The sequence below is a fragment of the Pinus tabuliformis genome, chromosome X (genome assembly GCF_031772625.1).
Source record: "Pinus tabuliformis cultivar Carrire ecotype Pingquan chromosome X, CPIR1, whole genome shotgun sequence".
In the NCBI taxonomy this organism is placed as follows: Eukaryota; Viridiplantae; Streptophyta; class Pinopsida; order Pinales; family Pinaceae; genus Pinus; species Pinus tabuliformis.
This window is the reverse complement of record NC_142308.1, coordinates 230,715,794-230,787,882: the sequence shown is the minus strand read 5'-3', so window position 1 is coordinate 230,787,882 and position 72,089 is coordinate 230,715,794.

The window sequence follows — 72,089 nt, the reverse complement described above, 5'->3', positions numbered from 1 at the left end:
AAACAAGATATAGCACTAATCTCAAACAACTTACAAAAAAATCCTTGGTGGCACAAACCCTCCCTATATTTATATCAAAGCTTAGAATAATTTTGTATACTTCTTTTAGGACTATCTGCAATATGCCACTTGTCTTTAGTAAAGTTGAACAACATATTACACTCTTTAAATGGAAAATCAGATACAGTTTCAATAAACAGAGTGAGAAATTAAGAGTGAAATGCATATGGACACTAATACCATTGAACATACAATATGTTACCAATAAGAAGATTGTTTTTAACAACTTAAAGGAGGAAAAAATACCAACCCAAGCATGATTTAAGAGCCTTTTAAAGATTGCCATACTTCTTTCTTGCGGACCCTTTCAACATGCATTCGAAAGATCGGGTAACAAAGTAACCTGTATTTCTAGCCATTGAATTCAAATAAGAAAATGTTATTTTCAACCTCTTGCTCTTGGGAGTGTTGCTTTTACATTGCCTCTATTTCTGAGTGTGTCTTCCCATCATCCAACTTACATAGGGAAAAAAATATATATTCTGTTGTTGAATATAATGGAAATCAAGTATAAAATTAACTCAACCTGATCTTTACATGGCATAGGCATAATGAAATTGTACAATAGAAGCATGCTAACTAAAAAATAGGAGATGATAAAAAAAAATAATGGAGCATTTTTTCCTGCCATAGAATTTTCTCAGGGCACAATAGTCGAAAGGATGTCATGTATCAACATATGCTCCTCATTGGTACATGCATTTCCTTATTCCATGAAATCCTACACATCTGCTACCCTCTTACTAGACATGACCCTTGATCCCAGAGCTTAAGCACAATGAGAATAGAGCTTCTGTAAGCATGCATGCAACTTGATATTCATGGTCAAACCAATGAATGTGGCAATGACATTGAGATTTCACATTCTTGGCTAACATTGTTTGCCTAGAACAATGTTCTTGGTAACTAGAATTTCTCATTCTCATTCTTGGTACATGTTTCGTGCATTGATCATCATAGACAACTTGATGTCATAAAGTCAAATAGAGATCAAAATTTAGCCATAATTCCTATAGTCAAATATTAAGGTCCATCTTGCATAATGAATTTTAAGGAATTGCTCATCATATCTCGTAAATTTCTAATTTAAGATCCTAATATCATGGACTATAATCAATATGATTAGCCTCACATATTTCATCACAAAAATAATTATCCTTATATAATGACCCAATTTTAAATTACAATCATAACCTTCAAAGTTGTCAATACAATCATCCATCATTAGCTTCAAATGAGGGCATGTATATTATGGATTTAAATGACAACTATAATCTAATTGAAAGATACAATGTATGAAGCATGCTTAAATATTTGAAGATGTAATCAATGTGAAGTATGTAATTTATACAACATATTTTAAAATTTTAAAACAAAAAATAAATAAATATGTAATTTATACCACATGTTCTAAAATTTAAAGATAGAAAATAAGTAAAAATAAATAGTAATAAGTAAGCCACATGAGGGACCAAATAATTTTTCACTCTATATGCTTAGTAGATCCAGATTAAAGATGGATCTATGCTAGTTTAATTCCCCCTTTAAATAGACTACATTCCACGGGAATACCATGGGTCAATACGATGTGCCATCTTTATTTTTATTTTTATTATTATTAGGGTTAATAATGTTTTTTTGGATGGTATTAATAATAGTTTGTCCCATGGTATTTGGCTCATAGGCTTCACCTAAATAAAACCTCTTTTTTGAGTGTTCGTAAATATAAAGTGAATTATGGAGTAAATATAAAAAAAATGTTTTATTTATTTACCATACCTCTCGTTTATTTATATTTTTATTAATTTACCATACCTCTTTTATAAATATGGTATTTGGCCCATGGTATTAAAATAGTATTTGGCCCATAGGCTTCACCTAAATAAAACCTTTTTTTTGAGTCTTCTTAATATAAAGAGGTTTATGGACTAAATATAAAAAGAGGTTTTATTTATTTACCATACCTCTAATTTATTTATATTTTTATTTATTTACCATACCTTTGGAGTAAGTATAAAAAGAGGTTTTATTTATTTACCATACCTCCACTTTATTTATATTTTTATTTATTTACCATACCTATTTTTTGAGTGTTCATAAACCTCTTTATATTTTAAATTTATATTGTGTTTATATATAATAATAATTAGATTGATTTCTAAATAAGACCATTAGATTAAAAATGTTAAATATTTACGTTTACATTTACATTTTTATGTGAGATCTACCCCATACTGGGTTGTAGAGCGCCTCTTGGCACAATAAATAATAATAATAAGTAATAAACAGTAACTAAATAATAATAGTAATAAGTGGATAAATAGTAACAAGTATAAATAATACAAATTCAAATTTAAAAGGTTTACATAAATACATTATTTTTTTACCCAAAAATTTATACATTACCTATAAATGTTCTTAATCATTATTGAAATCGAGGTGTTATAGGTGTTTGGGAGTAAGTGGAATTTTAGTAAAATATATAATTAAAAAAAAACAAAAAAAACTATTAAAATGCATAATCTACATAAGTCCAAATGTCTAGGATTTCAGGATAAAAATAAAATGATCACTCAAAGAATACCCAGATTCTCAATAAGAACTCATAATGCTGAAGGCTTTTAAAAATAATAAAAACTAGTTTCTTTGAAAATCACAGTCTGGGGAGATTGAGAAGTTTGAGAGATTTTGAATAAGAATTGATAATGGGGAAGGTGGTTAAAAATAATAAAAACTATTTTTTTTGAGAAGCACGATCTGGGAAGATTCAAATGTTCCATAGGCTAGGGCGTGCAAGCTATGGAACATGATTAATCCTATGGATATTTGGATATCTGGTTCTAGATGGCTAATTTTTATTTATTTATTTATTTTATTTTTTTGTTGGACATTTTATTTGCAAAAGCACTATATAAAAGATTTATCAAATGAGAAATAATATTCATAAATAAATTATACTGAAGAAATGCTTAGATCCATATATATCCGAGATCTAAGTTGTAAACAAGCTCGTAATTTGTAAATATTCCCGAACTTCAGTAGAAAAAATCAAATTTATTAAAGAAATGCATATAAAGTGGATTGAAACCATGTAAGGAGAAAAAGCAGAATTTATTAAAGAAATACATATAAAGTGGATTGAAACCATGTAAGGAGAAAAAATAGAATTTATGAAAGAAATTCATATAAAGTGGATTGAAACAGAATGGTGTTTTATAAAAATGCGTGGAATCTAGACTTACTCACAAAAGATTAAACCCTGACTTATGCTTTGCAGGTCCAAGCTAGAATTGAAATTTCTCCACCTTTCTCATTCTCCACATTAATGTTCCACATACTCCTTATTGCCTAGTGATTGGATGTATACACATAGAGAGAGGAACAAACGCCATCCTCGTTGAAACATCCTGCCTGGAAGATGAGCTCAAATAGCTCCCCACTTTTTGCATATTCCATGAGTATAGCTAGATGGGTTGGAGTCAGCAATACCTCCTTGAAGCGAACTATGTTGGGACGTCTTAAAGATTTGTGATTAATAATCTCTCGTCTCACATTTTCATCAATTTTCCTTCGTTACTACGCATCGTCTTTCCCCCACCCGGCATCAACCCCCTCCCAATAGGATCGGGCAATAACTGCACCCAACTAGTAGAAAAGAGGTCGCTTCCCTACGCTCTGTTGGGAGGAGTGGGCGCCATTATGGTGACACAACTTAATGAAAATAGCACAGGACAATGCAGAGCAGATCCACCGAAAATCTAGCCTCACCAAGGAGATCTGGATCAATGCTACCATCCCAGAAACAGTGCCAAGTTGTAAAACAATGCCAATTATCATGGAAGGATCTACGATCTATAACCCCTAGGGTTTACCACCAAAGCACCCCAAACCCCAAATTTACCGCCTCTACATTTTAGTCATTTTTTTCCTTCGCCTCACCAAGGAGATCTAGATCAATGCTACCATCCCATAAACAGTGCCAAGTTGTAAAACAATGGCAATTATCACGGAAGGATCTACGATCTATAATCCCTAGGGTTTACCACCAAAGCACCCCAAACCCCAAATTTACCGCCTGTACATTTTAATCATTTTTTTCCTTTGTGGTCGATTAAATTCCAGTCCACACAGTTATACCATGGCGGCAAAACCTTCTCAATAAGAACAAAAAATTCGATGAGAAAATAAAAGTAGAGGAAGAACTCAAAAATAAAGCAAGAAAATTGAATTGCTAAAAAGAAAAAACAAAGAGTGAAAAATACCTTGGAATCTCAACAATTTAGATCCGGGCAAGCATGAGAAGATGGCTTGAAAAATTATGTAAATTAGAGACGCTTATTGATCTAACATGCATGTGTTGCAATAAAGCCAATTTGAAGCCTTTGTTTGTTTCATATGAGCCCCTGTTCATTGCTTTCCATAATCTAAATGCCAATTTTTACACGTAGCATCCGACTTGTTATAACAATTTAGTGAAATATTTATTTATACTCCTCTCACTTGCAAAAGAATTTTATTTGAGCTGATTTGGGCACACGAGCCTAAATAGTTTATAATAGGCTAGTGGATTATAATAAATTATTTTCATAGCATTTCACGCACTAAAATTTATTTTCTTACACTTTTGACATAAAATTTTATTTTACCGAGTTTCCTAAAATCAGATATTAAAATTGATTTTCAAATAAAATAAAATGGCTATATTTTTTAATATTAAAAGTTATTTTTAATTTGCTTCGTGGTGTGGATTAGTTTATCATGGAATGGATTGTTAATGCATTTTTTATAATGTTATTGGTTTAAATTTAGATTATCTAAGTGTACCAAGTGTGAGGTAATGTGGGTATCCTTGGAGGTGATTGTGTTAAAACTAATCTTCAAATAAAATGGCTATATTTTTTAATATTAAAAATTAATTTTAATTTGCTCCATTGAGTGGATTAGTTGATGATGGAATGGGTTGTTAAGACACTTTTTATAATGTTATTGGTTTAAACTTATATTAGCTTAGTGTACCATGTGTGAGGTAATGTGGGCATACTTGGAGGTGATTCTGTTAAAATTGATCTTCAAATAAAATAAAATGGCTATATTTTTTAATATTGAAAATTAGTTTTAATTTGCTCCATGGTGTGGATTAGTTGATGATGAAATGGGTTCTTAAAGTATTTTTTATAATATTATTGGTTTAAACTTAGATTAGCTTAGTGTACCACGTGTGAGGTAACGTGGGTATACTTGGAGGTGATTGTGTTAAAATTGATTTTCAAATAAAATAAAATGGCTATAATTTTTAATATTGAAAATTAGTTTTAATTTGCTCCATGGTGTGGATTAGTTGATGATGGAATGGGTTGTTAAGGCGTTTTTTATAATGTTATTGGTTTAAACTTAGATTAGCTTAGTGTACCACGTGTGAGGTAATGTGGGTATACTTGGAGGTGATTGTGGTAGTGGATAGGATCGATCACTGTTACGTAAGTAAAAGCTCGCCATAGTTGTCTATTTTCCCATATTAAAAAAATAACAACAATAATAATAATCTTATTTTTTAATTTTATTGAATTAATTATTTATCAAAATTAGATGTTATTAAAATTTCATGATTTTAGTGGAGGTAGTTTAGGTGATGGCAATAAGGTTAACTAATTTTCTTGTAAGCATTTCTAAATTGTGTCACCATTTAAACACTCTCATAGAAAACAAGGTCTTAACCCCACCTAGAATGCCTAAAAGACAACTCTCAAGCAGGCCACCTAATGTCACATTGGTGGCTTTCTCTCACTCTTTAGACTACACTGAAGGATATCCTTGTCTAAGGGGGAAATCCATAAAGATCGAGCTAAGCTAGGTCATTGAGTAATGAAGGAAAGTTCCTTAACAAATACTAGTGATTTGACACTACTCACTCTCAAAGTAAAAGATTAGGGATAAGTGTGCAAATATTCAAAGAAGCCATGAATTATGAACAAAGTTTGAATGATTTTAATTAGAAAACTATGCTTATTCATGCAACGAAATTGTCCTTGAAAAATGTAAAATAAAACTTGCTCAATTAACCATATAACATGAGATGATTGTGAAGCATATATACACTGGCACAATAAAAATATAAAGCTAATCATAAATTGTGTCTATACAAGTAAGGCATTAGGTTGTTCATTCATCACATTCATTAGCATTGGAGATTGAGAGTTTGTTATCATCATCAAGAGACCATTCCATAATTAAGAGATCATACACCAATAGTATTAACTATGTTTTAGACGTCAAAGAGTTATGTATCTGTGATAATAAATAAAGGAAATATTCAAACTTTTCGTTGTTACTAAGAACAATGAAGATAAAATAGTTGAATGTGGACCACTTACACTTTTGTAAAATTCAAATGTCATCCATTTATCATCAATTTATCACCATTTGTAGTTGGGTAGTTTGTAAATGTAGAATTGTGGCCTAAATGATGTATTTGTAACATTCCAAAGTGTGTAATTACAACTAATGAACCATGAGCAATACCATTAGCGTGTGAACACATTAACCACTATGTATTTAGAACAAATTTCCATTAAGACTAGAGATCAATGTAACTTTTAAAGCACCCTTGAACAATAAGAAATTCCATATCATGTCAACATCAAATATTTAAGAATTGCGTGCATTGTCTAAATTGTGTGTAGAGTGCACCAATAATGGAACTATTGGGCTTCGATCACTATCTTGTTAATGTGTGTTAAGATGTGACATTTCAAATTAGAAACTGATCATACATATATAAAAAGGTAAGCAAGTAAATCATCAAGATAATCTTAAAATAGTGAATTTTTATCCTTATGAACCAAGTCATTCGATGTTCCCATGCATTGATTTGTGTAAGGGTGTGGTTAAAATGTCAAATGTGTTAAAAAAATGTAAGAAGTAAATGTATCAAGAACAAAATTTGATTATGATGCAGATTTGTAAACCCTTTTCACAATTATTAAAGAGCTTAAATATCAAGGTGCTTCATGCATTCATGTACTCATGTGAAGCTTAAGAGTGTTTACTATGGCATAGATATGTTACCTAGATATGTCAAATCCAACATGAACAAGTATAAATATGATAATGTGTCCTTATGAGTAAAACGTTAATCATTTTTAATTTTGTCACTTATTCTCTAGTCATATATTTTAGTCCTCGACTAAATTAATCATTTAAGTTAGTCGTTTTTAGTTGATTCACTTAATTCTAGTCATATATTTGATCCCTGGACTAAATTAGTCATTTAAGTTAGTCACTTTTAGTTCGGTCACTCAAAATTGCTCAAATCTAGTAGTAATTCACTTGAAATAATTATGGTGACTAACTTTTTTAGTCACGTAGTCACTAATCTCTCATTTTGTACTAATGACCGAAATTCTACAGTTAAACAACTTAAACTCAAGTTTTTAAAAATCTCTGTCGGAATTTGGTGAAACCAGAAAAAAATGTCGTGAAAAAGGTCATTTCATCTATAAGTTAGACTATGACTTAGTAGTAAAATGTGTAAAATTTCTGATTTAACTTGACTAGACAATAAATTTTGCACATTTAAATTAATTTAATTTTTTTAAACAGATTTAACTAAATACCCATTTCTCCTCATTTCATTTCCTTTTTTTGGTTTTCTTTATATATTTATTTTACTGTGATTTATCTTTATCTTAATAATTACTACCAAGTTGATAATAGACGTGAACTTTATTAATTGGTTATAATCTTTATTGAATTCATTTATTTTCCACTATATATTATTGGTGGAGTAAATGTATTGGTTATTTATTTTATTTATTGTTTTTAAAGTAATTTATTACATGATATTAATTACTTTATTTTTGGATTTAAATAAATAACATTATATCCAAGATATAGAGATATTTTAGTTTTTTTTTTCATATGTTTAATTTTTTTTTCTTTCTTTAATGTAGTTTTGAATTACTTATTTTAATTATGTACATTATTATTTATTATAACTATTGATCCTTTATTTTCACATATGTTCCTTTCACCAAAGTTAAACCCTTAAACTTTTAATAACTTTTCACTCTTTCATATCGTTAACCTGACCTTATTTATTTGCTTAAACATAATAATTTTTAATTAACAATACTACTAGGGAATACCCCCTTAGGTGGAGGGAGGCCAACCCTTGTCACTTGCCTAAAACCATGAACAAAAATCATGGGCAGGTCTATTCACCATCCTTACGTTCGCCCAACTACTATTGGGTCTGCATAATTTTTGCTTTCCCAAGGCACTGCCTCAGACTCTGTGCAGGGTAGCTATGCCTGATACAACATAACAATGCCCAATTCTAGTTGTGGAAATAATATAACATATGCCCAACAATGAGGACGATGAATAGAAAATATCTAAATTCAGTGTGTGAGATGCGAAATATATTTCTGTCAGCTACGTGAGTGCAGTAAAATAGGCTTGTGTGGGAGAAGAACTTAGTGAGTGGTAGTGAAAGGATGAGAAAAAGAATTACAGATAAGAGAGCATATTTGAATTGTTGGTATGAGTATGTCTATATTGGTGTAGAATATCTAGCTGATTGTGAGTTGAAGTAGTGAAAGTATGAAGTTTAAATTGACAAGAATGTGCCTGAGGGTGTGAGTTTGAAAATGAATGAAAGAGGGATCTACTAGGCAAAGCAAGTTGGTTCCTGCATATTAGAGAGTGGGTTCTTCCTTCAAGTTGGTGTCTTTAAATATGAAGGGGTTGGTGCTTGCAAATTATGGAAGTAGGTGCTTCCAGCAAGTGGGTTCTCTCAAGTTAGGGGATGGTTGTCTCCTTTTGGTTGGTGCCAGTAAATTTGATATAAAAACAAGTTAGATATTACATTTGTATAAAGAACAAATATAATATTTATGGTTTTTTGCATAAATATCTATGTTTCATATGTGTGTGTTGTTTGATTTATGGTGCAGTAGTGTAATTTATTAGATATATTGTAAATAATCTTAAATATTGTTAAAATTTATATAATACTGATTCACTCATTCTCTTAGTATTATCCTAGTTTCTAACAATTGATATAAGAGAAGGTTTCTTTAGTAGTCGTATAACAACTAGAAGGTACATCTAAGACGATGGATAACCAGGATCAAAATTCAACCAACAAATCCCTCATGTTAATTGGAAAAGCTATGCATTTTGGAAGGTGTGAATGAGAACATACATAATGTTTCTTGGTGTAGATTGGTGGGAAACAATATAGAATGGCTATGAAACTCTAGGTGCATTGGTTAGTAAAGATGATAAGATAGAGTTAACTAACAATGCTAAAGTAATGAGGAAATGTTAAGTGGTTTTCCTGGATTTGAGTTGGTTAAAGTTGTGCATTATAGAATAGCCAAAGATATATGGGCTACAATAATGAGTTGTTATGAAAGTGATAGTAAAGTAAATAAAGGAAAACTCCAAGGCTAAAAAAATAAATTTGAATCATTAAAGATGTAAGAGGACGAGGGCATAGGAAAATTATTTTTTCAAGTGGATGTAATAGTCAACACCATAAGAGAACTTAGTGAATCCATGGATGACTTATTTATAGCTCAAAGGGTGATGAGGTATCTTCTAGGTATATTTGATTCCAATGTATCAACCATTAAGGAGATACAAGACCTCAACATATTGACATTGGATTGATTGCATGGAACACTAACAACCTATGAAATGTTAACTTAAAAAGGTAAATTGATGTCAAGGGAGACTATCTTCAAAGTGGATAGGAAGAGAAAAGAAGATGTAGAAGACTAGAGTTGTGGATTTGATGAAGAAGAGGTAAAGTTAGTAAGAAGATTGAAGAGAGGATCTAGAAAGAACAAAGGTAAGTTAGCCTTAAAATGATTGAATTGTGAAAAAGTAGGCTATTATGCATCTAAATGTATGTATAAGGAAGAAAATAATGAATATGATCATAAAGATAGGAATAATTATAAGAAAGTAAAAAAGGAAAAGAAATTAAAAAAAAAATACTTTCTATACTCAAGAAGGCAAGAGTTCCTCAAAATATGAAGATGAGCAATCCTATGATGAAGAAAGAATGAAAGAAACAACTAAGGTTTTATGCTCAGGGCTTTAAAAACTCTACATGAAGGACAAAATGAGTTTTATGAAGAAGAGGCTAAAGTAGACTCTGAGGGTGAACTAATTAGTGCCTTAGTAGAAATTCAAAATTCTTAGGAAGAAAAGTTTGAATAACAGAAGGATAAATTTGAAGATTAATCACTTATTCTTCTGAAAGTTAAGTTGGAAGAAGCAAATAAAATTGAAGACACCTTATTACAATAACTTAAATGTAAGGGCAAGTAGTGTGAAAAATGAGAAGAAGAAATAGTCTCTATTAGAAACAAATTAGAGAAAACCAAGACTCAGCTGAACCAAAACTTAAAATTTATTAAAGGATCTAACAAGTTAGATGAGATTCTTAGTCAAAGATCCCCTCTCATAAACATTGGTCTAGGATACGAAGGAAAATAAAGCCTTAAGAAAACTAAAGATATAGGACCAATCAACTACGTTGAAGTAATCAAAGGTCCAACCAATAATGCAGTCAAATTAAATGAAAGGAACTAGAAACAACAAAAGGAAAGTTAGAAAATAAATCCAAATTTCCATAGAGATCAAGTGAATAATAAACAAAGACCTTGTTTATCTCCAAGAGAAGTTGTCAAAGAATAAGTAGATCATACCTTGTTGATGATTGTAAATTACCAAGCCAATGTTAGGGAAATCACCCAGTCATGGTCCCAATTAGACCCTTATACATTTAGGATGGTGATTCCAACTAGTATGTGGGCTTGGTTATCATTGAAAGGGTTGCTTCTCATAAGGAGACTTTCTAATATGTTCCCCTAAATCTAGATGCAACTTAAGATAATATGCATGCAACATAAAGAATTATCCTATCACTAATCTAAAACAAACTCTTCTAGATTATCTCAATCAAAAGAGGAAACAATCCCATTATTAATCAAGAGCAAGGTAAGTGGATTGTAACTGAATATAAGCTTAAAATGAACAATTAAATCACATAAATATTTCATATGACTCACAAAAATTAGGACACATGTGCATATATGTTTAACTGAATAAATAGTTACCAAAATTATCTACACACATGTATACTTTAATTCAAATAATAGCAATTGAATTCAAGATTAGATTCATTGGTGTATCATAGAATTAGTTCATATGATACAAAAATGGTTAGGGAAACCATGAGAAGGTAACTTTTCATTATTTTTAAATAAGAATAAAATTATATAATATTACCAGTGGTGCCAAAATCAAACAATATATACCAATATAGAAACAAAAAAATCAAAATTGAATAAGTTTAAAAATCCATCAACTGAAGCTACATTTAGGTGACTTGGGGAGCTAGGGTTTGGAACCAATGGATCTTGATTGTAGGCAGGCGGCTTGCAGGGTTGAGACAATGACAGGGAGGAGGTATGGGTGAAAAACGACTAGCATAGGAAGGCTCGAGGCTGTCAGGGATGGGAGGATAGATGGAAGAAAACATGCAGGAACATTAACGCCTTGGGAATAATGCCATCAAGCGTTTGGTTTAAGCAGAGAATGGAAAATGGAAAAACATTTTTAATTTTTAATCTAAGTTGTGTTGTTTCTTCCTCTGCTTAGCACGCGCCTACAGTCATGGAAAAGAGTGTTGTTTCTATCGCTAAGCTATTAATAGAAAAGGGAAGGCAGAAGATGGTCAAATAGAGCAAAGTTATTGATCTAGACCCTGAGCCTAGGGACATTTTGTCAGTATGGGATCTGGAGGTAATAGACCAAAATATAGAGAGGTATATTCGTCCAGCTAGACAACTAGGGAGGAAGAAAGCTGACTCAAGAGCAGGTTGGAATCAAAGCAAATCCCTATGACTCTTGGAGGAAAGCTTAGTGTTGTCATATTTGGAGAACTGGGAGGGGCAGCAGCTGTAAGGGAGGCAGTCTTTTTCTAAGCACAGAGTGGTAGAAATCGAGGGTTTAAAAATAAGTAATGGTCGTCCTCTCTCGCTAATTTTTTTTTACTCAGGGGGTTTAGAGGACATAGTTATAAGCTACTAATTTAAGGGTTAGGAAGGTCTACACTCCTATTTGGCAGAAGGTTTAGGGTCGGAAAAAGATGGGAGAGGGTCGTTCCTAAAAAGCACCATCACATGCAGAAGCCCGCAAAATAGGGGAAGCAGGGATGTCACCCGACATAACCCACATGTAGGGGTGGGCATTTCTGGCCTGCTAGAGTAAGTAGAGGATCCTTCAGGAGGCCAGAGGATGATCAAAGGTATGAAGGAGGAGGTTGGGAAGAGAGGAGGAGCCAAGCAGACTAAGGTTGGAAAGAAAGCATTACTTGAAGGGGAAGGGCATTTAGGCAGCAAGGAAATCTTCCTAGGGGTTGAGGAGATGAACCAAGCGGGTGAAAAGTCCTTTGAAGGGCTCAGAATATACAGGAAGGAGGGGAATTCTGGAACGATCCCGATAGTAGTAGTCAATGCGGAAGAAAACACATAATAGGGAGGGAGGTGTTCGACAACGACAGGTGGGGGAAAAAGGAAAAAACACAAGATAATTAAGAAAATATATAAAATAACAAACTTAGTCCTGGGAATGGATGTCTAGATTAAAGAGGCCTTGGAAGTCTCGAAATTAACCTTGGTAGGGCAGGCAAGAAGGAAGAAATATTTAGCTTGTTACATTCAATAATGGACTGCAAAAAACTAGTAGGAAGCACTGGACTTAGCTTTTGTGGTCACAACACTGGCAAAAGGATGGTTCATGATCAAATTCGAGAAAAGAGAATCGGTGGAATCGGTCATGGAGAGAAATTGGAGCTTTGGGAGATATTTGATATACTTCAAAAAGTGGAACCTAATGTTTGATGCACAACAAGAAAAAGTGGATGAATCACCAATTTGGGTTTGTATGCCACGACTACCACCATTCCTCTAGGTAGACCTGGTATTTAGGGCTATTTGGAAACACTTGGGAAAATTTATGGAAGCTGATATGTCGTTTTTGCAAAAAAGAGAACAATGGATGGCCCATACACTGGTAAGATTAAATCACCGAGATGGTTTGGCAGAAGAAATAAATCTACAATACAAGTATTTCATTTATACACAAATGCTATATTATGAACATTTTCCTTTTAGATGTCACAGGTGTCATAAATATGGACACCTGGCAAAAGAATGTTCGTTGGGTTTTAGGAGAAGGAGGTAGAGGAAGGAAGGGGGAGGGAAAGCAGTAGAGGAGGAGAGCAAGGGTGAAAAGATGAATCCAGTAATGGGGGATGACCAGATGGAAGTTGACAAGACTCGGGAGGATAATGTGGAGAATATGGAAGTGCAGGAAGAAGACCATCCTATAGTTTCGTAATATGAGCAGGAGAAGGAGATCAAACCAAAACCAGTAGCACTGGATGACAAGAGTCTTACTCATCCAATAGAGGGTACATTTCTAGATCCCATCCTTCCTCAAATTTATCCTATTCATTCTTTGATTATTTCTGCATTAGAGCCTGATCCCTCCAGGCCAAAGAACTATGTAATTCCCCTCTCAAATTTTGCTAATGAACAATTAGATAGTATTATTACTTCAATCCTTGAGTTAAACATGAATCAAAGGCTTGGGAAGGGTGAGGAATCCAAGAACAAAGATGAAACCTAAGAAGTTAATCCCTACTACAATCTCTAGCCCCGCGAGAAAAAAACCCCTCCTTGGGCGGTCGTTGGAGGTCTTAGAATGCAGACTATCCAAGAAGGAGACTGGAAGGTTAGAGGGAGGAAATCAAATCCATCAAAGGCTCAATTGAAAGCTGAATTAGACATTGTGTATGGGAAGAAACATTCCATCTCTGGGGTGCTTAGAGAAGTGCAAAACCCCCCCATGGTTTTCCAATGATTATGATGTCCTTGAAATGTAGGGGTTAAAAGTTGGTTCTGAAGGAGGTGATCCACAACTACAATATGGAAATTCTACTTTTGTAAGAAACATTGGGAGCTGGAACATAGGTAATAAAATCTCTATCAAAATTTATGCCTAGATTGCACATTCAGGCTCTAGATGCCAAGGGCCAATCAGGGGGGCTGGCTTTGGGTGTTAAGGAAAGGAGATTAAAAGTTATAAACGCTTGGGCGCTGGAAAAGGTTATCGGAATAGAAGTATGTTCCTTAGAGATTTGCACAAACCTATTAATTTTCAATATTTATGTATCATGCCAAGATAGAATCCATTTTTGGAATAACCTTTGTTCCAAGTCCCTTCTGGATAACTTGAATCTAGTGATCAGGGGAGACCTGAACTTTTCTCTGGACATTTCTGAAACCTGGGGTCCTTCTACCCATGCGGACCCACTCTCTGATTTCTTCTCTAATATCATTAGAGAGAAAAAACTTTTAGATACTAATTTGTTGAAACCTAGACCAACCTAGAGGAATAGGAGAACAGGGGAAGACCAGGTGGCCAAGAGACTGGATAGGTTTCTGCTGAGAGAGGAGGTAGTGGCAAAGATTCCAGTGTTTCAATAGTGGGTAGGTGAGGGAGGTGATTAAGATCACTTACCTATTTTTCTTGAATTAAAAGGGCCTCACAGGAAGGTGACAACACCTTTCAAATTCAACCTCTCTTAGCTATTGGAGGATTCTTATCACACCCTCTTTAAAAAAACCTGGAGATCTGTGGATCCAAGTGAGAGTGGAGGAAAAGCATTCCTTTTCATGGAAAACTTAAAATTTCTTAAGAAGGCTACGGTTGAATGGTCCAGAGACAAGAAATTAAAAGAAGAAGAAAACCTAAAGCAGATTGGGATGGAACTTGATGAGCTCAAATTCCCAGAAGTTGATGGATATGAGACAGTAGAAAAAAGATATAGGATCAAGTCGTTGGAAACCCAAAGGAGGAAAATCCTAATAGTAAGGGAAGAAAAATGATGAATGAAAAGTAGGGCTATCTGGCTAAGGGATGGGGATGGAAACAAAAAATTATTCCAAAATTATGCTAAAGGAAGAAAAAACTAAAATACCATTTTGTCCCTTAAAACATAAGATGGAAGATAGGCGAACTCCTTTGAGGAACTATCTTCAATGGGAAGAAGCCACTTGATTTTTTTTTTTAAAGAAGCTTCAGAAGTGTTGTTAGCTGAGGTGATTCAGACATCTCATATTTTCCCTTGATATATAGATGAGGAGGAATCTAAAGAGCTCATGGGGGAAGTCTCAAGAGGGGAGGTCGAAGGAATCATAAAATCAATGCTAAAGGACAAGAGCCCAGGTCCAGATGGTTGGACAATGGAGCTATTCCAACACTTCTTTTAGTCAATAGGCATTGAATTAACTGAAGTGGTTGAAGAATCAAGGAGGAAAGGAGCAATTTATGAACCCTTCAATGCCACCTTTATAGCCCTCATCCCCAAGAAGGAGGACCCCTCCTCTTTTGAGGATTTTAGACCGATATATCTGTGCAATTGAATCTACAAAATAATAGCAAAAGTGATAGCTCTTAGACTGAAGTTGATTCTCTCAAGGCATATTTAAAAAGAACAATTTCAATTCCTAGATGGAAAGGAGATCCATGAACAGATTGGAGTGGCTCTGGAAACCATCCATAGCATAAAAAAAACCAAAAGCAAAGGTGCAGTAGTAAAAATTGATCTCTCTAAATCCTATGATAGAATCAGTTGGATGTACCTCCAAATGCTCCTAACTCACCTAGGGTTTCATGTGGGCTTCATAAACTAGGTTATGGGGTGCTTAAACAATGTTAGTTTTGTAGTTTTAATCGACAAAGCGACATCCTCGTTTTTCCAAAGTCAAAGAGAGCCGAGACAAGGGTGCCCTTTATTCCCCCTCATCTTTCTCCTAGCAGCAGAAGGCCTAAGTCAGTTGCTACTGGAAGAAAGAAGAAAAGGAGATATTGAGGTAGTAGAAGTGGTAGTCAATCTCAATATAACTCACTTATTGTTTGTTGATGACATTCTTATTTTCAACAATGGGAGAAGGAGTGAAACAAAAAAAATAAAAAAAATATATTGGAACTCTTCCTCAAGGTGACGAGCATGGTTATCAATAAGGAAAAATCCTCATGAATCCTGGAAGGCTTTAGTAGAATTGAATCTAGGAATATAGTTGAAGATCTTCCCTTCGAAGATCGAAAGATGGAGGATAGTTTAAAATACCTGGGATTCTTCTTAAATCCACACTCATACATGAAACAAGACTGCTTCTGGCTAGTGGAAAAAATAGAATCCATGATGAATAATTGGAGTTTCAAATGGTTTTCCAAGACATGAAGACTAATACTCACAAAATTAGTTCTAATGTCCATCCTAGTGTACTGGGTGGCACTTACATGGGTTCTGAAGAGAATTATGGAAAGGATTAGGCAATTATGCAGTCGTTTCCTCTGGTCTGGCTTGAAGGAGGATTTGCTTCTGCCCTGGGTGGCCTGGGATAACATGGCAAGACCTAAGGAATGGGGAGGATGGGGAATAAAAGATTTGTTAGCCTTTAGACCATCTCTAGCTACAAAACTGGGATGGAGAATAATAAATATGGAAAACTTATTGACCATAGTGGCCAAACGAAAGTAAATCGATCCCATTCCTTTGGATGAATGGATCAAGAGGCCAAATAAGAATAATGGGAATGCATCGGTGGTGTTGAAAGCTACTATAGATGCCTTTAATATCATAGAACAATTCCTCTCCTGGCATATTGGAAATCGAGAACAAGTCAAGATAGGGAAGGATCCCTGAGTGGGATGCAACGAAGGATACTCACTATCCTCGGGCCTTATAAATCAGCTAGACTCAAGAGTCATTCATCATATAAGCCATATCAAAAAAATGGACATTCCACGATATGGGGCCAAGCATGGTGATCTAGGATAGACCTAAACCTCGACCATCAATGGAGGGAGGAGTGGCAAAACTTCACCATGGAACTAACTAGGTCAAATGTTAGCTTAGAGATAGGCCAGATTAGCTAGTCTGGGCACATGTTCCCTTGGGCACCTATTCTCCTAAATATGGATACAATTTTCTTATGTCAAGAAATGGATGGGGGAACCCAGAATGGTGGGTGAATCATAGTTGGAAGCTGAAATGTCCAGCAAAAGCAAGAATGTTCTTCTGGTGTATACTAAGAAATAAAGTGCCAACTTGGGACATTTTGAATAATGGATACAAGTCGTGCCCTGGCAGGCGTGATTTATGTAAAAATTATATAGAATCGATCCACCGTCTCTTCCTAAAATGCCCATTCACAAAGGAGGCATGGATGGAAGCAGGGATGTTGCTACTGAATAGGATGGCCTGGGAAGGGGAAACTCTATCAAAAGTATGGAATCAATGGTGGAAGGACTCTCCAGAAGGAAATTTGTGAAATCTCCCTCTAATCATAGCCTGGGGCATCTGGATGGCCCATAAAAACAATATTTTCAAAGACAAGACTCCTTGAGTAGGCCATGTTACTGTAGAATGCGCTGCTATTTATGCAAGTATTCTTGAGCCAATCCAGGATATAAACCCAAGGATAGTAAGAGAGGAATAGATTAGAGAAGGAACTTCTTTGGCTTATTTTGATGGGGCCTCAGACCAAAACAATAAATGTGGGGCAAGTTTGTTAATACACCTAAACAATCACAAAAGCCTTAAAGCCTCTGTAGGGTTGGGGAATAGATCCAACAACTACGCAAAACTTAATGGATTGCAGATTTCTGTGGTTTGGTTTTTTAGAATCTAAACTCGGATAATCCACAGTATTCATTTTTCTTTATCGATGTTTCAAGTCTAGACCAAGACTCATCATCAGGACTTGATTTACAAAGGAGAGAGAGAAAACAGTGTTGATAAATAGGGTTGAGGTTGAACTATCAAGAATGTGAGCCGACCAGTTTCATGATTTGAATAAACTAGATTATTTTTAATATTTATAATATATATTATATTAAGGTTCTTTTTAATTTTATTTATTATTTATGGGTCATTGTTACTACTTAAAATTACTACTCTGTTGGCTCGCCCACCTGGGCATTCATTCAGTTTAGATCTTTGGGGATTCAATGAATATTATCAAATGGTTCAATGGCAAAAGAAGATGTTGGATTATATTCTATCTCCATTGTTAGAAGAAGAAAAAATTTTAAAACAATTTTTTAATGATATTACAATATTTCATCTTTACAGGGAACACAATAGTGTAGTAGATTAGCTTTCTAGAGTAGGTCTATAATAGGATCTGGACTGTTGGAGGATAGAGGAAACCATGCTCGATGAGATTCCTGTGTTGAATCATCAACCATTTTGAGAATTCTGGCAGCAATTTCACGACTTCGACCTTTTATGTTTCTCTTTACTGTTATTATGTTTTTTATTTTATTTACAACAACTCAAACTTAACTTGATGCTAAAAATGGATTTTGCAACAGTAAATTCTTTGGGCGAATATACACTTGTTTAACTGAAAGCTGACCATATTCCTGTTTGGGATGTTTTCCTCTACGAGGAGGCCAGGGAATTGGTTCAGATTTTCTTTATTGTTAAACACACATGGGCAGTAAGAGAAATATGAATGATAAAACATGATAATGCAATTTTTTATTAACAATTGATATACATTTATAGTACATTGTTTGACCGTTGGGTTCCACATCCCAAGGTCTCTTGGACTCCTTTTGTCCATTCGGCTTCCACACTAACCCATTGAGGATTAGGTGTCCAACATTCCCCCCCAATCCAAAGGGTTATGTATGAGTCCAAGAAGAGAGCTGTAATACAAAATGTGCAAAAATGCATGGCAACACTAGGCTGAGTGTGCTCTCTGAAATGTTGGTATAAAGGGCGGTGGCTTAAGGATGACCACCAACACTGGAACGCTTAGTGCAGTTCCCGGAACTCTTCCAAAACTGGCAAGAAACTGAAGTTTTCTGCTAGAGGAAGTGCTCCTATTGTTTTGAAGAGGGAAACCTTCAACCATGAAAGGGAGGTCTCACCCTGCATAAAAGGGAGAATTTCAACCTGAAAAGGGAAGTCTCAACCTGTGATGGTTTAAGGATGACCAACAACTCTGGAATGCTTAATGCAATTCATGGAACTCTTCCAAATCTGGCAAGAAGCTGGTGTCTTCTGCTAGAGGAAGTGTTCACAATTGTGTTCCTGGAATTCTTCCAAAACTGGAAAGAAGCTGAAGTCTTCTGCTAGAGGAAGTGTCCCAGATTTCCAACTGAAGGCATGTTCATGGACATCTTTGTTTCTGGCTACAACTTTGAAACTGGTGTGGCAGGTTGTGGCTCAGGCTCGCTTGATGTGGCTTTGAAGCTTGTAGATGACCATCATTTCCCCCCCTGTCAGTTACAAGGTGAGATGATGGAGAAAACTCAACTGCAAGACTGTTCAATACTCTGGAGCAAGTTCTGACATGTGTTTGGAATATCTTCTTGGCTGTTGATGCCCATTGCCAAGAATCGATCCATCCAAGATGAATCTTTGTTATTGCAGGACGTTTGTTTCTAAAGCATTTGTGTGAAGAATGGGTGGTTTTATGACAGTGCTTACATGGATTAAGATCAAAACAGTGATCTTTCAGATGGCCAACTCGGTCACAATGTTGGCATTTCACAATCTATTTTGATGTTGTTGTTTTTGATATGGAAGAGGGGCAGAATCTGGAACAGCTAGATGTGAACTGTCATGAGGAGCAGGTGAACTATCATGAATGAATCCAACACTCTGAAATTGAATGGTCTTTGAGTAGTCTGGAATATGAAAGGACAATTCCTTGTCATATCCAAGACCAGTTCTATGCTTGTTGTGGACAAGCTGTTCCCAAGGTCAGATGATGGGCTTGGGAAGTGCAGACTGAGTTTCTACATCTGCATGTACAACTGCTGCTTTATTTGGCACTAGATCTAAATGAACTTCAACAATATTTTCTTGCTGTTTATGGGAGTCTGTTTCATTGTTCTGAATAGAAACAGGTTCAGAATGATGACTCCTCTATTTTAATTCTTCTCGCTGTAGCTTTGTCTCAAGCTGCAAAAACTCAATATTCTCCTGTGCATTTTGTAGACATATTTTAATATTGAATAGAGAGGTTTTGTTGATCTTAACCATCTCATCAATAGTGGAATGTATCAGAGTATTTAACAACTCTAATGCATTATCAAGTCTGGTCATTTTCTTCATTATCTTATACGTTAAAGAGACTGATCACAACTATCAACTAGTGAAGAAGAAGAAACAATCACTCACAATTCAATGTCACTGCAATGTCCTTTATAAATGTTAGCAAATGATCAGTGTGCAACATATAAGATTACAATCAGCCCACCAAACTCTTTATGCAACAGTGGAATCAAGGAATCAATGCACTATAATGAGTTTTAAATACAATGCTACACTGGAGCAACAACAACTGCAAACTTGCTTGGATCCTTCAAATACTCGTTCACTTTTCAACATATATCAACACTTCAGTATCAGCTAGTGTGAAGAATATATAGCCACACAAATAGCCTCTAAATGGCATCCAAATTGTGACAAACTCATTCTGGTATGGTAGAAACTGACCCAAAATACCAATAGACCAACCAACAACAATATATTAAGTAACTCGATAACTATGTTTGAGCTCCTCCAAGTACCACACACAAACACTTTATAATTCGGCTTTGCTCATGGGTAAACTAGGGAACCAATTAAAAATTCAATTCATATACCATGAATAACTCAATGTTTCACCACACACTAAATTTGTTCTGTTCATGCATATTCTTCGTCTGAGTTCTCCATTTAATCTCGTTTCAACCTTTAAATTTTGAATCCCTGAGATGAAAGGCACATAATTGCTAGGGCCTTTTCTCTTCCACCTAGCGAATGAACAATTTCACTGGTAAGAGTATGAAGGGAGAATTTCTGATGGTATTGAGGTTCCAGGAGATGTTGGAGAACCAATTCTCTTCCCAGAATAATAATGGTTTTAAGGATGCGCAAGCTAAATTGGGATATGCAAACCTGATGCTCTGAAGCCTGTCTCACAATGAAGGATCATCAACCAAAATTATGTGTATCAATTTCTGGAGCAGCTGAATGATTTATTTTTGACGTGGAGCCATTGTATGTGGAAAGACCGGTTCTCAATGAAACATACCTCTCATCAAAGGTTCACAGCATAGATAAATCAAACAACCCTTAACAATAGTTTAATAACCAATACAATGTAAAGGAAAAAATTATTCAATGCAAGGCATTTATCCACGGTCAAGAATACAATCAGAAAAATTCCAATTTACGGGCGATGTTTCTAGCGCTGGAATCCTGCGTTACCTGAAATCTTCATTGCTGCAAAAAGGGCGAGAAATATGGCGATTACTGGAAAAAGTGCAGCAGAGCCGAGGGAGTAGCAGGAGGAAGGGGGGATTTATGATTGAGAAGCGGGTGACAAAAAACAGGGAATTCGACAACGAGGCTATCAAAATGACCGGCGCGTAGCCACAAGATGCATTAACCGAGACGTGTAAAATCCATCTCATTCATTGAAAAGCCAGACTTAATATGTGAACAGTATGAATACCCACCAAGTAATTACATACGGGAAATGGTCCGAGCCCTGACTTGAATCATTACCTTTTTTTTTGGCTACATGCAATACCGCTTTTGTCACTGTTGTTTTAATTCACTGTTTCATTGAATCCTCAACAATCAACCCCAACATGTAAACTTTCAGGAATCCACAATAAAAACAGAAAGCGGATGCAAGAACGTAATGTCTTTTGGTTCCGGGGAAGCTGTTGTAATTGTTGTCCAAAAACCCGTATTTAAAACAACGCATATATCAGCTATGAAAATAATGCACAAATTTCACCTACCGCCCTTGCATCCCATTTGAAAAATGCACGCATTTCATTTGCAGTCCCATTTCCTTTTACAGCAATAGGAGCACACACCAAATCTTGGAATTGGAATCAATCAATTTCAATGTCTTCTCGATGACTTCACTTGGCTTCGTTGCTTTTGGTCAAACCAACTACTCGGCACAAGGAAGGAGGAATCGCTTTATCTCTGAAGCACCAACCTAGAGAACGAGTTCCCCAAACCATCTACGCATTTCAAGAACATGAGGTTAGAACCCATGCGACAAGCAATGATCTTCCCTCGGTTATCCACAAGGAAACAAAATCCAAAGCTTCCCTCCACTCGATTCATCTCTTTCATTAAAAGAATGGTTTTCTTCGTATTCCACTGCCATCTAGACAATATTGCATCGCCATTTGCAAAATGTGGTCTCCAAACACGTGAATGTCGAGGCAACTAAATCCCTAAGGTCTGCCAGATGCCTAGCTTAGTTCTATGCTTTTACGGTTAGAAGGGAGAAATAACTAAAGGATAGGAGGGTTTTAACTAGACAAATTGATTTGTCTGCCACAGGTATCTAAACGCAGGAAACCCATATGGAATCGATTGGATTCCTGCAGAATGTGACGTATCAATCAGAGAGGAGTGGTTTTGGCACAAATCCGAGAAGCCCAAACCGCTGAGCAAGCTGCTGGAAATCTACTACAACTCGGTGGGAAGAAACTGCCTGCTGCTACTCAACGTTCCACCAAATACATCCGGCCTCATCTCGACAGAGGACTCCACCAGGTTGTTGCAGATGAAGGCGGAAATAAACACCATATTCTCAAGGGAGCCGTAGAGAAGGGAGCGTTAAAAGATCAAGAGTAGTTATGAACCATAAATAAAATGTTCAAGTTTTGTAGAAAGAAACATTGTACGCAGTCTCTGGGGCAATAGAAATGTCAGAGGAGTTACACTATATAAAACTAATTTAAGACCTGCACTCTGACCGGAAGAGAATTTGCTGTAATTTCACTGAGAGAGAGAGGAATGTTTTCTGGCTTGATGGGTGATACGATGACACACTAATAATTCTTCTGATTCATGCGCAAACAGCAGTGGGTAGGTTTGATGGATAGTAGCAGAACTGACAGGCCGAGAAAGGTCACAAAAACAGTGGCTCACAAAAGATTCAATAGATTATGAATGCACCTGCACTGAACGCTGACAGCACCGTAGGAGGAGGTATTCGATGGGAATACCAAGCATTACCCATTATCACACAGAGCGCAGATTATTGCGACTGAGCAGATTCAAGATGGCGGAGAGAGGCCAAAAATGGCGCTGGAGAAATGACAGGTTGCAACTAAAATTTAGCTGAGAAAATATTGATGAAATGATCTGCACATAAGGGCCATAAAACAAATGGCTCAAAATAATTATGCAGGGTAGGAATACGCCTGCTCTGATACCATGTTAAACACACATGGGCAGCTAGAGAAATATGAATGATAAAACATGAAAATGCAATTTTTTATTAACAACTGATATACATTTATAGTACATTGTTTGACCATTGGGTTCCACATCCCAAGGTCTCTTGGACTCCCTTTGTCCATTCGGCTTCCACACTAACCCATTGAGGATTAGGTGTCCAACATTTATGGGATATAGATTTTTCTAGTCATCAACTCCTGCAGATTTTTTGGTTTTTTGGGATACTGAAAGTTGATCACTATCCTGTTTGGGTTGTTTTCCTTAATGAGGAGGCCTGAGATAATGGTTTAAGTGCTTCTGTTTTGCAAAATGTGATGGTAGAGTAAGAGGACACTCAAAATTAGCATTTCAGAACAACTCTATGCTTTTGTCAAAAACCATATAGTTAACTAAATTCTTAAATGAATATACTTTGTAACTTTTTATTGCCTTAATAAAAAGTTTTTTTTTTCATTGGAAAAAACAAGCCATCAACCAAACTTCAAATTCAAACAATAATGTACAAAATTGAAGATCTGGTTACAAGCTCCAAAGTATAAAACGATTCAAATAAACTTTAGTACAACATGAGCTTTTTGATCCCCAACATATCCTCTATGGTATGGTCTTTCACGTTCCAAATGTCCTCACAAAATTGATTTCACAATAGTGCAAAGTCTCTATTTTTTTTCAAAATTAGACACCTCACTTTTATCCCAAGGATCTTCTTAAATAATAATACAAATTATTTTTTCAATTACATTTTTAACAACATAATTGAAAAATGGAAATAAGATTGATTATATGGCTATTCGATTAGCTGGAGAATCCCATATGGAAGCCTACAAATCCAATCTTGAATCCAAAGTGGTCACCTGCATAATTATATGCAACCAAAAAAAGTAAATTAGAAACATAAATAATCTAAATTTTGTAAGAAAATCATAATCATAATCATAATCATAATCATAATCATAATCATAATCATTGGATGACCTCCCATGCTTCGGGACATGCATGAACTGTCTCCATCCATGGATTTAGTTTCTCGAGGCATTGCCCCGAAGTCTCCGGATAGGTCTGCTACAGCTCGGCTCGATGTCCAATCTTCGGCCTGACTTGACAAGATTCATAGGCTCGCTGATTTTCTTGCAGGGGTGAGCAATGGGCTTGACCGACCCTCTTTGGTCCGTTAGGCCCCTCCCATAGTGATTCTGCAAGAATTCCTATGACCAAATTTTCATTCATTCCCTTGGTTTTCTATTCTAAATTTGAAAAAATTCAACAACTTAAAAATATTCTCTATGATTTTATCAATTTTATGAATCAATTCATGGCCAATTTTGATTTATGGAACTCGAATTTCATGCTAAATTCATGGCCCTTTTTCCCTTTGATTTTCTAGGAATTTAACTTACAAATTGGACCAAATTTGCATTCCCAAATTATTCTCCACCTTTCTAGCTATACAATGAGCTATCCTATGCCTAATTTGGTGTTCTAGAACTGAAGATATCATCTCAGGAAGTTGACACTTAGCAACCATTGGTCAAATTCGTCGATTAATTATTTCCCTTTCAGTTAAATACCAAAAGCATTGTGCGACATGCAAAGCAGGGAAAACAACTAAAGGGTTTATATTGTTTTTTGTAATCATAATGGTTTTTTGAAAACAAATAGAAATGTATAGTGTAGTAGCACATGTTTGAATATTTTGACGTTGCATAGAGTATTACAGTTAGGAATTAAAATACACATAAAATATTCAAGTTTCCATATATAGACATATCCATGAAAACCGATTCAATTGAATTAAGTTGCCTTCCTCGCCTACCCATAACTTAGACCCAAGAATAATTAGATTTTTGGACAATTGAAATCCCCTTAGTAATTTATAATTAAATAAAATAAAACCCATGAGGCATAGAATAGATGGTGACAAGGTTTTTTGTTAAAGAACTCCATGGTGTAAAGGTCACTAGTTCAAAACTTTGTGGGAAAATATCTAGTCATGTTAAGGGATGTTGTGGGCTAGGATGGGTGTGATTCTCAGGTGATTTTGATGAATTAGATTCCCCTAGTTCACGAATACTCAAGACATAGGTTAGGCGTATTAGTCATCTCAAGTCTCACATATAACATAACAAAAAAAAAAAAATTTAATAAAGGACTCTGATCCTGAAATCTTAGACCCCTGATGAGTTTAGAAATGGATATATGAAAAATTAGCACAATCCCAAGACCAATATTTTTTAATTTTCAGTGTTCTATGCTTAACACAATCACTTACAACAATTCTTCTTCAATTACAAATCACTTTTCCAAAAAATAAAATCTTCCAATGATATTAAATAATTATAGATAGAATAATAATTCAAATGAAATAGAAGACAACCGAGAACATGAAACAAGATAGACACAATATTTTTTCAAATACAAGGGACAAACCCCACAAGGGGGCAAACCCTTTCCAAATTCTTCTTCCATTTGATTGTCATCAAATGTTCAACAGAGAGATACAATGTTCCAATTCATCAAAAATGGAGTCAAAGGTCAAAAAATTTGACTATCCATTTCAACTAACCAATATCTAATGAGAGATGAGCCCAAAAGTCAAATGTGATCCAAAGTCAAAGTTATCATTTTTTGGTCAAAGTCAACAACAATCAAAGATGCTATAACTAGTCCACAAGTCAACAGTCAACAATCCTCGAAATATCTCGATCAATAGTTAAACAAATCAACCTTCTTTGTTGGTTAAATTTTAGTCAAAACAATCCTAAAAATTTTGGTCAAAGCAGAGAGAATGTTTGTGGTAAAAATTCTATCAAGAGACATGTGGTCAACCCAAGTCAAACTACCCAAAAAAGTTTAGTTCCTTCACTAGTCAATTTGGCCTCCAAAAATCCTATTTTTCCAAGTCAAACCAAGTCAAAAGATCAAATCAACGAGAATCAACGAATGGTCAAAATGTCCCAATCAAAAAGTCAATGCATAAATTAGAATTGTCCTTCCCTTCACACGTGTGATCTCATACCTCCTTATTTAAGACCTATACAGACCAATCAGGAGAAGAGAGAGAAGATATGTGTCATGATGATGATCGAAAGTGATGTGACATATGCTCTATTTATATGTGTCTCAAGGGATCGAATTATCTTACCGAAGTCGACTTGAACTTTTGTGCACATGTGGGTTTCACTTTAAAAATAGTACTTTTCCTTGACCAAATTAAATTCTTCCAAGGGCTAGGAGGGGCCTTTCTTGATGAGGAAGGTTGTCCAAATGAGATAATTTGTTTATGAGCTACCAAATTAACACTTCGTCTCAGTTAGAAAGAAATTTCTAATTGCATCATGAATTTAGTCTCAAAAAACTTGTCATTGTCATCACTGAACCAAGTCAAGTCTCGTCTATGCTCATCTGCTGAACATTCTCAAATATAAATAAGAATCATCATATGGGAGCTCAAGCTACCACCCTATATCTAAGGACAATAGATGTGATACTACTTACTGTGAGGTAATTAGGATCTCAACTATCCTATTATATGTTGATCTTCCCACCTTGTCCCTTAGAAGTCAAGTGGTATAACACCTGCATCCCTTCACTTGGGTAAGATACCACTTACCATGAATGGTAAGGATCAAAACTATCCCAATTTTTACTCACCCATTGGCTAGATGGGTCTAAATACTAACAAACCCATCTTGTGGGTAGGATTCCAACTTGGGTATACTCTATCAAGTTTAAGAAGTTACAACAGGTGGGATACTACTTACCATAAATATCACAACTATCCTATTGTCAGATAATAGGAAGGTGTTGATGATACTGGATGCCACCAACAGTGAGAGGGTCAACTTGGTATGATGTCCCAAGTAGATCTCACACTATTTGGAGTAGGAGACCCAATCGGAAGTATGGCTAGTTGCCATTATCTTAAAGATTTTCCTTGGATACAATGAACAACACAAGAGAAAAACATGCACTTTCAAGATAAACAAGTATGTTATCCTTGTGATGTATTCATTTGTAACGTGTATAATGGTTTTGTTGATGGTGCTGGACCCACCAATATGTCAGGGGATCTCCTTGGTAAGAAGTCCCAATTAGACCTCAAACTATTTGGTGTAGGAGTCCCAGAAGTGGGTTGTACAGTAATGCCTTGATCGCAGTTTTGCACAGAAGCAAGTAAGATGTCCATGTTGGTAGCAATGGTGTGATAGTTGCGGTAAGTCAAGGAAGGTGCATGAGAGGTTCTAACACACGGAGGGTGAGGTGAGTGCGCCCCTTGGAAACCTGTAATAGTACGCAGCTTAGAAGGGAACACGAGCGAAGATGCATCACTAGCTGGAAAGCAAGAGAACGAGTAATCCAAAGTGATGTTTAAATCAAGAACACATATGCACAACAAGATTTATACAATTGCATAGAAAATAGTTCATACACAAATGTGTAAGTTAAATAACATACATTGCTACAACAGCCAAAATAGTCCAACTGCAATAACAACATATGCATGAAAACGAGTTGGCTCTGTTATGTTAAGAAGTGTAAATTCCAGTCATACAATGCATCCATGTCCCACCACTAGTTTCGATAGCAAACATTACTGCCACAACCGCCTACTCCTCAAAAGAGATATACTAGCTCTGTGCAGTGGAGAAGCCAAGGTGCGTTACAATACTATCCAAGCTCTCTCTAAGATTGTCTTATCGGAAGCTTGGCTGACCAAAAGCCTTTACAATGAGTTATGAGGTTCTATTTATAGCAAAGGGTGGGGTGACCCTTGACATTCCCCTTTGTGACAATTCATCTACCCTTATGACTCTTCATCTACTTTATGACTGTTACATCCAACTATCGACCCCTAAACTTACACTTGACAAGACATTACATTACAATTTACATGTACCCATGTGAGACAAAATGGATTGAGCAAGCCATGCAAGACATCACTATAGCTCAGACAATTGTTGGAAGACCAACTCTTTGACATATTCATGGAGTTGACAGTAGTGAACTGATGCCAGGATCGGTAGTCCGTGATGGTGTTTGTGTGATACAAGGTGACATATTTCTGAAACCGGACTCTTGCCTCCATAGAATCCAGCTATACTGCTTGGGCTCCTCAATCTAACTTGTCTGAAAGCATGCACATCATTATCTTGAGTGTTGCCGGACTAGCAACATACTTGTGCATGGTGTCTACACTGATTGACAAGTCTGGGCTGGTGGCTATGTGCATCAACTTGTCAAAGTACGAGTCAAGCTCTAGTTAGACCTATGCCTTTATCTTGGCTTGGGTGAGAGTCCCAATAGGTGGGATCACATGTGCACACACCACAACATCCATACTCTTGAATACATGTGCATGAGAAGCCTGTAGACTAGCGATGAGATGCGGGAGCTCTTCATAGTTCTAGATCTGACTCTAGATGCGTGCCTTCAGCCTGATCGCTTTGGGCTTCATCATCTTAGGAAAGTGAAGTGGGGCTCCCTTGTATCTCATAGTCTATGTTTATGTGTAATAAAAAAAACATGCACATTCGACAAGATACATGCTCTTCTAGCACATCGTTGATGCCATTCGTTGAGATGGATGACTGCCTTATGCACGGTACCAAAATTGTAATAGAACACCCGCATAATTGTGTCAATGGACAATACCTCATCCAGTATTTCCTTCTTCAATTTTTCTCAGGGGATGCTACAACCAATTCTCCTCCTTGCTTGGTCGTATGAATCTCCTTAGCCATTCACTCATTCTCAGCTATCAGAAAGTGAACATTTCAGCTAGTGGCCTCGGCATATGCTCTGGTAGCATCGGCCAAGGCTGTTGGATGTTTGCACATGTAATACATGATCACTTATTCCTCATACTGTGTAGGAGATGTATGATTGTCCAGAGTTGACACTTTGCAATACTACACAAATCTATGTTGAGACTCGTCGAATGAGATGTTGTGTATCTCTCCTTCCGGCTGACCTCCAAGGATCTCAGTGTCTCCTTGGTTTCTTGGGACTTGCTCTCTTTTAGATGCAGTGAAGCTGGTAGGTTGATCTCTTGGTGATGAGGCATGAGGTTGATGTCTTACTCTAACTCCTATTGCTCCACATTCATATCCATTTGTTCAAGTGCTTGCTTTATCTCTTGAGCGAAGTCCTGCTCCTGCGATGGTTCACCCTATCTTCCTGATGCCAACTGTTTTGATGAGTCCACTACCTATACAGGAGTTGTTTCATTTGTCTGTACATGTTGTGCCCCTTGTTGTACCCATTTCTATTGCGCTTGCCTCTCCTGTTTGCACAACTCTTGTTCCCTTCGAAGTTGCTCCTTCAACTCATGCAACTCCTTCTCTATTTCCTCCATTCTTCGTTTCTCCCTCTGCCCTTGCATTATTCTCTTGTCGTGATATTGCCTCTTTGGATCTATAGCCATAGTTTCTTTCTCCACAAGTGGATCTGCTCAGAACTTGCATCTTTGTTCTTCCTCCATGTGATCGAAAATCTTCCTCTTGCCCTTGTCGCACACTAGTATGTTCACCTCTGCTACTGCTGTTGCTTCTGGTGCTCTCCAAGATGCTACTTCACATTCCTTCAGTAACCATTCCACAACGAAGTTGACCAATTCATTGAGTCTGGAGGAGTTGTAACAATATCTCCATGGGTCCTCCTCCACCCAATGAAATGCACCGTGGATCTAGTTGAACTGTACTCTAGCACAGTGGTCTTTCACAAGACAATGTGGGTCATATGGATTGTAACTTCAAAGGTCGAATAAATACTTGTTCATCTACTTTGCTTCGACATCCGCATGCTTGAAACTTATTATCTCGAATAACCCAATGCACAGTGGAAGAGCCAGCTAAGGTGCCTTCTTGTTCCAGTGCAGCCTAGTTGTCAATCCTACTGAGATGTGATATGCTACTTCTTGCATGACAAGTATGTCCAAGGAAAACTTCGGTAGAACATGCAGAGGTGTCTCTGCGTTGTACATCTATATGAAGGTGCCGGACGGTGAGGCATACCAATTAGTGATGTTAATCAGTGCCTCTATTTCTGCTGTCGACATGTAGGGTGGATCTTGTTCGAATATCATCTTGGAAACTGGGGTGACAAAATTATCAGATAGCCATGTGATAACTCCTTTGAAGCTGCATTCAGACAACATCTTACAAGAAGTGTTCATAGCAGTCTTCACTAATGTCTATGCCCAATTCAAGCCCATGAACTCCTATCAGGCATATATTTCATCCAAGATGTAGGCTGACATGTAGATTTCTTCTTGCACACCTTTGGCCATTTGTTGAGCCCTTGTTACTTGTTCCTTCAGTTGATGAGCCAACATGCTAAACCAGTTACATGGTTTTCTTTCTCTTGCAAGTTTGTCCAACACGATCACCCAACTATGTGGGAAGGTTTTTGTGCTTTCTTGGCCATATAGTCGACATGCAAAGATGAACAAGTATTGATACACCTTCCACAGTATCTTTTTCTTGTAGATCTGGTTGGGTGTCATCCTGAATCTAGTCAGCTCCTTTACCCAGTTCTTCAAGATTTCTCTAGAGTTGGCATTGATGTTGGGTATGTTGAAGGGAGTCTCCATGATGTTCATGGGCTCTGACATTTGATACATCTCATCATAATCATGTGCCCTAAAGGTTGCAATTTTTGTCCCATTGACACTGCTCAATGTCATTGTCTTAGGATCTGTGTGCGAGACGATCCAATGTATCATGTCCACGCATGGGAATGCGGGGTATCTGCATGCAATATGGTACAAGCCAGACTTCTAAATGTTCACATATACCTAGTGGTCTTCGAGGTCTTCCCTAAATGTGCATAAATGCATCATTAACCTCTTTCCATTTTAGCTTGATGTCCTTGTATACAATCATCTTGGTGTCTTCATAGATCAGCAGACTTGTGGACACTCGCTCAATTGCTACTCCAGTTGCACTTTTGTCAGTGTCCTTTGATCCTGCTCTCTTGGAGGCCATTGCTCCTGTACTACTAAGAGTCAGATGAACACCTGCAAGATCTTAAGACAAAGAGACATGCATGGCAAGAAATCCATCAGTGAAAACCAAAGCAAACTTGAGGAACACCATAAAACATACCTAGGGGTTGACTGGAAAGGATTGTGCAATTTCTTCTAGGAGGTTGGGAGACTGGCTACTTGACTTGTGCAAAAGGTAGTATGGGCTGTCTAGGAGGCATGACTGGCTGCTAGTATTCTGCAATGTGCAATCTAAGTTGACTGTTGACTACTAGAATTGCGCAATGCGCAATTTCAGCTCGTAGTGGTTGTAGGCTCATTGATTGCATTGCATAATTTTCAGGGCCAACATCCATTGTCCCTCATAATTGCACAATGCAAGACTGAGGACAGTCACTAGGTAGAAATTCACATTTCCTAAGAGGAAGATAAAGCCTTCCTTCTCCAGATTGCACAATGTTGTCTTGGTGACACAGAGTCTGGGCCAAGGCTGCCCAGACCCACTGGCAGGCAACTGAAAGCAAATGTGATTGTGAATGCATGGTGATACTAAATGTAAGAAGAAGTGAATAATTGTGCATGAAAATAGTGAATGAAAGATTCAGAAAAAGGAACAACATGCATGTGGGTGAGACAAGTCGCCGAATCGACGACCGTTCATGCAAAAAAGTTTCATGCATGAGACAACAATGAGATGCTAACAAAAACTAAAACGGTGCTAGTACAAGCTATTATGCATGTAAACAAAAACAAACATTCACAACATTCAAGCAAACAACACTCACATAAGAGAAAATAGAAAAAGCGACATAAATGCTACAAAAGACAAGTTAATACCACTTACCCTTGAATAACTGAGCTGGATGTGTCGAAGAGTCCTCGATGTGATGTGGGATGTTAGAGTGCCAAGATCGATGTGAATGAGTGAGCTCTGAAGCATTGAATAAATAATTTTGAGGCTCATGATGCACATGCCACAAATCTAGGAAAAAGCGACACTTGTAGGAAAGATTCTAAAATGATTTTTGCATGTAACCTCCAGCTGCTAAAAATAGCTCCCTAAAATCTAGGGATGTTTTTTTGCATGTAGATTTTTATATTTCGGGAAAAAGTAGCCCATGCATGCAAGTCAAGTTTCCTTGGTCTAGGGTGAAACTGGTCAACCAAACTTCACATGCAAGAGTTTGCTCAACTGCTCGAAAGAAATGCACATTTCTGGGAGGGAGCTGGGTTGGTTGCCCAAAAGATTTGCACAATTTTTGGGCAAAGCAGCTTGATCCAGATTTAAATAGGAACACAACAAATTATAGATATAACCATAAATACAAAGATGCAACATAAATAATACTTCATTTCATTAATGTAAAATACTGAAATATGCCTACAAACTGAAATGGAAATAAACCAACTAGGGCAATGGTAGCTTATCCTTGAGAAGAGATGTGTTGACTAAATGCCTCTTAGTTGTCTTAAAATGAGGCTTGAAGTCCTATTTATTGTTGAGAAATAATGGAAAATCCTAAACATCTGAAAACCTAACCCTAGGAGATGAAGCACCAAACTATGGGCCCCGTTTTGGGTAAATTGGTACATCAACTTCCCAAGGTCGTAACTTTGGCATACGATCAATGTTTCACGCACACAATACCTTGTTAGAAAGATCTATCTGATGAATACAACTTTGGGATGAGAAACATCAACTGTTTGACCCATGTTGCTCCCATTTTTACCAAAAAAATGTTATTTAGGGCCTCAAAACGGCTCCGGAAGTTCAGGAGCCGAAAAACTACTAAAAATAGTAAACTTTGCTACAATTAAGGAAACTGAAAAACTGAAAGAGACAATTGTGTGGTTCCAAGTGGGATAGGTCGGTGGCCACCAACATCCACCTAGATCATTCCTCCTGCCTTAGGAAGCAATGGTCCTCATTGCGTTGAGTTCCTCCGTGAGATGAGGAAACTTCTGCTGAACTTGGTCCCTGGTGAGCTATTCTACAACCTATGATGTGTTCAGTAATGGTGGGAAGCCTGGTCGACGGTGGTCCACATTGAACACTCAGTGCAAGCGAAGGAATGCGGGAATGTTGTGCTCCAAAGCATTATGTCCCACAACCTTGGTAATGGTGTAAGGACCATATCAGAGTGATCTGAGCTTCTGATGGGCTCTTGTAAGGTGTTCTTTCTGCATATGCAACCAAACTCTTTTTGCCCACCTGAAACTTGTGTGGCACCTGATGTTGATCATGTCGCTACTTGTACTTGGTATTTTCCAGAATGGAGTGGCAATAGATTGGCCCGTTGGGTAGAGGTGCTCCGGAAGTCTAGATTGGGTGAATGCTTGACCTGACAGTGCAATGGTACCCCTGTGGGTGAGGAGAAGATGTCCCTCTCTTCTTTCATGACCATATCCACCTGCTTTTGTTGCGTGGAGGAACCCTTCCCGAGGACCATGGATGTGGCTACTATCTTCCCCTTACTTTGAGAGCGAACCAGATAGAAAATCAAATTTCCTAGTCTGGGAGATGATCTTACTACCTTTCTTAACCGAGATCAAAGAAGTGGCAGTTGGTGGGGCTACCTCTAGTATCATGTATAATGTATTACACAAAGAAATAATAACAACACGAGACCTTGACTCATACATAGGATGTCAGTTCCACAAGTATGGTTGGCCTAATAATACATCACAAACATCAAGCGGTGCAACATGACACAATACCTCATTTGTGAAGGGCTTGATGTTGTAGGGAAGGCGGCATTGCCGACAGACTCAGAGATCTTGTCCTTCGTGAAGCCACTTGATGTTGTATGGTTGCAGGTGTGGTATGGTTCGTAGTCCCAATTGCTTCACGACCTCTGCTGAAATGAGGTTCTTTTGGCTGCCACTGTCGACAATGAATTGTAGCAGTGAACCCTTCACCAACATTTATGAGTGGAAAAGGCACTCCCCCTCCTCTGGATCTTCGGGCTCATTCTTCTGGACCTTGGTGGTGGCAATAGTGGCGCTGGGTTCTACATCAATGATTTGCTTCCCTTGTCATTCCCCTTGTCGGGTTCTAACTCACAGTGGAAACATGCATCTGATTCTAAAACCTTCAACTCGCCACCAGCGACTGCTTAGTCCGAAACTCACTTGTGTTATGAGTGGGGTTCTTATGGAACTCACACCACTTTCCTATGTCCTTCTTTGACTTCATGGTGTTGTTCTTTTCTTGTGGCTTCAATGGATTGTCTTGGGTCACCCCACCTTGGCTTTTTCCTTTGTTCTTTCGATTTGTAGATCCAAATTCGTGCTTCTTTTGTTTAAACTTCTGCTCGATCTTGACAGCATATTAGTATGTCGTGCTGAGTGAGGAGATGTTCAAGAACTCCATCTCGTCCTGGATGTATCTATGTAGGAAGTCGCAGTATTTGAGTACCAAATGCAACTCAGAATCCTTGATACCCAACTTTGTGTGAAGGGTATGACAAATATTTGTGAACTCTGTCACATGTTGGTCCCTTCCCTGTCATAGTGTGGTCCACTTTATATATTTATCCTCATATATTTTGACAGGGTAGTACTACTCCTTGATGGCATCTCAGAATGAATTCCAAGTGGGTGCAGCTGAAAATAGTGAGCCCATACTTTCATCCTTCTACTCGCAGTAGATTTACCACCAGTCCATGACATGGGGGGCTACTTTGAGAAGTGAAAAAGTGATCTTTTGCCGGCTGGAAAAATCATGAACACAAAAATAACCATCTAGTAGATTTAACCATTTATCTACGACATCTGCATCTATATGACCCTCAAATATGTCGATTTCAAAGTTAACATGTACCTTAAAGGGTGTGGTGTTTCCAGAGTAGCTATTGGAGGCAGATGCGTCGCCCTTGGGTAGCTGGTGAAGGATCTGGGAAAAGTTTTCCATCATCGCATTCCTTTGTCGCTCGAGGGCTTCTTCGAGTAAGATTTTGATAAGATCTCCTACACCCTTGTCTTTCTTTTCATCCACCATGGGAGGTCATCGGGATTTGCGAGGCTAGTCTTGCAAAGGTTCGACTAGTTCAAGCCCTAACTCCTTATATCTTGACCTTGTTGGGGACATGCAAAGAAAAACAAAGAAAGATCAAACCGCTCTGATACCATTAATCTAGATTTAAACAGGAACACAACAAATTATAGATATAACCATAAATACAGAGATGCAACAGAAATAATACTTCATTTCATTAATGTAAAATACTGAAATATTCTTACAAACATAAATGGAAATAAAACAGCTAGGGCGATGGTAGCTTATCCCTGAGAAGAGATGTGGTGGCTACATGCCTCCAAACTGTCTCACAATGAGGCTTGAAGGCCTATTTATTGTTGAGAAACAATGGAAAACCCTAAACATCCAACAACCTAACCCTAGGAGATGAAGTGCCAAACTATGGGCCTTGTTTTGGGTTATTGGTACATCAACTTCCTGGGGTCGTAACTTTGGCATACGATCTCTATTTGAAGCGCACAATACCTCATTAGAAAGATCAATTCGAGGACTAAAACTTTGGGATGAAAAACATTAGTTCATGGGCCCATGTTGCTCCTAGTGTTCCAAAGAAACATTGTTTAGGGCCTCAAAATGGCTCTGGAAGTTCAAGACCCGAAAAACTGCTAGAAATAGTAAATTGTGATACAATTAAGGAAAATGAAAATCTAAAAGAGATAGTTGTGGGGGTCCAAGTGGGATAGGTGGGTGGCCACCAAAATCCACCTAGATCACAGCTAACTGTTGCCCAGATTGTGCAATTCCTAGGTTGAGCAGCTCTGCTGGGAAGAATTGTGTAATTTTCTTAGTGAAGCTTGACTGATAGATTTGCGCAATTCTAGAGCCCAACAAGATAACAAACACAATTGCATAATTTCTAGAGGGAAGGCTAGTTGCCCTCTAGAATTGCACAATTTCTTGAGGGAGCTACTCAGCTTGTAGCTGGACCAAGTCTGGAAGAATAGCCAGTGAGGAGAATGCAACAAGCTCTGTCGGACAGGTTGTCATTCTGCAAGAAAATAACTGAGGCTTATGTACTTTAGAAGGCAAGACATTGCTTTGAATGGTTGGTAGGGAGGCTTCAAAATGAATCTAAGGCAAAATTTTGGAGGGTGGGTGTAGCTGCTACAACTAGTTCATTCATGGAACATAAACGAAAGTGAGTCTTTAAAAGAAAAGTAATACTACTATCTTAGAAAAGACACACGCATATGTCTGAAAGAATCGTCAGTAATCTGGCAAAATTGTTCACAAAGAAACCATGACGATGAAAGCATAAGACACGATTCAAAGAAGCATACTAAATACAATGAAATAGTTCATTTTCATTAGTATGAATTAACATAAATAAATACCGTAAACAATGAAAGAATAGTCTCACAATCATCCACTACTTATGCATGAAAAGTATGCCGACTTTAAGAGTTTCAAATTATGGAGTGAAAGTTATAAGATACACCATTACATTGATACAACACTTGCTCCAATAGTGGAACTTTAAGCGACTGCATACTTCTGAAAACCATATTATCCTCTCTTATGCCTATCTTGAGAAGCCAAGGTGAAAATTCATTTGCTTGAGCTATGAGGGTGTCTATATAACAAATGATGTGACTCTCCACCTCCCTTGTGGCTCTTGAGCTTCGCTTGTGACTCTTGAGATTCCATATGAATTTTCAAACTCCTAAAAGACATTTGGACTTCTACATGAATTTTCACATTCTTTGTGCGACCATTGGATTTCCACAGACTTTACATTTCTCATTTTGATAATTACATCCACTAATGATGTAGCAAGACATGATGACACAAGAGACTCTTCAGGTGACACATGGACAACCCATGACTTGGCACTGATGTCAATGAATTCATGATGATGTGTCAATATCAAGATTTCCTTCTTATTTCCATATTTGTATCCTCATGATCGGTGTTGCATGTCAACTTCCTCCTCCGAAAGGCTTGATGATATGGAGTCTTCTATGTGATCTTGGTCTTCAATATTCTATTGTGATCAAGTGTCCCCTTATCTTCTTGTTTGATGATCTTATTATCTTTGTAGCTTCATAAGTTTCCTTTTGCATGATATCCTTGACATCCTCCTAAAACATCTTCTTGTGATGTCAAGATACAGTACCTGCAGATGAAATTCACTCATGACAAGATGGCATCCATCCAGAAATATCCTAGTCTAACTCTCTTCATGCAATCCATTGATCGGAACTAGGACTGAGTGTAGGACATAGGACAAGGCTTAGGGATTGCGTAATGTGTAGTTCCAAGAGGCAGGGATGATGGAATAATGACTATGACTACACAATAAGCAATGGCTAGAGGAATGAGGGATAGGAATGCACAGTTAAGGGAGACAATGAGGTGGGTTTTACCACTATGGTTGCATAGTGTGCAGTTCAAGAGAGAGACTAGGCCACTAGATTGCAAAACTGTGAAGTTAAGAGAGATAGGGAGATTGACTATTCACAGAAACTATGCAGTGCACAATGGGAGATTGACTGGGAGGAAATATTGTGTAATTCTGAGACGCTAGAGGCAGCAACTAGGCACTGTGACTGCATAATACATAATCCTTGGAGGTAGTGATTGCACATTATGCAGTCCTAGGACATTAGGGGAGTTTTGAGGTCTAAAATGAGCCTTCTAAGGAAAGTATAAAATAATAGTGGAAATAATAAAATAATATTTGATTACATCATCAAATTTTAGAGGGAAAAAAGAAAAAACTATTTTTCAACTGGTATTTTCAACTTATATCCCTATTTGTTTACTCAAATTTTAAGCGACAACACTCGTTGGATGCATAATTTGATTCCTCATCCAAGGAATACCCATTTTTCATACTTTTGATGGACCCTGCTACATGAAAAATGATAAATACATGAAAAACGTGATTGCAATCACGTTTTTTCATGTATTTCTCATTTTTCATGTAGCAGGGTCCATCAAAAGTATGCAACATGGGTACTCCTTCGATGAGGAATTAAATTTTGTATCCAATGAGTACTCTTGCTCAAAATTTGAGTAAAACCTTAGGGATATAAGTTTAAAATACGAGTTGAAAAAGTAGTTTTATTATTTTATTATTTTTAAATATTTTTACTTTTTTACTCCAAAAATGGTGAATCATCCCCCATGGTTGACATCATCATCTTGAATCCTAATGGTTCTTATAAAATTTATTTTGGTTGTACATTTTTCTTAGGAGGCCCATTTTAGACCTCAAAAATCCCCTAATGAGGTAGGGGATGCTAATTGAGGCTTGAAACTGGGCAATGTGCAATTTAGGGAGGCTAAGTGAAGCAGGGTTGGTTGGGGAAGGAACTCTTTGGAAGGTGAAACCAGAACATGGCTTGAACATGATCACACAGTCATAAATTATTGACAAAAAATAATGAACCGTTAACACCCAAAATCAACGTGAACCCATTAAAATGACATCAAAATGACAGTCACCTCCAAGTGCGAGACATAAGATACAATTTGCAACACAAGTGATGACACCAATAAAACAATGCATAAAACTTTCGGAATGAGTTAGTTCACGTCCCTATGATAGATATGAATCATTATTTCCAAATTTTCCTCTTAAAGATGCAGTAGAACTTCCTTTTACAAAGTGTCACACACTTCCCTTACCAAAACACAACACCCAAGTTTTTTCACAAAGGGACTAGAAAACGCAGAGGACAAGGATGGAATGTATTTTTTACTAAAAATGAAAGTTCACTTAGTTAAATTAGGCTCTCAAGATTGGATATAGGCCACAATTTGGAGGGTTTTGTAATAACATCAACACTTAGCGACACACTGGTATAACTCCAACTTCTCTACTCTGGTCTAGCTTTATGTACACAATGTAATCTCTCAAGAAGTATTGATTCATCGTGTGGATTACTTTGGCTTTCCCATTTAACCTGGTTATAGATGTAGTCCTCTCTATTTCCTTCCTTGGTCAAACACATTCACAAATCTTGCTATATCACAGTTGTTTCGATTCAAGCAAAGGATAACATGTATATGCGAGTTTAAGATAACCATAGTCTTAGATTTAATCTATGGTATTTCTCTACTACCAACAAGCCTAGTTAGTACCCCAGCAGAGTCATTACAAGAACATGAGCATTACTTTATTTCCAGCAATCTTGGTTAGTACCCTGACGAATTTTCTTCCTTTAGCTTTTTATAGAGGAAGCCTTTCTTTTATTTCACCCTTTTATTTTATTTTATTAGTTTTCATCTGCTTAGTCACTTATTTATTTACAGGGGTGGAAGAGGGATCCTGATTGATTGAGAGTTAGATAAGTTGCTCCTTTAGAGACAATTATATATACTTATGAAATTAGTTTTCTCTCTATAGGTTTTCACATTTTCCTTCTCTACTTGAATAGATTGGCATGCAAGACATCAAATAAATATAATACCGAGTTAAGGAATGAGGATCATAGAATAGATGTAGGTGTCATGGTTCTACTAAGAGCTTTCCTTTCAAATGGATTGTATTTTCCATTGAGACATCATTGACCTTAAGTATATAGACTAAGACAAAGAGGAAGGACCAAAAGTTAGTCAAATGTTGTTGTGTGTCAGAAGGCACTTTTCAACTTTCACCATGTTGTCACTCAAAACTCACTCCCTACTTTGCAAATGATCAGTTGTCGAGGATGCATAAGAACACTAAAGTGGAAGAAATTTTCAAAGCCATAGAATCTATCAGAGCTTGACTAGACCCTCTCCATTGCATAGTGTCTGAAATGACCTTTCCAATGGTATATACAAGTCCAAAAAAGGACTACTATATTAGAAGTTAGAGTCTGCTGAAGATTTCCTTTGGAAGGCTTAGAAAACCAAAAAAATGACTAAGTATGAGGGCATCCAAAAATCCCGCATCCCGAAAATCCGTTGTCATAGCAGTCTCGCAGTCACAAAAAACTCTTAAATTTGCGGGTCTCGATCTTGCGATATAGTGTGAAATCGTCTAAGATTACCAAAAACTAAATACAAAGGAAATGTATGAAAAACACGGGTAGGTAGCCCCCTTCTCTCTCCTCCACTTCGTGGTATCCCGCATCCTGACGATCTCGAAGTAACACATCTTGGCAACCTCACAGTTCCCGTAGTCCCCGATTCCACAACTTGCTGGTGACCCCACAGTTCTTGCAGTCCTATAGGGCACCACATCCCACATCTCAGCGACCCTACAGTTGTGTAGATCGGTGGGTTCTAAAATTAAAAGACCATGTAGGGGCCGATCTTGCAATATAGTGTGAAATTATCAGGGAGGGCCGATAAATAAATACAAAGTAAATGCATGAAAAATAGGGGTGGGCGACCCCACTTCTCTCTCCTCCACGTGGTGAATTCCCACACTCCCACAATCTCGCATTCCACAGTCCCGCACCCTGTAGTCTTGGAACATCACACGATATCGCTGATTTACGATCCCATGCAAAATCATTAGGGAGAGTCAAAATTATTTAATAAAGGAAATGCTTGTGAAAACAAGGTTGGGCATTCCTTTTTCTCTCTCTCCTCCAGGAGGCCACATGGTAACATATGATTGGTCCTTAGAGCTAACATGGCAGCTGACATCATCATTGATGTGGCAGTATGAAGGCTGATGTGATAGTACGGAGCACACTTGGCAGTACGAATGCTGACGTGGCAAGGGACACATGTTACTCAATTTCAGTGCTTTCAGGGGTCCTATGGGGACATTTCTAGGTGACACATGTCACCACTCACAGGGTGACACGTAGCAATGATGACGTCACCCTGCAGATTGGAAATTGTAGTTGTTAAGGAGAGAAACTTAAGGAAAAGGGGATTTAATGCCCAGATGCGGGACTCTAATTGCAATATAGAAAAGGACACCGAATGCGATATTTTATAGGCCATATCTGATAAAGGTTTTGCATTCGGATTTCAGTTGATGTGATCAAAGGGTGTCACTAAGGGAAATTTAGGTTATACAAGGAAAAGGCCCCCACACAACCATTGATAGCCTCAGCGCCCAAAGGGTTAGGGCCCTGGTCATATGCGGAAAATCACATAATGGGTTGTAATAAAGGGGGTTAATGGGGAAATAAAAAAAGTTCCCTTTTGCCTATTTTAGAGGTAAAATTCCCACGCCTGAGAATTCTCTGTTACACTATAATACACCCCTAGGCCAGATCAGGGCATCAATTATTTTCTGTAGGACTTCAATGGTAGAAATGATAGTGTCGACATCGAAATCAGCTATAGCAATAAATCAAGAAGAGGGAGAATTCAAAACAAAGTTTGGGTAGACTCAGAAATGGCTCTTCGAGACCTGCTTCCAAGGTCGACATCAAAGGCACTAAAGGCATAAATGACAAGAGTTAGCTGAGTGACATCGGAGACCATACCTTGAACTAGATGTAACCTAAAGCTGAAGTAATTACAGGAATGTGCACAAAGATATTTCATTAATGTTTCATCTATTTTGTGATCTTGCGATGTGCTTTCCTTTATGAGGCAATTACTATTTTTGTGATGTTTTTTGGACACAGATCCTTCCCTAGCCGAGAAAGCAAGCTAATATGATAGTTGAGACTCGGCCCAGGGATATTTTTTACTGTATCATGATTTACAATGCACCCCCTCTTATTATAAATAGGCGGTAGAAACACTAAATAAAGGTTCTGAAATGTGCAAAGAAAGTCTAATATTTTTGTGAAAATTGTATCACTTAGTCACATAGATCTTGCAAAATATCATAGGAGTAGTGGTGATTCCTCCTTTGAGGCATTACAATGTGTTATTTCTTGTTTTCATCCATTTTGTCTATTTTCTTCTCTGAATTCATGTAACAATAGATGCTATAATATTTCATACTTGCCTACAGATTCATTTGCATTAAGCTGTTAATGTACATGCTTGTTTGATGGGTTGAAATTATATCTTTAAAATAAACTACATGAATCATAACATCTAGTTTATTTTCTATTCATTATATCTACTTGTAACTCAGATAATTGCAACAAATCTCATGGTTTCAGTTCTATGTTTTTTATATAGAATTCTTGGTACTTTGAGCTCTACATTTTGGGTTACTTCTTCTCCTTGTCTTCTCTCATTTATTCCACAAAGATGATTAAATTCTAAGCCTTTGAAGTGCTTGATCTCCACAATTTTTTGTTATACTTCTGGGAATTGTGTATGTGTAGAAATACTGAAATACCTCATCTGCATCTTCGAATGAAAGAACCAAGTTATGCCTCTTATATATGTGTATAGAACATGGGTGATGTCTCCTCCTACTTGAGAATCATTTGAGACACACCAGCTTAGATGTACCCAGGCACTAGTCTTGTAAACAATCTCAGGCTGTCTTTGGGAGCGACAACATCTTATGGTGTCACTGCCGCGGAAAGTATTGAAGGATTTTTCCTCTGGGATCCAAAAAAATTAGCACCCTTCGTGTAAGTGAGAAAATTTTGTTCAGATTGCATTCACATCACCTTGGCGACTCCACACCCCCCTCATTATCATTCATCACCCTATATTTTAAAGGGCCTCATACTCACTTAGAAACCTCTCAACAGAAAGCCCCATTTGTATATGACCCTAAAAAATTAATTTCCAGGAAAGTACAGGAAGATAAAAGTCCCTCTTCTGTGCTACCATATCACCAGCCTTTTCAAATTCCTCTTCCAATTCTCAGTCCACTATTGCTCACTTTTAAGGATTGGCTCCTAATATCCTGACATACCCTATTTCTAGTTGAGCTACTCAAAACCTTATGGTTTTGACCCAAGTTCCTCAGCTAAATCTTAATCCCCCTCCACTAATTCAGGTGGATCTTCCAGGATTTTTGTGAAATAAGTATGCACCTCTTGATTTACCTCAGCCCTTGAGTGTTATGCCTCAGGACTACTTAAAGCTTCTGCCTAGGTTTAATGGGGAAGATGAAAATTCTTCTCAGAAACATATTCAGGGCTTCTGTGATTTTGCTAAGAAACTGAATGTAGAACAACTAGATGTGGTCATGAGAGTTTTTGTGCAATCCCTTGATGGAGAAGCCAAAAATTGGTTTAAAACCCTACCAAATACCTCCATCACCACTTGGGAGGAACTTGAGACCACTTTCACACAAAAGTAGGGCAAGAAGAGAAAGCATGAGTACATCCTCACAGAGTTCAATTCCATCAAGAAAAAGCCAAAGGAGGATATCTAAGAATTTAATAAGAGGTTCAATAAGAAGTATAAAAACTTTCCTACTACAATAAAGCCTCCCCTAGCTACCGCTCATGTTACTTGGGAGCCTTTGAATCCAAATTTGGTTTTACATTAAGAGAAAGTAAGTCTCCTACTTTAGATCAACTCCAAGTCAATGTTATTGAAGTAGAAGCAAATTTTGCCTCAACAAGGAAGTCAAGTGGAAAGTAGGAAACCACTGGGAATAGAAGAGGTAAAGAAGAAGCTTCCTCCTCTGGTCAAACAAGAGAATCACCAGACCTGAAGTTGGAGGAGCTAGATAAACTCATCAGGAGTTTGTCACATAAGGTTGGAAAGCTCGAAATTGAGAACAAGAGTCTCTCCAAACAAAATGATCAAGGCAACAATTGGGGATATAACCCACAATATAGAATGCCTCCATTACAGTTACTTCCAAGGGAAACAAAGGAACAGCCGGACTAGGTCTCTCATCCTCTATGTTTAAAAGATGATCTCATTGAACAATGGTTAGATACACAGGAGATGTAGGGAAACTTATATTCTACTTTCTCTGAAGAAGAACATGAGAATATGATTCAATAGGAGGTCAGTCCTAATGGAGAAGGCATAGATGAGGAAGATATAGATTATTACTGCAAACAATTTGTAGAGTTCATGCTAGCACAACCACAACATAAATATAATCTAATATTGTAAAAAAAGAGGTCAGGAGAACCAGAGCAACAAAAGGAAAATGCCCCCCAGACTGTTCCCCCAGTACCAGATAAAGGGAAAGGTAAGATGAATCCTGACCCTACCATGATAAAAGTCCCCTTGAATAAGGAAATAAATAGCTCAGAGGGGCACAAAACAAAGGAGGCACCTATTCTATAGAAAAATGTCAGTGGAAATGAAGGAGAAGCAGAGCTAGGAGGTATAGAAAATACCCAATCTACATTCAACATTCAAAAGGAGCTTGCAAAGGTAAATATTTATGTTCCACTGACTGAGCTTCTGAAGCAACCTACCTATAAAGCTCAGTTATCTTAATTCATGCATCCATCAGTCTCATCACCCACCCATGATTCTCTAAATCTTCAGGAAGAGAGGGCAATGGTGGTGTTTGGGCCACATGTGGAAGAACTTGATCCTTCTACTACCCCTTCTATATGACTATTGGAATCCATGATATTCTTTTGCATAATTGCATGTCGGACTCTGGAGCCTCCCACAACCTCATTCCATTGGTAGTAATGGAACAACTTGGATTGCAAATCACGAGGCCCTACAAGGACCTATACTCCTTTGGCTCCAAGAGGGTGAAATGTTTGGGAATGATAAGGGATATGTTTGTGAACTTGGCTCATATCCTCGTGAAGAGCATGGTAATGGACATAGTAGTGGAAAATATACCCCCTCATTTTGGCATGCTGCTATCTAGATCTTAGGGTTCCAAGGTGGGGGCCTCTATCAAGTTGGATCTGACTTATGCCACCATTCCCACCTTTGGAGGAGATCAAATGAGGCTATATAGGGAATCCATGTTTGTAAAAACCGTGACCTTAGATATAGGCTCAAAACACTCCCCAGTGTATGGAAAATAAAGTGACCTCTCCTGTCTACTGCTAAAAGAAGATGAGTCTATCTTAGAAGAAACATCAACCCACCTAACATGGCAGCTAGAACATCAGTGTGCAAGTGAAAGAAAAGTATGGAAATTATATTTTGATGGAGAAAATTCAAAAGAGGGAAATGGGATAGGAATATTGTTGGTATCTCCTGAGGGCTGCCTGATACCCATCTCATTCAAGCTGGAGTTCGAAGCAACTAATAATGTGGAGGAGTATGAAGCACTTCTATTTGGGTTACAGACTGAAAAAAATATGAATATTGAATGCCTAACAGTTTATGGAGACTCTAAGATGGTCATAAGACAAATTAGAAACCAATGTTAGGCCAAACACACTAGACTGAGGACCTATCACAATGAAGTGTGGGATTTAATTGAAAAATTCTTTCTCACTTTTAATATACAATTTCTACCCATATAAGGAAACAAACTGGCTGACTCCTTGGCTTTAGCTGCAAGCACTTTCAGACCCCCTCAAAAAGAAGAAAAAGAAGAATAAGAAGAAGAAGAAGAAACACACTAGACTGAGGACATATCACAATGAAGTGTGGGATTTAATTGAAAACTTCTTTCTCACTTTTAATATACAATTTCTACCCATATAAGGAAATAAACTGGCTGACTCCCTGGCTTTAGCTGCAAGCACTTTCAAACCCCCTCAAAATCCTCTCCTTAGATATGAGGTGGAATTCAGGTGTAGAAGAAGAAGAAGAAGAAACACACTAGACTGAGGACCTATCATAATAAAGTGTGGGATTTAATTGAAAACTTCTTTCTCACTTTTAATATACAATTTCTACCCATATAAGGAAACAAACTTGCTGACTCCCTGGCTTTAGTTGCAAGCACTTTCAGACCCCCTCAAAATCCTCTCCTTAGATATGAGGTGGAAGTCAGGTGTAGAAGAAGAAGAAGAAGAAGATATGTGTTGCAATCGAAAATAACAACATTTGTCCCAACAGTGACAATTAAGGACATCTTGGTGCAAGGAGATAGTGAAGGAAAGAGGGGCAGGTGGATAGTGAAAATACAATAATATGAGTTGGAAATAAATCCTACCAATCTCCTTAAAGGCTAGGGTCTAGCCAAGATTTTATCCGAATCCAACTGCCAAGCACTAGGGATAAACTTGATCACAAAGGAAGGAAAATGAGAGGATCACCAGAGTAGTATTAAAACATTTGGGCAAAAAATATATGCCAAACACGAGGGATTACTTTGGTATAATGATGCACGAGCATCCAAACTTAGCCAACAATGTGATTGTATGTTCACATGTTGTGGCTAAGATGATATGAATTTCATTGACTTGAATGGTCAAAATTAGTTTAATAGAGAGAGTTAGATCTCTCGAATTTGTCTTTACTTCAATTATTGTAATAATTAAACCATTGTATTATTTTTAGAATAGGAGATAAGTGTTAGGATAGGTGTGTATTAGAGCTTGAGAATAGGAATTTAATAGTTGAGCTGATAAAAATAGAGATTCAGTGATCAATGTTGTTAAGATAGGATTTGATCCATAAAAGAAAGGAAAATAATGTAATGAGAGAGATCAGATGGAATAGGAGAGTGAGTAAGTGAGAAGTTGAGTAAGAAAGATAGGGTTTGCAAGAGAAACGAAGGTCAGAAAAATTGTTGTAATCGAGCCAAGAGGGCCAAGGATCTGTAATTTCTATTTTATTTAATAAATTGATTAAGTGTGGCGTGGTGTATTATTCCTAGTGTGAAATTCTCTTGAATCTGCAGATTGACATTCTGAACCCTAATTGGGTATTATTTTCATTTATGTGTTCTATTGTTAATAATTGTAAATTAGTGTTAAGGATTTATTCTGAGATTAAGCTAAACCTCTATTAAACCATGTTTCTTAACGTTATGTATTTAGCACATGGGAAGTATTCCCAAGTGGTAAGTGGTATATCGCGCGCTTAATAAATGGTAAATGGTATTGTCCCAAGTCACGAGATTAACCTTAGAGGTCGATACATAACACAAAAAACCACTTTTCTCGTGCATTCTCAACCTGATATCGGACGTGTAAGAAATCACGGGAGATTGTGTGATAACTGTTAGATCGAACGGGACAGATCGATGGTGGAGATCGTTTGGCTAGTTGGTGTGTGATACGATGCGATATTCATCAGATCTGAAAAAGATAGATCAACGGTGGAGATTGAAGCACTCAGGGAGTAAGAAGTCAAAGTGGGACTGGCGGTGATTAGTCAGCTTAGCGGGACCCTTGGGAGGAAATACAATTACAGAATCTTATTAATGCGTAGCTGATTGGTTTTTAAGTGAAACATTAGTCTAATTCTAGAAAACCACATCAATTTTTGGTAGCCATCCACATCATTTGGTATCAGAGGCCAAGGGTTAGGTTTGCTACAGTAAACATGCCACCTAGGAGAGGAGCTAGCATAGGTCAAGGGATACCTGTAGTGAATGCAGTTTTGCTGGAAGAGATTTGAAACTTGCACATAAGGATGGAGACAATGGAAACTACTCAAAGGAGAGAACCTGATGAAGGATATGCCAGTGCCGCAGAGGAGTCTTCTGAGGAAGAAGAAGAGGATGAAAGCAAAGCTACTAATTACTCAAAATGTTAGCCAAAGCAAGTGGAAGACCAAAGGTGGAAATACCTTTGTATGTTGGGAATCTTAATGTAGAAGAGTTGATGGATTGGATCAGTTCATTGGACAAGTATTTTGACTATGAAGAGGTTGATGACAAAAAGAAGTTGAAATTTGCAGTTACCAGATTGAAGGGTCATGCAACTATTTGGTGGGATGAACTACAAACATCCAGAGCAAGAAAGGGGAAGTCCAAGATCAAACAATGGGATAAAATGGTAAGTAGATTGAAAGATAAATTTATGCCAAAAGTTTATCAATTAAATCTTTTCAGACAATTGCAAAATTTGAGGCAAAAAGGATTGACTGTCAAAGAATATACAGAAGAATTTTATAAGACAAGCATTAGAGAAGGACATGAAGAGGATGACGTAGAAAAGGTAGCCAGATACATTAATGGCTTGAGATATGACATACAAGATGAAATTAGCTTTCTGAGACTAAAGACAATTGAAGATGCCTATCAAGCAGCTTTGAAAGCAGAGGAGAAGTTGTTGAGGAAAAAAAATCAGAGGAACAGAGGGGAAAGTTGAGCAAGAGGTAGATGAACTACAGATCAAGATTTCATCACCCTCAGGGTGAAGCAGGAGGTTCAAGTAGTAGACCACCACAGAGAGGAGACTTTAGTAGGGGAAGATTCGCACCCAGAGGAAGAGGTCGAGGAAGAGAAATTCTATATTACACATGTGGAGAATGGGGACATGGATCATGGAACTATCCTCATAATAAAGCAACAAATCAATGGAATGTGAATGTGGCTAAGGCAAAGGAAGAAAAACCTCAAATTACAAATAAGGAAGAATCACTTGAAGTAGGAGAATCTTTGTTATTGGAAAGTGTATTGCTTAAAGTAGAGAAAGAGACAAGAGAACCAGATCAGAGAAAGAGTTTATTCAGAACTACATGCAAGTCTAGAGGAAAATGTTGTAAAGTGATAAGTGACAGTGGAAGCACTGATAACCTTATTTCTACAGAAATGGTGGACAAGTTAGGATTAGTGAAAACAGTACACCCTACTCCTTACAAAGTATCATGGTTGCAAAAATGACATTAGCTTATTGTGACAGAACAATGCAAAGTAGAAATCCAGATTGGGACTTATAGGGATGTGGTATTATGTGATGTAATGCCAATGGATGTATGACATGTATTTCTAGGAAGACCTTGGCAATTTGATAGAAAATCCATTCATGATGGTAGAAGAAACACCTATACCTTGGAGAAGGATGGAGTGAAACATACATTGCTACCATTAAAGGATGAAGCAGATAAAGGAACAACTAGAAATAGTGTTATGCTGATGAGTGGAAAGGAGTTGTTGAAAGAAGTTGGGAAAGGTGAAGAAATGCATTTTCTTGTCATAGGGAGACCTAAGGTAATTTTGACTTCTACAAACTTGGATGATTTACCTGAAGAAATCAAAACTCGGTTGAATGATTTTGTTGATATTATTGTGGATGAGATGCCAAATGCATTGTCACCAATCAGGAATATTAGTCATCACATTGATTTGATACCTGGAGCAAGTTTGCCAAACAAAGAAGGCTACAGATTGACTCCTAGGGACAACGCAGAAGTTGGGAGAAAAGTTAAAGAACTGATGGATAATGGATTAAATAGAGAGATTCTTATTCCATGTGCTGTACCAATAGTACTCGGTCCAAAGAAAGGAGGTGAGTGGTGCATGTGCACAAACTCCAGAGCCATCAACAAAATAACAATCAGGGATCATTTTCCTTTACCACACATGGATGATTTGATGGATTTTTTAAGTGGGTCAAAGATTTTATTAAAATAGATCTGAAGAGTGGATACCATCAAATAATGATTAGAGAAGGAGATGAATGGAAGACTGCATTTAAGACAAACAATGGGTTGTATGAGTGGTTAGTGATGCCTTTTGGACTCACTAATGCACCCAACAAATTCATGAGATTGATGAATGAAGTCTTGAAGGAATATGCAGGTAAGTTTGTCATTGTTTATCTTGATGATATTCTAGTTTTTAGTAGAAGCAAAGAGGAACATCTGGAGCATATTAAGTTGGTTCTAAGAACTTTGCAGAAAGAGAAACTGTTGACAAATTTGAAGAAATGTAGTTTCATGAAAGAAGAATTAACTTACTTGGGGTTTGTAGTTTCTAAAGAAGTTATGAAAATGGATCCAGAGAAAGTCTAGGCAATTTGGAACTGTTCTATTTCACGAAACATAGTTGAGGTAAGAAGCTTTCATGGTCTTGCAAGTTTTTATAGAAAATTTATCAGAAGTTTTAGTCATATTTGTGCACCAATTATTGAAAAAATCAAAGAGACTAACCAGCCATTCAAGTGGATAGAAGAAGTAGACAGAAATTTTAAATTGTTGAAGAAGAAAATTACAAGAAAATTAGTTTTATCTTTGCCTGAATTTGGAAAGGTTTTTCAAGTTGAAACTGATGCTAGTGGAGCTGAAATTGGAGCGGTTTTAAGTCAGGAATAGAGACCAATAGCATAATTTAGTGAGAAACTAAATGAAGCTAAGAAGAAATATTCTTCTTATGAGAAATAATTTTATGTTATTGTGCAAGCTTTAAAAAAATGGAGACATTATTTGCTACCAAAGGAGTTTGTATTGTTTTCTAACAATCATGCATTGCAATTTATAAACAATCAACCAAAATTGAATCAAAAGCATGCCAAGTGGGTAGATTTTTTGCAGAGTTTCACTTTTGTGATAAAACATACAAGTGGTAAGTTGAACAAAGTTGCCGATGCTTTAAGCAGGGAAATTTCATTGTGCAAGAATGAAGAGTTGGTGTTGTAGGATTTGAAGAAATGGTTGATATGTATAAAGATGACGCAAAATTTAAAGATATTTATGCAGTTGTAAAAAATCTAGCAGTTCATAATAGAAGCCAGTGGTTAGATTATCTTATCCAAGGAGGTTTACTATTTAAAGGTAACAAACTGTGCATTCCCAAATGTTCTATGACGGAAAACATAACCAAGGAGAAACACAGTGGAGGGTTATCTACGCATTTTGGACAAGACAAAACCTTTGCTCGAGTAAATTCTTTTTACTACTGGCCAAAGTTGGAAACTGAATCAGATGTTAATAAATTTGCTGAGAAGTGCAGGATATGTCAACATGCTAAGGGGAGAAGCCAAAATACAAGATTGTACGGCTATTACCAATACCAAATAGACCATGGGATGCAGTTAGTATGGATTTTGTTTTGGGATTACCTAGAACTCAAAAATGAAATGATTCCATTTATGTTGTGGTAGATAGATTTTCTAACATGGCACATTTAATTGCATGTAAAAATACTAGAGATGCAACACATATTGCTAATCTATTTTTTTCAGCAATTGTAAGGTTACATGGATTGCCTATAAGTATTGTGTTTGATAAGGATACAAACCTTTGTTGGGCATTTCTGGAGGACACTTTGGAAGAAACTAGGTACCAACCTTAGTTTTAGATTTACATATCATCCTCAAACAGATGGACAGGCCGAAGTGGTAAACAAAAGCTTGGGAAACATATTGAGAAGTTTAGTGTACCAAAATCCTAAGCAGTGGGATTTAGCACTTTCTCAAGCTGTGTTTGCTTATAATGACACTCCTAACTGGAGTACTGGGATGAGTCCCTTTCATATTGTTTTTGGGATGAATCCAAGAGGTGTGTATGAGCTCATGAATTTGAACAAATAGGAGACAAGAAGTACAAAGGCTGAAGAGTTTGCAGAGCAGATGCAGAGACTAAAAGAAGATGCCAAAGATAGATTGCAGGAAATCAGTGGAAAATATAAACAGAGAGCTGATATGAAGCAAAAGGAAAAATAATTCCAAGTGCAAGATCTAGTGATGGTACACTTGAGGAAAGAAAGGTTTCCTGTTGGGACTTATAATAAACTAAAGATGAAAAAGATAGGGACATGCAGAATTGTGAGGGAGTTTTCAACCAATGCTTATGAAATAAAGTTGCCAAAAGGGATTGGAATCTCACATATATTTAATGTGGTAGATTTGTACCCATACAAGGAGACAGAGACAGATATACAAAATGAACTTGCAAAATATGGAGAATAGATTGCCCATTGGGAAGGACAAATGCCTAAAACAGTAAAAAAGGAGGTGGAAGTTGTTTTGGAGAAAAATGTAACTAAAAGAACCAGAGGATAGGTTTATTTTAAGTATTTGGTCAAATGGAAGGGAAAACCAATAGAGGATGCCAGTTGGTTGACAATAGCAAATTTGAAGAATTATGGAGTAAATCCTGAAAATTTGATGGATGATTCTTTTCTTCCCCGGGAGTCTAATGCAGGAGCATCCGGACTTAGCCAGCAATGTGATTGTATGTTCACATGTTGTGGCTAACATGAGATAAATTTCATTGACCTGAGTGGTCAAAATCAATTTAATAGAGAGAGATGGATCTCTCGAATTTGTCTTTACTTCAATTATTGTAATAATTAAACCATTGTATTATTTTAGAATAGGAGATAAGTGTTAGGATAGGTGTGTATCAGAGCTTGAGAATAGGGATTTAATAGTTGAGCTAATAAAAATAGAGATTGAGTTGTCAATTTTGTTAGGATAGGATTTGATCCATAAAAAAGGGAAAAAAAATGTAATGAGAGAGATCAGATGGAATAGGAGAGTGAGTAATCGAGAAATTGAGGAAGAAAGATAGGGTTGGCCAGAGAAACAATGGTCAGACAAATTGTTGTAATCGAGCTAATAGGGCCAAGACTCTGTAATTTCTATTTTATTGAATAAATTGATTAAGTGTGGCATGGTGTATTATTCCTGGTGTGAAATTCTCTTTAATCTGTGGATCAGAATTCTGGACCCTAATTGGGTATTATTTTCATTTATGTGTTTTATTATTATATCACTGTCAATTTGCATTAAGGCTTTATTATGAGATTAAGCTAAACCTCTATTACACCATGTTTCTTAAAGTTATGTATTTAGCACGTGGGCAGTATTCCCAAGTGGTAAGTGGTATCTCGCGTGCTTAAGAAATGGTAAATGGTATTTTCCCAAGTTGTGTGATTACCCTTAGTGGTCGACATGTAGCATGGGAAAACCACTTTTCTCACGCGTTCTCAACCTGATATCAGACGTGCAATAAATCACACGAGACTATGCAATAACCATTGGATCAAATGGGAGAGATCAATGGTGTAGATCATTTAGCTAGTTGGTGTGTGATATGACGTGATATTCGTCTGATCTTAAAAAGCCAAATCAATGGTGGAGATTGAAGCACTCAGGGAGTAAGAAGTCAAAGTGGGACTGGCGGTGATTGGTCAGCTTAGTGGGACCCTTGGGATGATACATTTACATAATCTTATTAACACACAACTGATTGGTTTTTAAGTGAAACAATAGTCTAACTCTAGATTACCACATCAATTTTTGGTAACCATCCACATCATATAAGAACATCATTCATTAACTCTTATTCCTAAGGTTCCCATTGGGGCTGGATACATCCAAATACTGAATCTTGAGATTGCAAGCACATAAATATATCATATCCAATGGCCTACTCTATTGGAAGGACCCTGTGGGGGTATTGGTGTTATGTTTGGTGGAAGGAGAGACCCATAAAGTGTTTGGGGAGTTTCATGAAGGATTCTATGGAGAGAATCACAATTAGAAGACCATGGCAAACAAAATCCTCAAGGTTGGATTCTACTAGCCTACATTGTTTGGGGATGTTCATTCCAGAGTTAGGATGTGCCAGAAATGCCAAGTGTTTGCTGAAAGACAGAAGTTTGCTCCTCTCCCCCTTATTCATGTGCATGTGGAAGAGCCTTCTAGACATTGGGGACTAGACTTCATACGGGAGATCAACCCACCATCTAGTGGCCAACACAAATGGATATTAACAACCACTGTCTATTTCACCAAGTGGGTAGAGGCCATCCCAGCTAGAAATGCTACATACTCAGTTGCGATAAAATTCATGGAGGAGAAGATACTATCCCACTTTGGTTGTCCTTTTAAAAACATCACTAAAAATGCTGAGGTCTTGAAATATGCCAAGTTCACCAGCTTCTACCATAAATACAATATCACCATTGTGCACTCCACTACATACTATCCTTAAGGAAATGGCTTGGCTTAGTCCTCCAACAAAGCTGTGGTGAGGGTGTTGAAGATGACCATTGTTGAAAATCAAAGGAACTAGGACTCCCAACTGAAGTTTTCTCTATGGACCAATCAAGCAACACCTAAAGTTCCACTGGAAAATCACCTTTTGAGCTAGTGTATGGCAAGGCTATTGTCTTCCCAATCTAACTAGAAATGCCTATAGCAAGGTTGCTACAAAAATTTGAGGAAGAGCCAAGTGCCTTGACAAGAAGGATAAATCCGTTGGTTGAGCTCCAGGGAAAAAGGGAATAGGTGGAGGCCAATCTATCTCTTCTATCTTTTCGTGAGCTCATTTCCTAAAATTTGGTATCAGAGCTTTGGATTCTAGGGTTTCATTACTCCAAACAAGTCATTGTCTAATTTTCACTATAACTTTGTTTCTACTATGTTTCAGAAGCTTAAAAAAAACCCATTTGAGCCAAAACCGTTCTGAACTTCGAGTCCAAATGTCAGAGCTTGTCTCGCTGTATTTGTGGAGATGTGATTTCAAGAAGCTAGGGTTTTTGTAGACTTCCGAATTACATTCCAAACAGGTGACCTGAGGAAAATCGTCATAACTTTTGTTTTGAGCATCAGATTGCAATTTCGTAGGAAATTTTAGAAAGAGGACAGCTTGTAGTTTTCGTTGTATTAGTACTAAGGTTGAAACAGTGACACATGGCATGTCATACAAGTTCACTCTATTGAACTAGTCTATAATCAGGTCACTGTGGGAGATTTGGCATAACTCTTCCTTGGAGAATCCAATCTTGATGAGACTTACGGGGTTAGAAATAAGACTCAAAGGGCTACCGTATGAAAATATTTAAATATTCGAGATCCATAGTTATAGAGATACAACAGATTCAATGTCGAGCTCCTACAAAGTGAAAAAAATGTGTGTATTTTTTTTAAAATTTTGCATAAGCTTGGTCTAAAAAATTAGTTTGAAGGAATTCAAAGGGAATAGTGAAGAATTATTAGCATTAATTAATTCCCTGAAGAAAGAAAATGGAAACAACTAGTAAGCAACCTGAAAGCTCTAGCATGACTCGTGAAGAAGAGGAAGAAATGCAACATGATATATCAAAACTACAAGCCCAAGTAAAACAAATTCCACTCTCACTGAAGGTAAATGAAGCCAAGATTAATGGCGTGGAAGCTAATATGAATGGAATGCAAGTTGATATGGATGGCGTGGAAGATAAGATGAATGGCATGGACACTAATATGAATGGCATGGACGATAAGATGGAAGAATTAAAGATAAATTTGAATAAGTTGCTACAAGAAATGGTCACTAATGGAGAAAGGGTAGTAAAGGAAACTGATGATGAGAACAAAAGAAATGATAATCATGATTTCATAGACTCTAATGTTGGATTGAAGACCCACCATGTTCCAAAAATAGATATGAGGAAGTTTGATGGCAAGGATCTCGGAACATGGATACCACAGATGGAGCAATTTTTCGATCTCCATAATGTGCAAAACACACAAAAGGTACATATTGCAACTTTATATTTGGAACCAAATTAGTTTGTATGGTATCGATGGCTTTGCTCTCGTAAACAAATTGTCACTTGGGCAATTTTTATGGAAGAAATGATAGCACATTATGAGGATACAAAAAGCAACACCTTTTTTAGCCAATTGATAAATCTCAAACAAAAGGGTCCAATGATGGAGCACATTGAGGACTTCCAAAAATTCAACATAAGGGTAAAGGATATCCTAGAGGAGCATAGGATTGATTTGTTCATAGGGACTTTAAAGGATAATATCCAACACGTGGTTTGCCTTTGGGAACTTGATTCATTGGAGAAGGCATTCAAGTTAGCAAGAAAAATGGAAAGCAAAATTATGGCAACCAGGAAGCCTACCACTCACAACTATAAAGATGGAAGTGTTGTTGCCCCTAGCCTTCCACAACCTACAAGGTTGACACCACATCAATTGGAAGAAAAAAGAGCAAAAGGGCTTTGTTACAATTGTGATAGCAAATACACTAAAGGTCATAAGTGTGCCGAGAAGAAATTATTCTACATAGATTGTGAAGAGGAGGAAGAAAAGGAACAAGAAATGTCAAAAGAAGAGGATATACTCCATGAACAAACCCTAGATAAAGAAAAAATGAATCTGACCATATATTGTAATGCATTGGCTGGAATTACCACTCCTCAAACTATATAGAAGGACATATGAAGAAGAAAAAAGTAATAGTGTTGATTGATTCGAGAAGTACCCATAATTTTATTCATTGTAATATAGCAAAGGAATTGAATTGCTTCCTATATCCAACACCAGAGTGTCAAGTGACGGTTGCAAGTGGAGGAACCATAAATTTCTCAGGAAAGTGCCATAATATCAAGCTATCCATGGAAGAATATGTATTGAATATCCCAATTCTTTCCATTCCAATGGGTGGTGCTGATGTTGTACTAGGAGTCCAATGGCTGCAATCCTTGGGTACAATAGCTTTTAATTTTCAAGAACTTTTCATGGAATTTTGTGCAGAAGGAAAGGAATTTCAATTAAGGGGTATTGCAAAGCAACCAGGAAAGATAATTAGCTCTAACGGTATGACAAAGCTTCTAAATAAGGAACAATGAGGTGTAATTTCACAATTATGTTTGCTAGAGGTTCCCACATCAAAATCATCTATTTCTCCAAATCTCTAAAATGTCTTGGAAAATACTTCCAAGGAATTTGAGACTCCCTAAGGTCTCCCACCTATTCGTGATCATGATCATGCTATTCATTTGATTCCATGAAGTGTTCCTCAAAACATTAGGGCGTAATGATATCCATATACCCAAAAGAGTGAAATTGAATGTATGGTTGCAGAAATGCTAGAGGCTGGTATAATTCAACCTAGTCAAAGCTCTTTCTCTACTCTAGTAGTATTCGTGCACAAGAAGGATGGATCATGGTGCATGTGTCTAGATTATAGGAGCTCAACAAGCTCACTATTAAAGATAAATTTCCCATTCCTATCATTGATGAATTATTGGATGAATTGCATGGATCAATTTGCTTCACCAAGTTGGATCTTCATTCAAGATATCATCAAATCAGAATGAAGACTGAAGACATTTTGAAAACAACATTTAGAACTCATGAGGGTCATTATGATTTTTTGGTCATGCCTTTTGGCCTTACGAATGCACCTTCTACATTTCAAGGTTTGATGAATTCCATTTTCAAACCCTTCCTTAGAAAATTTGTGTTAGTATTTTTTGATGATATACTAATCTATAGCAAGTCTTGGAAGGATCATGTTGAACATGTGGATAGGGTGCTCAAAGTATTGGAGGAAAAAAATTAGATGCAAAAGGCTCCAAATGTTTCTTAGGAGTACAAGAGGTGGAATATCTAGGTCATATTGTATCTCATGAAGGTGCTAAGGTAGACCCTAGAAAAATTAAAGCCATTAAGGAATGGAAAATTCCCCACATCAATAAAGAATTTGCAAGGATTTCTTGGGTTGACAGGGTATTATCACAAGTTTGTTAAGAATTATGGGAGAATAGCGGCACCTCTAACAACATTATTGAAGAAAGAGGAATTTTCATACTCTCCAGAAGCAACAAAGGCCTTTGAATATCTTAAAGAGGCAATGTGACAAGCACCAGTCTTAGCTATGTCAGTCTTCACAAAAAACTTTATTATGGAATTTGATGCTTCAGGAAATGGAATTGGTGTTGTTTTAATGAAAGATGAAATACCAATTGTTTTCGAAAGTCATCTAATCAAAGGAAATTATTTACACAAACATATTTATGAGAAGGAAATGTTGGCAATACTACATGCACTTAAGAAATGGTGACCCTACCTAATGGGAAAACACTTCAAGGTAAAAACGGATCATGATAGTCTTAAATACTTTTTAGAAAAAAGATTATCCTCTGAAGAGAAACAAAAATGGGTCACCAAGATGTTGGGCTATGACTTTGAAATCATCTACAAAAAAGGGAAGCAAAATGTTGTGGCAGATGCACTCTCAAGAAAGGATGAGGATGTGGAAGCATTGTTGTGTGCCATTTCTATTATCCAACTAGATTGGATAAATGAAGTAAGGGTGGAATGGAAGAATGACGAAGAAGTGTGGGCACTCATTCAAAAGCTACAACAAGATCCCAGTACATCTAATACATTTAGCTGGAAAAATGATTCGTTATGGTACAAAGATCGTTTATACCTATGTAAGAATTCCCAACTCAAACAAAACATTATTATGGAATTGCACAATTCTCCCTTAGCACTCATGATTTTTAAAAACTTACCACAGGGTTAAGAAGGAAATTTTTTGGGATGGCCTTAAATCGGATATTCAAAAGTTTGTGGCGGAATGTTTGGTTTGCCAACAAAATAAAGTTGAAACAATTAAGACCCTAGGTCTATTACAACCTTTATCCATTCCAAGCTAACGTTGGGAGAAGGTTTCAATGGATTTTATCACACGTTTACCCAAGTACGAAGGAAAGAGTGTCATCATGGTAGTAGTTGACAGAGTTGCCATGTATGCACACTTTTGTGCATTATCACATCCATTTAAAGTGAGTACAATTTCTACTGCATTTATGGAAACAATTCAAAAGCTACATGGAAACCCAAAGATTATTGTAAGCAACAGAGATCCCATTTTCACTAGAAATTTTTGGACATAATTAGTTTCTTGTCTCAGTACTCAGTTAGCTCATAGCTCATCTTATCATCTTCAATCTGATGGGCAAACTGAGGTAGTAAACAAATGTTTGGAAGGATATCTTTGTTGCTTTATATCTAATAAACAAACACAATGGGCCAAATTGTTGCCTCTCAATGAATGGTGGTATATGTTAGGAAACCAGCTCACAAAAAGATAGAAAAGATAGATCAACGCCTTAGAATTCAGCCTCTTCAAGGGGGAAACCTCCTTTACATTACATGAATGAACAATTCTTGGATGATACAAATAACTGAACCTCCCTTCTATATATAGGAGTCTAAGGGGTCACAATATAATCAAGCCGACATAATAGTAATAACATAAGGGAACAAAAATAACAATAGTGGGTTTCTATGGGGCATACTAATAACAATATGGGGACAATAGGGGCACAGTAATAACAATAAGGGATATAATGACAATAGTAATTGGGGAATCACTAGTATTATGGGGGCCTAACATGCCACTCTCATTTCAAAAAGTGTTTTCCTCAATGCTTGGGTAGTTCTGGATGCTTCTATATAATATTATCATCCTCACATGTGAAATCTTCAGCGGATAAGTTCTTCCATTTGATGACATACTTCGAAATTGGTCAATTTCATAGCTGTCGAGTTCTTGTTTTTGTGATTGCTTCCGATTCTAATATGATTTTTCTTTCCTCATCAAGTTCTAGCAATATTGTTTGAAGTGGGAGCTTGTCACCTATAACCTTCTTTAAAAATGAAACATGGAAAACTGGGTGCACTAGAGAAGTTGTAAGAAACTCCAATTTGTATGCCATAGTACCAATCTTTTACAACACCTTGTATGGACCATAATACTTTGGTGATAATTTATTATCCTTCTTATCTTGCTTGAGGGAGATTTGTTTATATGGTTGTAGTCGTAGGAATACCTAGTCACCAACATCAAAATTTCTTTCGCTACGATGTTGATTTGCCTGTTGTTTCATTCTATTCTATGCCAATGTGAGGTTATCCTTTATGAGTTGGAGAACTTGTTGTTGATGCTCGATGTGATGTTCCACTGCTTGAACTTTAGAATTTTCTATTAAATATGATGTGATGGATGGTCGATGATATCCATAAAGTGCCATAAATGGGGTCATTTCCGTTGTAATATGGAAGGAAGTGTTATACCACCATTTAGCCAGGGGCAACCATTTGACCCATTGTGTATATTTATGAGATACAAAGAAATGAAGATATCCTTCCAAAGATTTGTTTACTATCTCAGTTTTCCCATCAGATTGAGGATGATAAGATGAGCTATGAGCTAACTGAGTACCAAGACAAGAAAATAATTCTGTCCAAAAATTTCTAGTGAAAATGGGATCTCTGTCACTTACAATAATCTTTGGGTTTCCATGTAGATTTTGAACTATTTCCATAAATGCAGTATAAACTATATTGTCTTTAAATGGATGTGATAATGCACAAAAGTGTGCATACTTGGTAAGTTTGTCAACTACCACCATGATGACACTCTTTCCTTCAGACTTGAGTAAACCTATGATAAAATCCATTAAACCTCCTCCCAATGTTGGCATGGAATGGATAAAGGTTGTAATATATCTAAGGTCTTAATTGTTTCAAATTTATTTTGTTGGTAAACCAAACATTCCACCAAAAACTTTTGAATATCCGATTTAAGGCCATCCCAAAAAAATTGCTTCTTAACCCTATGGTAAGTTTTTGAAAATCCTGAGTGCCCTACTAAGGGATAAGTGTGCAATTCGATAAGAATCTTTTGTTTGAGTTGGGAATTATTACATAGGTATAAGCTATCTTTGTACCATAAAAAATCATTTTTCGAGCTAAATGTATCAGATGAACTGGGATCTTGTTGTAACTTTCGAATGAGTGCCCACACTTCTTTGTCATTCTTCCATTCCTCCCTTGCTTCGTTTATCCAATCTAGTTGGATAATAGAAATGGCGCACAACAATGCTTCCACATCCTCATCCTTTCTTGAGAGTGCATTTGCCACAACATTTTTCTTCCCTTTTTTGTAGATGATTTCAAAGTCATAACCCAACATCTTTGTGACCCATTTTTGTTGTTCTTTAGAAAATAATATTTGTTCTAAAAAGAATTTTAAGACTATCATGATGCGTTTTTACCTTGAAGTGTCTTCCCATTAGGTAGGGTCATCATTTATTTAGTGCATGTAGTATTGCCAACATTTCCTTCTCATAAATAGCTTCGTGTAAATCATTTCCCTTGATTGGATGACTTTTGAAAGCAATGGGTCTTTCATCTTGCATTAAAACAACACCAATACCATTTCCTGAAGCATCACATTCCACAATAAAGGTTTTTGTGAAGTCCAGTGTAGCTGAGACCGGTGCTTGGCACATTTCCTCTTTAAGATGTTCAAAGGCCTTTGTTGCTTCTGGAGTCCATGAAAATGCATCTTTCTTCAATAATGTTGTTAGAGGTGTTGCTATTCTCCCATAATTCTTAACAAAATTGTGATAATACCCTCTCAGCCCGAGAAATCCTCGTAGATGCTTTATGGATGTGGGGATTTTCCATTCCTTAATGGCTTTAATTTTGATAGGGTCTACCTTAACACCTTCATGAGATACAATATGACCTAGATATTCCACGTCTTGTACTCCAAAGACACGTTTGGAGCTTTTTGCATATAATTGTTTCTCCTCCAATAGTTTGAGCACCCTGTCAACATGTTCAACATGATCCTTCCAAGACTTGTTGTAGATTAGTATATCATCAAAAAATACTAACACGAATTTTCTAAGGAAGGGTTTGAAAATGGAATTCATCAAACCTTGAAATGTAGAAGGTGCATTGGTAAGGCCAAAAGGCATGACCAAAAATTCATAATGATCCTCATGATTTCTAAATGCTATTTTCAAAATGTCTTCAGTCTTCATTCTGATTTGATGATATCCTGAATGAAGATCCAACTTGGTGAAGTAAATTGATCCATGCAATTCATCCAATAATTCATCAATGTCGGGAATGGAAAATTTATCTTTAATAGTGAGCTTGTTGAGCTCCCTATAATCCGGACACATGTGCCATGATCCATCCTTCTTGTGCACCAATACTACTGGAGCACATAAAGAACTTTCACTAGGTCGAATTATATCAACCTCTAGCATTTCTCCAACCATACGTTCAATTTCGCTTTTTTGGGCATAGGGATATATGTATGGCCTGATGTTTGAAGGAACACTTCCTGGAATCAAATGAATAGCATGATCATGATCACGAATAGGTGGGAGACCTTTGGTAGTCTCAAATACCTTGGAATGATTGTCCAATACTTTTTGGAGATCTGGAAAATTAGATGATTTCGATGTGGGAACCTCTAACGAACATAATTGTGCAATTACACCTCGTTGTTCCTTCTTTAGAAGCTTTGTCATACCGTTAGAACTGATTATCTTTCTCAATTTCCCTGCAATACCCCTTAATTCAACTTCCTTTCCTTCCGCACAATATTTCATGAAAATTTTTTGAAAACTAAAAGCTATTGTACCCAAGCATTGTAGCCATTGGACTCCTAGTACAACATTAGCACCACCCATTGGAATGGAAAGCATTGAGATATTCAATACACATTCTCCCATGGATAGCTTGATATTATGGCACTTTCCAGAGTAATTTATGGTTCCTCCGCTTGCAACCATCACTTGACACTCTAGTGCTGGATATAGGAAGAAATTCAATTCCTTTGCTATCTTACAATGAATAAAATTATGGGTACTTCCCGAATCAATCAACACTATTACCTTTTTCTTCTTGATATGGCCTTCTATCTTGATAGTTTGAGGAGTGGTAATTCCAGCCAATGCATTACAAGATATGGTCGGATTCATTTCTTCTTTATATCTAGGGTTTGTTCCTGGAGTATATCCTCTTCTTTTGACATTTCTTGTTCCTTTTCTTCCTCCTCTTCACAATCTATGTAGAATAATTTCTTCTCAACACACTTATGACCTTTAGTGTATTTTCTATGACAACTATAACAAAGCAATTTTGCTCTTTTTTCTTCCAATTGATGTGGTGTGAACCTTGTAGGTTGTGGAAGGCTAGGGGAAACAACACTTCCATCTTTATAGTTGTGAGTGGTAGGCTTCCTGGTTGCCATAATTCTACTTTCATTTTTCTTGCAAACTTGAATGCCTTCTCCAATGAATCAGGTTCCCAAAGGTGAACCTCATGTTGGATATTATCATTTAAAGTCCCTATGAACACATCAATCCTATGTTCCTCTGGAATATCTTTTACCCTTATGTTGAATTTTTGGAAGTCATCATTGTGCTCCATCATTAAACCCTTTTGTTTGAGATTTATCAATTGGATAAAAGAGGTGTTGCTTTTTGTACCCTCATAATGTGCTATCATTTCTTCCATAAAAAATGCCCAAGTGACAATTTTTTTATGAGAGCAAAGCCATCGATACCATACAAAATGATTTGGTTCCAAATATAAAGTTGCAATATGTGCCTTTTGTGTGTTTTGCACATTATGGAGATCGAAAAATTTCTCCATCTGTAGTATCCATGTTCCGGGATCCTTTCCATCAAACTTCGTCATATCGATTTTTGGAACATGGTGGGTCCTCAATCCAACATTAGAGTCTATGAAATCATGACTAACATTTCTTTTGTTCTCATCATGAGTTTTTTTTACTACCCTTTCACCATTAGTGACCACTTCTTGTAGAAACTTATTCAAATTTATCTTCAATTCTTCCATCTTATCATCCATGCCATTCATCTTAGCATCCATGCCATTCATCTCAGATTCCATGCCATCCATCTTAGCTTCCACGCCATCCATATTAGCTTCCATACCATCCATCTTAACTTGCATGCCATTCATATTAGTTTCTATGACATCCATCATAAATTGCATGCCATTCATATTAGCTTCCATGCCATTCATCTTGGCTTCATTTACCTTTAGTAAGAGTGAAATTTGTTGTACTTGGTCTTGTAATTTTGATATATCATGTTGCATTTATTCCTCTTCTTCATGAGTCATGCTAGAGATTTTAGGTTGCTTACTAGGTGTTTCCATTTTCTTTCTTCGGGGCATTAATTAATTTTAATAATTCTTCACTATTCCATTTGAATTCCTTCAAACTAAATTTTTAAACCAATCTAATGCAAAATTAAAAAAAAACTACACACCTTTGTTTCACTTTGTAAGAGCTTGATATTGAATATGTTGTATCTATATAACTGCCGATCTTGAATATCGGAAATCTCATCCTGTAGTATCCCTTTGAGTCCTCTTTCTAACCCCACAAGTATAATCAAGATTGGATTCTCCAAGGAAGAGTTATGCCAAATCTCGCACGGTGACCTGATTATACACTAGTTTAGTAGAGAGAACTTGTACGATGTGCCACGTGTCATTGTTTAGACCTTAGTACCTGAAATTGATACAAAGAAAACTAAAGGTTGTCCTATTTCTGAAACGTCTTACGAATTTTAAAATCTGATGCTCAAAACAAAGTTATGACAATTTTCCCCAGGTCACATGTTTGGAATGTAATTCGAGATTCTGCAAAAATGCTAAATTCCTTAGATCATATCGCTACAAATATCGCGAGACAAGCTCTGAAATTCGAACCTGAAGTGGAGAACAATTTTAGCTCAAATGGGTTTTTTTTGTAGCTTCTGAAACATCGCAGAAGAAAAAGTTATAGCGAAAATTCCACAATGACCTATTTGGAGCAGCGAAACCTAGAACCCAAAGCTCTGATGCCAAATGTTAGGAAACCAACTCACAAAAAGATAGAAAAGATAGATAAATGCCTTAGAATTCAGCCTCTTTGAGGGGGAAACCTCCTTTATATTACACAAATGAACAATTATTGGATGATACAAATGACTAAACCTCCCTTCTATATATAGGAGTCTAAGGGGTCACAATATAATCAAGCTGACATGACACCAATAACATATGGGAAAAAAAATGATAATAGTGGGTTTCTATGGGGCATAATAATAAAAATAAGCGATTCAATAAGAATAGCAATGGGGGAATCACTAGTATTATAGGGGCGTAATAGTATAACACTTCCTTCCATACTACAGCAAAAATGACCCCATTTATGGCACTTTATGGATATCGTCCACCATCCATCACATCATATTTAAGAGATAATTATAACGTTCAAGCAGTGGAACATCACATCGAGCATCAACAACAAGTTCTCCATCTCTTAAAGGATAACCTCACATTGGCACAGAATAGAATGAAACAACAAGCAGATCAACATTGCAGCAAAAAAAGTTTTCATGTCGGTGACTGGGTATTCCTATGGCTACAACCATATAAACAAATGTCCCTCAAGCAAGCTAAGAAGGATAATAAATTATCACCAAAGTATTATGGTCCCTACAAGGTGTTTTAAAAGATTGGTACTATGGCATACAAATTGGAGCTTCCTGCAGCTTCCTGAGTGCACCTAGTTTTCCATGTTTCATGTTTAAAGAAGGTTATAGGTGACAAGCTCCCAGTTCAAACAATATTGCTAGAACTTGAGAAGGAAGGAAAAATCATATTGGAACTAGAGCAGTCATAGAAACAAGAACTTGACAGCGAAGAAATCAACCAATTTTGGAGTATATCATCAAGTGGAAGAACTTATCCACTGAAGATTCCACATGGGAGGATGAGAATTTTATACAGAAGCATCCAGAACCACTCAAGCATTGAGGACAACGCTTTTCAGAAGGAGAGGTGCATATTAGGCCCCTATAATACTAGTGATTCCCCCATTACTATTGTCATTGTATCCCTTATTATTATTATTGTGTCCCTATTGTCCCCATATTATTATTAGTATGCCCCATAGAAACCCACTATTGTTATTTTTCTGCCCTTATGTTATTACTATTATGTCGGCTTGATTATATTGTGACCCCTTAGAATCCTATATATGGAAGGGAGGTTTAGTCATTTGTATCATCCAAGAATTGTTCATTTGTGTAATATAAAGGAGGTTTCCCCCTCGAAGAGGCTGAATTCTAAGGCGTTGATCTATCTTTTCTATCTTTTTGTGAGTTGGTTTCCTAACAGAATTTGGTGAGGTTTCAGCCATAAAAGGGTTGCCCTCCTTCTAGTGACAAAACTGATGAAAATTTTGGATGCCTCGTAAGTAATGGGGTCTCCCCGTTATGAATTCCCAATTATATCTCCCACCATTTCGAGTAGGAACCCCAACTCGAAAGTATGTATGGTTACCATTATCTTAAATATTTTCCTTGGTTGCAATGAACGCTAAAATAGAAATGCATGCACTTTAGAGATAAACAAGTATGATAGCCCTCTCATGTATCCAATTATAAAGTGTATAATGGTTCTTTCACAAAATTGAAATGAAAGTGAGTCTTTAAGAGAAAAGCAATAGTACATCCTAGTAAAGGCACACACCTATATCTAAAAGAATCATAAGTAATCTTGTGAAATAGTTGAAAAAGGAACCATGATCATGAAAGCGTAAGACACGTGATTCAAAGAAGTGTACTAAAGCCAATGAAATAGTTCATTTTCATTAGTACGGATTAACATAAACATATACCATAAATAATTAAAGAATAGTCTCATTATCATCCACGACATATGCATGAAAAGTGTGCTGACTCAAAGAGATTCAAATTATGGAGTGAAATTTCCAAGATATACCATTACATTGCTACAACACTTGTTATAATAATGGAGCTTTAAGCCACTACTTGCTTCTGAAAAATCCTATTCTTGTCTCCTATGACTAGCTTGACAATCCAAGGTGAAAAGTCCGTTGTTTGAGCTATGAGGGTGTATATATAACAAATGAGGTTACTCTCCACCTCCCTTGTGACTCTTGAGCTTCCCTCATGACTCCATAGCTTCCATGTGACTTTTCAAACTCCTAAGATAATTTGGAATTCTACATGACTTTTCACTTCTTTATGTGACATTGGACTTCCACACAATTTACACTTCTCATTTTGATAATTACATCCACTAATGATGTGGCAGGACATGATGACAAAAGATACTCTTGAGGTGACACATAGACAAGTCATGACTTGGCATTTATGTCATAGACTTCATGATGATGTGTCAATATCAAGACTTCCTTGTTGCTACCATCTTCATATTTTCATGATAGGTGTTGCATGTTCTTCAGATTCCTACTCCAAAAGGCTTTATAATATGGAGTATTCTATGTGATCTTGGTCTTCAATATTCTGTTGTGATCTAGTGTCTCCTCATCTTCTTGTTTGATGATCATCTTATCTTTGCAGCTTCATAAGTGTCATTTTTCATGATCTCCTTAACATCCTCCTTAAACATCATCCTATCATGTTAAGATACAGTAAGTACAAATAAAATTCACTCATGACAAGATGATATCAGTATGGAAATATCCTAATCTAACTCTTTTCATGAAATTCACTAATCAGACCCAGGATTGAGTCCATGACAGAGGATAGGGCTCAAGGATTTTGCAGTGCATAGTTCCAGGAGGCAGGGATGATGGACTGATGACTGCGATTGCACAATGCGCAGTGAATGGAGGAATGAGGGAAAAGACTACGCAGTCGAGGGAGAGAGTGAGGTAGGATTTTCCCACTATGACTACATATTGCGTAGTTCAAGAGAGAGATTGAGCCATTCGATTGTGTAGATGCAATGTTCAGAGAGGCAGGGAGGTTGACTGCTGACAGAGACTGCACAGTGTGTAGTGGGAGGTTTAATGAGAGGAAATATTACATAATATTGAGAGGCAAGAGGTAAAAACTAGGCACTATGACTATGTAATGCACCATCTTTGGAGGCAGTGACTATTCATTTCATAGTTAGGGATGCTAATTGAGGCTTGCAACTATGCAATGTGTAGTTTACCGAGGTTAAGTGAAGCAAGGTTGGTTAGGTAAGGAACTCTTTGGAATTTGATTAAGTGTGGGATCAGTGAGGCAAAGGGGAAACCAGAGCAGGGCTTGAACATGATCACATAGTCATAAATGATTGACAACACAACAAAAAACACTTAACACTCAAAATCAACATGAACCCATTAAAAAGACAACAAAATGACACTTACCTCCAAGTGCAACACTTAATATACACTTTGTGACAGAAGTGATGACACCAACAAAACAATGCATACAAAATTAGGAATGAGTTTAGTTCATGTCTCTATGATATATACAACTCATTTAGTACCAACGTTTTCTCTTAAAGATGTGTTAGAAGTCTCTTTTGCAAAGTGCAACACTTAGGTTTTTTTCACAAAGGGACTAAGATATTTATAAGACTAACATGGAATGTCTTTTCTTACTAGAAACAAAAATTCACATAGTTAAAGTAGGATTCGAAGTTTTGATATAGGAAAAAATTGGGAGGGTGTTGTAGTAGAAAAAATAAAAGGATACTATTTACCGTGAGAGATAAGGATCACCACTATCCTATTTTCCAAAGATTCCTTAACCCCAAGGGCTCTATGTCTCAATTCCTCACCCTGGGAGCTTAGATAGTGGGAAGAGCATATCTCAGTGTCCTTGATCAACCGAGACCCTTACTCTAGAGGGTTACAACCATCAGTCCAAGCTACGCTCTAAAGAACAAGAACTTCCCTTTTGGAAAAGCCTTGGTGAGTATACCTTCTATTTGTTAATCAGTTGAAATGTGATGGAGTCTCACTACTCTTCTCTTCACCATGTCTGGAATATAGTGATCCCTGATCCAATATCCTTGGACTCGTCATGAAACATATGATTATATTCCAATCAGATCCCACTCTTGTTGTTGCAATATATCACCATTGTATCTAAAACCTACTCAAACAACTTTCCAAATAACTTCCTCAACCATACAACTTTGCAGCTTGCCAGGCTAGAAATGATGTATTTAGCCTCGATATTATTAAGGGAAATGAAATTTTGTTTCTTACTCATCTAAGATATCATGGTAGAACTGAAACTAAAGTAGCACCCTAATGTGATCTTCCTGTTAATAACATTTTCGGCCCATACAACATCAGTGTACCCATGAAGTCTCACATCTTCGACAATATATCTTAGACCAAGATTAATGCCCCAATTAACTGTAAAACATCAGAGGGATTTGCTAAGTCAAGTCATGCAACATCTCCACATAAATTCTTGGAGTTCATCTCTATTGGTGTGGCTATGGACTTGCATTTTACCATTCCAAATCTTTCTAACAATTTCACAACATATTTTCATTGTAAAAGGAAAATCTCATTGAGCCTTTGCCACACATATAAGCCTAGGAAGTAGTGCATCAATCCAAGGTATTTCATTTAAAATTTAGAAGCCAACCCCCTTTTGCATTTGAGCATCAAAGGCTCACTACCTGTCAAGAAGAGATCATCAACATATAAAACCAAAATAAGAGTCATACCATGGACCAATTTTTAGTATAGATTCGGGTTGGCATTTCTTCTCGTAAATCCAAGTTTCACCTGGTAGCTATCAATGTGGTCTTACCAAGCTTTGGGGGCTTGCTTCATTCATAAAGTGCCATTTTAAGCCTGAAAACATGAGTCTTCCTATAATGTACTTGAAATCCTTTTGGTTTCTCAACATATACTTCTTATTGTAGTATTCCATGAAGAAATGCAGTCTTCACATCCATTTGGTGAAGAGTACATCCTTGATTAGTAGCAAGGGAAACAATAGATTGGATAGTGGTATAACGAGAAATAAGTGAAAATATATCATCATACTCTTCTCCCACTTTCTAGGATAAACCTTTAGCCATGAACCTTCCATTGTATTTCTCAATACTTCCACCAACTCCATGCTAATGATCTTTTACAACCATTTATAAGTCACAATAGACTTCCCTTTCGGTCTTAGAACAACTTCCCATACATCATTCTTCATAATAGATTCATATTATTTGGCCATATAATCTTTCCAAACCTGCTCCTTCACTACTTCAAAGATGTGTGGTTGAACCTCTATGATGAAGATTATAGCTACAACATATCCTTGGTATCAACAAGGCTTCTTACTTTCTCTAAAGGTTCCTCTGGCAGCAACATATATTTTAGTATCTTGTAAAGTATCATGAAGCCACATTGGTCTCTTCTTGGAAGGGGATCACATAGAGGAGGATCCAATTGGTCCATAGGTTCCATGGGATCATCAACAACATCTTTCTTGAGTTTCGATATAAAAGGAACTTCTAGTAGGTCCATGTCATCATCCTTCTTTGTAGCAAGAGAAGGCGGAGGAATTCTCCTTGCTTTTCCAAAGGAAACATCTTCATTTAAATTTACATCCCTACTAAACTAAACATTCCTTTGACCAGACACATATAATCTAAAAGCTTTATAATTATCACAATAACCAAAAAACATACCTTTCTTTCTAGTGGCTTCCAACGTGTTCCTCTTGTCCTTTGGCACATGAAAGTACACGAGGTAGTGGAATATTCTCAAATGACCAACATCAATATTGATACCTATGAATAATTCTTTAGGAGTCTTTTACCTAGAGCTTGATGAGGATTCTTGTTTTGAACATAGAGTGCTATATTAGTGGCATATCCCCAAAGGAATTTTGACAACTTTTGATCATGCAACATGGCTTAGGACACTTCCACGATGGTCTTGTTCTTTATCTTAGCCACACCATTCTTCTCAAGATTATAAGGCACATTGGTTTCCTTTTTTATTCCATCCTACTTGAAAATGTCAACAAATTCATTAGAAGTGTATTATCTAACATTATCAAACTTGAAGACCTTGATCATTTTCCCTATTTGATTCTCTATTAGTGCCTTGAAATCTTTGAACATATCAAACGCTTCATCCTTCTACTTCAAGTAGAATATCCACATATTTCAGGAGAAGTCATCCATAAATATTATATAATATAGATAGCCACCTCGAGATTTTACCAACATAGGTCCACATAGATCAAAATATATGAGTTGTAGAATATCACTGGTCATACTTTTGCTAAGAGGGAATAGTCCCCTCAACGTCTTTCCACTAGCACACCCCATACATACTCCATCATGACTAGCTTGAACCTCAGGAATACCAAAAGCCATCCTTCTTAATTTTGCATGGCTTCATAATGTAGATGAGAAAAGCTCTAGTGCCATAACCCACTTTGACGATTTCTATCATGTACCATTGATCACAACGAGTTTCCATTGACTCTATAGAGTCCTTCAATTCTAGATCCCAAGGTGAATGCATATATCATGCGAGATTCCATAGGAAAGGTGAGGACCTTTCTTCTTATGAAGGAAACTCTCATCCCTTTGTCTTGCAAATTAGATATAGATACATGATTCTTCTTTAATTTTGATACATACATAACATCATGAAGAAGAATTGTGTTATCACCCAAAAGACATTCACCCAGCCATTTCTTACTACATGGATCAAAATACACCATGTAAGATTAATTTTACCATGGTAAAAAACACTTTCACCATATGAAATAATTTAGTAAACCATTTTTCTAAACTTTCGCTTGTTAAAATTGAAAAAACCACATGAGAATAATACAAATCACTATTTATTTAATATTCTCTATAAATAATTATTAAATAATTATTTGATAATTATTTCTTATCACTTTTGACTCAATCGCCTTGGAATAATTAAATAAACCATTATTTAGTTATTATTCGTTATCCATCCCCTATTTTCCTTAATGAGATAATTATTAAACAATTATTTAATAATGATTTCTCTCTTAATTCTCACAAAGTGATTAATAGATCATTTTTATTTGTTAATTACTTCAACCACTTTCTAAATAAAGATATTTGACCATTTTTAATATCTTTTCCCTCTCAAAAAATAAAATAAAATATCCACAACAAGAAGATTTTTTTTGTAAGCTTCGTAGGACCTCTTCTTTCATTCATAATGAAGACAAGTTACAATCATAAAAAAAATTTCAGTGGCCTGACCCTTCCCATTGGGAAACCAGATCTATTGGGTATTGAAATGTATTATAAGCCATCCAAAATATCATAAGTTTAAGTATATCAAACTTGGCCTTATAGCCTTGAGTTCCTAACTACTAAGTGCATCCACAACAAAATAACTAAAACAATACCTATTCTTCAACATTTACAACATATATATAGATGAAATGAAGTCATCAAACATCCTAAACAATATTCATATTCAGAGGACTCTACCAGAGTAGGGTCCTTAGCACTAGAACTAGGTAACTCTGACTGAGAGAGATGTGAGAGCTTCTTCTCAATAAGACCCATGTGAATATTCTGCTGTTGGATCTGGAATTAGATTAGTTACAATTCCTTATGGATATCTTGGAGGCCAGGGTCCAACTTAGTTGCATTGGTTGACATAGTCAT